At 45.3% G+C, this 60,948-nt stretch overlaps 2 protein-coding genes and 1 non-coding gene across 4 annotated transcripts; 2 read left to right on the top strand and 1 right to left on the bottom strand.

Moving 5' to 3' along the window:
- The first annotated feature begins 4,496 nt into the window (after positions 1-4,496).
- Positions 4,497-18,824, top strand: Mrnip (MRN complex interacting protein). Its single transcript, XM_045151839.1, has 7 exons — positions 4,497-4,591; positions 8,667-8,726; positions 9,873-9,964; positions 13,574-13,646; positions 15,150-15,292; positions 16,037-16,121; positions 17,885-18,824. The coding sequence occupies exons 1-7, from the start codon at positions 4,526-4,528 to the stop codon at positions 18,383-18,385; spliced, it is 1,020 nt and encodes a 339-aa protein (XP_045007774.1). The 5' UTR covers positions 4,497-4,525; the 3' UTR covers positions 18,386-18,824.
- On the bottom strand, positions 18,815-33,998 carry Sqstm1 (sequestosome 1). 2 transcript variants are annotated; one of them, XM_004666611.2, is made up of 8 exons: positions 33,759-33,998; positions 30,348-30,443; positions 29,685-29,914; positions 29,422-29,569; positions 25,497-25,577; positions 21,105-21,313; positions 20,588-20,783; positions 18,815-19,506 (listed from the first exon to the last, which is right to left on the bottom strand). In XM_004666611.2, the coding sequence occupies exons 1-8, from the start codon at positions 33,961-33,963 to the stop codon at positions 19,349-19,351; spliced, it is 1,323 nt and encodes a 440-aa protein (XP_004666668.2). In that variant the 5' UTR covers positions 33,964-33,998; the 3' UTR covers positions 18,815-19,348. The 2 variants fall into 2 exon arrangements, with proteins under 2 accessions (XP_004666668.2, XP_045007773.1); XM_045151838.1 differs by having other exon boundaries at positions 20,702-20,783.
- On the top strand, positions 27,823-27,929 carry LOC123461785. Its single transcript, XR_006637850.1, has one exon. It is a non-coding gene; the product is annotated as a U6 spliceosomal RNA (small nuclear RNA).
- Positions 33,999-60,948: the final 26,950 nt, after the last annotated feature.

Raw genomic sequence — 60,948 nt, 5'->3', positions numbered from 1 at the left:
AAATAGACCATATATTAGGACACAACACAAATCTTAACAAATACAGGAAAATTGAAATAATCCTTGCATTCTATCTGACCACAATGGAATCAATCTACAAATCAATAGCAAGAAAAGCTATAGAGCATACACAAAATCATGGAAACTATACAACACACTACTAAATGATGAATGGGTCAATGAAGAAATCAAGAAGGAAACCAAAAATTATAGAGTCAAACGATAATGAGAACACAACATACCAAAATCTCTGGGACACAATGAAGGCAATCCTAAGAGGTAAATTTATAGCTTTAAGTGCCTGTTGCAGTCCGGTTTGCATTACTGGTAGAAATCACCCAACCAAGAGTAGCTTCTGGAAAAAGAGGTTTATTTTGGCTTACAGGCTCGAGGGGAAGCTCCACGATGGCAGGGGAAAATGATGGCATGAGCAGAGGGTGGACATCACCCTCTGGCCAACATAAGGTGGACCACAGCAAGAGGAGGGTATGCCAAACACTGGTAAGGGGAAACTGGCTTTAATACCCATACGCCGGCCCCCAACAATACACTCCCCCCAGGAGGCATTAATTCCCAAATCTCCATCAGCTGGGAACCTAGCATTCAGAACACCTAAGTTTATGGGGGACACCTGAATCAAACCACCACAGTGCCTATATTAAGAAATTAGAAAGGTTGCAAGTAAACGGCCTAATGCTTCACCTTAAAGCCTTGGAAAAAGAAGAACAAGGCAAACTAAAAATCAGTAGATGGGAAGAAATAATAAAGATTAGGGCAGAAATTAATGAACGAGAAACCAAAAAAAAAAAAAAATCCAAAAAAATCAATTAAACAAAGAGTCAGTTCTTTGAAAGGATAAAAAAGATTGATAAACCCTTAGCAAATCTGACCAAAAGAAAGAGAGAAGAGACACAAATTAATAAAATTAGAGATGAAAAAGGTAACATCACAACAGATACCAGAGATATTCAAAAAATCATAGGGACATACTATAAAAGCATAAACCCCACAAAGTATGAAAATCTGAAAGAAATGGATAATTTCCTTGATTTATATGACCTACCTAAATTAAATCAAGATGAGATTAATCACTTAAATAGACCTATAACAAGCATGGAGATCCAAACAGTTATCAAAAATCTCCCAACTAGAAAAAGCCCAGGCCCAGATGGATTCACTGCTCAATTTTACCACACCTTCAGGGAAGGACTAACACCATCACTTCTTAAGCTTTTCCATAAAGTAGAAAAAGAAGGAATCCTACCAAACTCCTTCTATGAATCCAGCATCACACTGATACCAAAACCAGGCAAAGATAGAACAAAAAAAGAAAATTACAGACCAATCTCCCTCATGAACATAGCAAAAATTCTTAACAAAATATTGGCAAACAGAATACAAGAATATATCAGAGGGCTGGAGAGATGGCTTAGCGGTTAAGCGCTTGCCTGTGAAGCCTATGGACCTCGGTTTGAGGCTCGGTTCCCCAGGTCCCACGTTAGCCAGATGCACAAGGGGGCGCTCGCGTCTGGAGTTAGTTTGTAGAGGCTGAAAGCCCTGGCGCGCCCATTCTCTCTCACCCTCTATCTGTCTTTCTCTCTGTGTCTGTCACTCTCAAATAAATAAAATTTTTTTTAAAAAAAGAATATATCAGAAAGATCATTCACCCTGACCAAGTAGGCGTTATCCCAGAGATGCAGGGATGGTTCAACATATGCGAATGGATAAATGTAATACATTATATAAATGGACTGAAGGACAAAAATCATATGATCATCTCACTAGATGCAGAGAATGTATTTGACAAATTCTAACAATACTTCATAATAAAAGTCCTACAGAGACTGGGAATAGAAGGAACATATCTCAATATAATAAAGGCTATTTATGACAAGCCTACAGCCAACGTATTACTAAATGGGGAAAAACTGGAAGCTTTTCCACTAAAATCAGGAACAAGACAAGGGTGTCCTCTGTCCTCACTTTTCTTTAGTATAGTACTGGAAGTCTTGGCCATAGCAATAAGGCAAGAGATGCATATAAAAGGGATACAAATTGGAAAGGAAGAGATCAAACTATCATTATTTACAGATGACATGATTCTATACATAAAGGACCCTAAAGACTCTACCAGCAAATTGTTAGAGCTGATAAACACCTACTGCCATGTAGCAGGATACAAAATAAATACACAGAAATCAGTAGCCTTCTTATATGCTAACAAAAAACAGAGGATGAAATCAGAGAATCACTCCCATTCACAATTGCATCAAAGAAAATAAAGTACCTTGGAATAAACCTAACCAAGGAAGTAAAGGGTCTCTACAATGAAAACTATAAAACACTAAAGCGAGAAATTGCAGAAGACACTAGGAAATGGAAAAACATCCCTTGTTCCTGGATTGGAAGAATCAATATTGTGAAAATGGCAATCTTACCAAAAGCAATCTACACATTTAATGCAGTCCCCATCAAAATTCCAATGACATTCTTCACAGAAATAGAAAAAAAAAATTATTTGGAATCACAAAAACCTCGAATATCTAAAATAATACTGAGCAACAAAAATAAGGCTGGTGGTATCACCATACCTGATTTTAACCTATACTACAGAGCCAGAGTAACAAAAACAGCATGGTACTGGCACGAAAAGCAGACATGCAGATCAATGGCACAGAATAGAGGACCCAGATGTAAGTCCAGGTAGCTATAGCCACCTGACAATCAATAAAAATGCCAAAAATACTCACTGGAGAAAAGACAGCCTCTTCAGCAAATGGTGCTGGGAAAACTGTCTATGTATCTGTAGAAGGATGAAAACAGATTATTCTCTCTCTCCATGCACAAGAATTAAGTCCAAATGGATTAAAAACCTAAAACTCTGAAATTGCTAGAGGAAAAAGTAGGGGAAACCCTTCAACATATTGGTAACCCCAATTGCTCAGGCAATAAAACCACAGATTACTCCCTGGGACCTCATGAAATTACAAAGATTTTGTACTGCAAAGAACACTGTGAATAAAACAAAGAGGTAACCTACAGAATGGGAAAAAATCTTTGCCAGCTATATATCTGATAGAGGATTAATATCTAGCATATACAAAGAACTCAAAAAATTAAATAATAAGAAATCAAAGAAACCAATTAAAAAATGGGCTATGGAACTAAATAGAGGGTTCTCAAAAGAAGAAATACGGATGGTGTATAAGCATTTAAAAAAATGTTCTACTTCCCTAGTCATCAGGGAAATGCAAATTAAAACTACATTGAGATTCCATCTCACTCCTGTCAGACTGGCCACCATCATGAAAACAAATAATCATAAATGCTGGCAGGGATGTGGAAAAAGAGGAACCTTTCTACACTATTGGTAGGAATGCAATCTGGTCCAGCCATTGTGGAAATCAGTGTGGAGGTTCCTAAGACAGCTAAAAAGTGATCTACCATATGACCCAGCTATAGCACTCCTAGGCATATATCCTAAGAACTCATCTCATTACCTTAGAAATATGTGCTCAACCATTTTTATTGCCACTGAATTCACAATAGCTGGAAAATGGAACCAGCCTCGATGTCCCTCAAATGAGTGGATAATGAAGATATGACACATTTATACAATGGAGTTCTACTCAGTGGTAAAGAAAAATGAAGCTATGAAATTTGCAGGAAAATGGATGGATCTGGAAAGGATTATACTAAGTGAGGTCACCCAGGCCCAGAAAACCAAGCGCCACATGTTCTCCTTCATATGTGGATTCTAGCTACAGATGATTGGGCTTCTGTGTGAGAAGGAAAAAACTGAGTAGCAGAGACCAGTAAGTTAAAAAGGAGATATAAAGGGAAGAGAAAGGAAGGGAGGAGGGTACTTAATAGGTTGATATAGTATATATGTAAGTAGAATGATTGAGATGGGGAGGGGATATAATGGAGAATGGAATTTCAAAGGGGAAAGCAGGGGGGAGGGAGGGTATTACATGGGATAGTTTTTATAATCATGGAAAATGTTAATAAAAATTGTGAAAAGAAAAATAAAAATATCTTCAATCACCTATAACCCTAACACACATAATGCACAAATTTACATAATTGACATTATGTACATTTTGTAAACTCTGTTTCTTGATTTATTATTATAAAGGCACAGTAAGGACCAGAGAGACAAATGCCTATCATCCCACAATCCAGGAGGCAGGATTGAGATAACCATTGACTTCCAGTCTAGGAGTGTATACACGTTCAGGCCTGAGAGTCTAGGCTGGCTGGCTTTGCGTTCTGACAGGATTTGGCACGACTGGACGAAAAAGGAGGAGTGGGACTTGCGTGTCCACTGGGCAGCTTTCACTAGAGACCGGAGAGAGGCCGCGGGCGCGGGGCGGGGCCACCGCTGGACTCCGCCTGCGAGGCGGGGCTGGCCTGGAGCGGCGGCGTCCGCGAGGTGGGCGGGTCTGCGCCCGCGCCTGCGCCTGCGCCGTCGGCGCCCGCGCCTGCGCCTTCCGCGCCTGCGCCCTACTCGCTGCCAGAGCCCATGGCGCCGCCTCGGCCAAGTCGGGTCCTGCGGTGCTGCAGCTGTCAGCTGTTTCAGGCACACCAGGTGAGGTGGGCGCCGCCCCCCCTGTTCCTCCGCGAGCTTTCTGGTAGGGAGATGCTGTCTCTGCCGTGGGCTGTGCCCTGGACTGCTCTTCGTCGCCGTCACTTGGCTATCTGGTTCGCGCTCTTCCTCTGAGCTGGCCCCGCCCTGGTCGCCCGGCCCCTCATCGAGGCGTGCACTGGCGAATCCTACCGGGAATTGGGTGACCTCGGCCAACAGTTAGCGTCCTCCATACAGAACCGAGACTGCCGCCTACCCTGTAGCTAGTGCAGCAGTAAGTGCGGGGAGGAAGAAGCTCAGTCGGTACAGCGTTTGCCTAGCCTGCGTGAAGGGATTGTGTTTTTCGTCTGCTAGGGCTCCGAAAGTCCTTTTTTCCCCAGCCTCATTATAGTCTTGGTTTTGCTTTTTGTGTGTATTTTTTTGTTTTGTTTTTCGAGGTAGGGTCTCACTGTAGCTCAGGCTGACCTGAGAAGTCTCAGGTCTGGCGATCCTCCTACCTGTGCTTCCCATGTGCTGGAATTAAAGGCGTATGCCACCACGCCAGACTTTCTTTTCGTGTTTTTCTAGGGAGACTCACTCAGGCTGACCTGGAACTCACTCTGTAGTCCCACGCTTGTTTTTTTGGTTTTTCAAGGTAGGGTCTCACTATCCCAGGCTGACCTGGAACTCACTATGTAATCTCAGGGTGGCCTCGAACTTATGGCGATCCACCCACGCTTGTTTAGAATTGTTTGGTTTTGTTTTTTTCCAGGTAGGTCTGTAGCCTACGCTGTCCTGGATTTAGTCCTACCTCTGCATTGGGAGTGTTGGGATTAAAGGTGGGGTTTTTTGTTTGTCTTCGTTTTTCAAGGTAGGGTCTTTCTGTAATCCAAACTGACGTAGAATTCACTAAGTAGTCTCATGGTGGCCTTGAACTCACAGTGACCCTCCTACCTCTGCCTTCCAAGTGCTGGAATTCCGGGATTTTTGTTTTGATTTCTTCTTGTTTGGTTTTTCGAGGTAGGGTTTTTGATCTAGCCCAGATTGATCAGGAATTCACTGTGATCTCAGAGTGGCCTCAAACTCAAGGCGTTCCTCCTACCTCTGCTTCCCGGGTGCTGGGATTAAAAGTGTGTGCCACCAAGCCTGGCGCTCTGGCCTTTAAAACAACAACAACAAAAAAAAAGCTTTATTCTTATTTATTTGCAAGCAGAGACAGAAGAGAGACAGAGAGTGGGCATGCTAGGGCCTCCAGCCACTGCAAATGAACTCCAGATGCATGTGCCTCTTGTGTATCTGCCTTATGTGGGTCCTGAGAAATCCAACCTGGGTCCTTTGGTTTCCAGGCAAATGCCTTAACAGCTAAACGATTTCTCCAGCCCCCCCTTTAAGTTTAAAGATTTGATTTGTTTATTTGTATGCTGAGAGAGAGAATGGGTGTTCCAGGGTCTCCAGCAGCCACAAATGAACTCCAGATGCATGCCCCAATTTGTGCATCTCCCTTTAAGTGGGTACTGGGGAATCAAACAATGGTCATCGAATTTTTCAGGCAAGTGCTTAACCACCGAGTCATTTCTCCAGACCGTTTTTGTTTTTCGAGGTAGGGTCCTGCTCTAGCCCAGGCTGACCTGGAATTCACTATGTAGTCTCAGGGTGGCACCATATATCCTTTTGGTTATTTTTTTATTTGCATGTGTATGAGCGCACCAGGGTGTCTTGCTGCCACAAACACCAGATGTAGATACCACTTTTTGTTTTTCAAGGTGGGGTCTTCTTCTAGCCCAGGCTGACCTGGAATTCACTATGTAGTCTCAGGGTGGCCTCAAACTCATGGCGACCTTCCTGCCTCTACCTCCCAAGTGCTGGGATTAAAGGCATGTGCCACCATGTCTGGCTATGCATCCAGTTTAACGTTGGTGTTGGGGAATTGAACCCAGGCAGCCAGGGTTTGCAAGCACACGCCTGTTGGAGTCAGGTTCGCACTGCTGGCAGAAAACACCAGACCTAGAGCAGCTTATGGGGAGAAAAGGGGTTTATAGCCAGGCATGGTGGCACACGCCTTTAATCCCAGCACTCGGGAGACAGAGGTAAAAGGATCATCATGAGTTCAAGGCCACCCTGAGACTACATAGTGAATTCCAGGTCAGCCTGGTCTAGTGGGAGACCCTACTTCGAAAAACCAAAAAGTAAATAAATAAAGGGTGGTTATTTGGGCTTACAGACTTGGAGGGAAGCTCCATGATGGCAGGGGGAAACGATGGCATGAGCAGAGGATGAGCATCACCTCCTGGCCAACATCCAATGGACAATATCAAGGAGGAGCATGTGCTAAACACTGGCAAGAGGAAGCTGACTGTAACACCCATAGGCCCACCCCCAACAATAGACTGCCTCCAGGAAAGAGGGTTTAATTTCCAAATTGCCATCAGCTGGGGATATGGCATTCCGAACACCTAAGTTTGTTTATTTTTGAGAGTGAGCGAGGGGGTGGGGGGAGAGAAACAGTGAGAGAAGCCAGGGCCTCTAGCCACTGAGCCATCTCCCTAGCCCTCATCATATTTCTTTTTCTTTCTTTTTCTTTTTTTTGTTTATTTTGTTTTGTTTGTTTGTTGAGGTATGGTTTTGCTCTAGCCCAGGCTGCCTCCCAAGTGCTGGGATTAAAGGCATGGGCCACCACGCCCGCCCAGCTTCATCATGTTTCTTAAAGCAACTTTGTATCCTGGTGACATTTTATTGATTTCTTTATTGTGGTGCTGGGAAGTCCACCTCTATTTGCTGGGCAAGTGCTGACCATCACTGACCTCCACTTCCCCACTCATTGGGTTGCTCTGCTTTGTCCACCTGTTAGTGTTTGCTTTTGTAAAGGCTGTATTAGGTTGGAAAATAATCAGTTTTGTACCCACTTAGAGTTTGCCGTGTAGCTAAGTGGTAGAGGATGTGGCATATGAGAAGCCCTGGATTCCATCCCCAGCACCTCAGGAAAAGAATAGTACATGTAATAACATTTAAATATATAAAATAATTTAACAAATAATAATGTTTCCCGACTTTTGTATTTCTATACATCTTTTTTGTGTTTTTGTTTTCTTTTTTTGAGGTAGGGTCTCACTCTAGCTCAGGCTGACCTGGATCTCACCACCACTCCTGGCTGCAATCATTACTTTCTATTTAACTGGATGGACTAGCCAATGGAGATGAAAGTAGTAAGATGTATACACTGGACATGGTGGTGCACGCCTTTAATCCCAGCACTTGGGAGGCAGAGGTAGGAGGATCATCTTGAGTTCTAGACCACCCAGAGACTACAGAGTGAATTCCAGGTCAGCTTGGGCTAGAGCCAGACCCTACCGCAAAAAAAAAAAAAAAAAAAAAGAAAGAAAGAAAAAGAAAAAAAAGGGTTTCATGGCTTGTTCCTTACTTTCAGAGAAATGCTGGTAGTGATTTTCCCATAATAGATCTGATTCAAGTTATCAAGTTAAAAAGAAAACCACAGGGCATGGCAGTATACACCTTTAATCCCAGGTGAGGTAGGAGGATTGTTGTTTGAGGTCAACCTGAGACTACATAATGAGTTCCAGGTCAGCCTGGGCTAGAGCAAGATCCTACTTGGGTGGGGGGGGGGGTGCATGAAGAAAACTACTTAATTAAGTTTATCAAATATGGCAATGAAATATAGGGAAAAAAAAACCACCATTTATTTTTTATTTTTTATTTTTTGCTGGGGATTAAGGCCACAGCCTTGAGAATGGTAGCTGAACACCAAGCTATATCTCCAGCCTTGGATGCCTTTTTCTTTTATTTGATTTTTCAAGGTAGGATCTCACTCTAGCACAAGCTGACCTGGAATTTACTCTGGATGGCTTTTTTTCCCCTCTTTTTTTTGGGGGGGGGTTGTTTTTCAGAACCGTAGATTAAAAAAAAAACTTAATTTTGCTTCATATGGTTGGTCAGTTTTCCAGTATCCACCTATTATATATTATATTTCTTCCTCACCTAAAAATGCTATCTTCAAGGCCAGGCTTATCACTAAGTTACTTCTGATCCAGCTCCACTTTGCTTTATCTAGTTGTCTGAGCTATGTTTCCACATGTCATTGTAGGTGAAAAAGAGTCTCAAATGGACATGCAAGGCTTGTGGAGAGAAGCAGTCCTTTGTAAGGGTGAGTCCTGAAAACAAAGCAGTGGGCCCATCCCTGTGAGTGTTTCCTGTGGAGCTCTTCTTTCCACAGCCAGGATCCCTTTCTCAGAAATTTCAGCAGACAGTGCTTCTGCATCCTAGGTTCCTCCTGGAATGGAAGTGGATGGAGCAGTACCTGGAAAGGTGCTGTCATGCACTATTCATTCAGCAAGTATTTTTTAGCATCTTCTCTATGTACTCTCAGGGTAGCCTTGAACTCACACAATCCTCCTACCTCTGCCTCCCGGGCGTGGTGGCGCACACCTTTAATCCCAGTGCTCGGGAGGCAGAGGTGGGAGGATCATGTGAGTTTGAGACCACCCTGAGACTCCATAGTGAATTCCAGGTCAACCTGGGCTAGAGTGAGACCCTACCTCGAAAAACCAAAAGGAAAAAAAAAAAAAAAAAGGCATGAGCTACCATGCCTGGATTTCAGAAATTGAATCTTGAAAATAAATAAATAAAATAAAAAGAAATTGAATCTTGAAAGTCCATTTTATTCAGAGAGCTGACAGTCTGAGAAGGCAGCAGATTAACATGCTAAAAATATGTTGTGCATCTCTTTACCCAGCAGGTTATATAGGGAGGAAAGCAAAATTAATCTTTCCCAAGTTTGGTCTTGTCCCTGAGGTTCACAATATTGCTACTTTTCTCCTTACTGCCTCCTCTCTGTGCAGCAGGGTTGCGTATGCGCCATGGCTACTGAATCTTCCATCCTCCTGAGTAACTGTTTGGATTAGATCTAGATGAGGTGTTAACTCAGAACAAATTGTTAGCAGTGTATACTTGTGGATTCCTTTTTGCAATATAAATACAAATGTGTTCTTACAGCATATAAAGTGTCCCTGTGTGTTCCCTGCCATTTGGGCTTTGCAAAGTGCATCTGTCAGCATTCTGCCAAAATTTTTAAAAATTTGAATATTTATTTACGAGAGAGAGAATAGGTGCACCAGGGCCTCTAGCCACAGCAAACAAACTCCAGGCACATGCCCCACCATGTACATCTGGCTTACATGGGTCCTGGGGAATCGAACCTGGGTCCTTCGGCTTTGCAAACAAGTGCCCTAACTGCTAAGCCATCTCTCCAGCCCAGTTTTTAAATTTTCATATATTTCTTTTTTTCACTCAGGCTTACGGTGAGGGTTCTGGTGCTGACTGCAGGCGCCATGTCCAAAAACTAAATTTACTGCAGGGACAAGTTTCAGAGCTGTCATCACTCAGGTATGGTTATTTAAGATCATGCTACTTTACTCTCTTTTCATCTCCCCCCACCCCAAGTAGGGTCTTAACTCTGGCCCAGGCTGACCTTGAACTCAAAGCAATCCTCCTACCTCTGCCTTCCGAGTGCTAGTATTAAAGGCATGGGCCAGCATGCCCAGCTTCATCTCTTTTTGGTTTTTCGAGGTAGGGTGTTACTCTAGCCCAGGCTGACCTGGAATTCACTATGGAGTCTCAGGGTGGCCTCAAACTCACATGATCCTCCAACCTCTGCCTCCCGATGCTGGGATTAAAGGCGTGCGCCACCACCCCCGGCTAGCTTCATCTTTAAAAACAAAACAAAACAAATGCTGGGCAGGGTGGCACACGCCTTTAATCACAGCACTTGAGAGGCAGAGGTAGGAGGATTGCCGTGAGTTCCAGGCCACCCTGAGACTCCATAGTGAATTCCAGGTCAGCCTGGGCTACAGTGACACCCTACCTCAAAACAAAAAAAAAAACAAAAAAAAATTATTTATTTATTTATTTATTTGAGAGAGTCAGAAAGAATGGGTGCACTAGGGCCTCTAGCCACTGCAAACAAACTCCAGATGTGTGTACCTTATGCATCTGGCTTTACGTGGGTACCGGGGAATTGAACCTGGGTCCTTTGGCTTTGCCCCTGAGTGCCTTAACTGCTAAGCTATTTCTCGAGCCCCTCCATTTTCATCTTGATGAGATGGTGGAAGTTAACAGTGAAGAAATCCATTAGATCTGCATGTTTAACAATAGCAAGTTAAAGCTCCTAAGCAATACTCCCACTGAAAATACTGGCTATAATTTTTGTTTATTTTTGTTTTTTTCCAGGTAAGATCTCACTCTAGATCTGGCTAGCCTGGAATTCACTAGTCTCAGGCTGGCCTTGAGCTCAGTGATCTTCCTACCTCTGCCTCCTGAGTACTAGGATTAAAGGCGTGCACCACCATGAAGTTTGATTTTTATATATATATTTTGTTTGTTTGTTTGTTTGTTTTTCGAGGTGGGGTTTCATTCAAGCCCAGGCTGACCTGGAATTCACTATGGACTCTCAGGGTGGTTCAATTCCCTAGGACCTATGTAAGCCAGATACACAAAATAGCACATGTCTGGAGTTCATTTGTAGCAGCTGGAGGCCCTGGCGTGCACATTTATTCTCATTCTCTCCCCCCACCACCCTCTCTCTAAAATATATAAATAAAAATAATACATACACACAATCTGAAAGAAAAATGTAGCTTGAAGTCAGGCATGGTGGAACACGCCTTTAATCCCAGCACTCAGTAGGCAGAGGTAGGAGGATTGCTGTGATTTCAACACCAGCCTGAGACTAGTGAATTCCAGGTCAGCCTGGGCTACAGCAAGATCCTACCTTGAAAAAGAAAAATAGCTTTTAGGCTGGAGAGTTGGCTCAACAGCTTGCTGTGTAACTCTATGAGTTCAAATACCCATACCCCACATAAAAAGCCAAAATCATGGGCTAGAGAGAGAGAGCTCAGGGGTTAATGGAACTTGCTTGCAAAGCCTGATGGCCTGGGCTCGATTCTAGTCAGATGCACAAAGTGGTACATGTATCTGTAGTTCCCTTAAAGTGGCAGGATGCCCTGGTGTATCCGTTCTTCCTATACCCCCCCTCCTTGCAAAAAAAAATTTATTTTAAAATATATGAGATACTGCCTCAAACAAGGTGGAAGGCAAGAACCAACATGTTCCATAGCAGACATACCTATTCTCACACAAAAACTAACTGAAGAAAAGCCACCATTGAGTCTGTGAAAAAGGATCAGTGGTTAAAAGCACTTGCTTGCAAAGCCTGCTGGCCTTGGTTCAATTCCCCAGCACCCAAGTAAAGCTAGATGCGAAATGGTGCATGCATCTGTGATCCCACTATGGCCACAGCAGTGGGAAGTGGAACCAGGAGAAGCCAAAGTTTGTGGCCAGCTAGTCTGACATGTGTTTTCAGTGGTAAGAGACCCTTTCTTTCTTTCTTTCTTTTTTTTTTTTTCGAGGTAGGGTCTCACTCTGGCTCAGGCTGACCTGGAATTCACTATGTAGTCTCAGGGCGGCCTCGAACTCTCGGCGATCCTCCTTCCTCTGCCTCCCGAGTGCTGGGATTAAAGGCGTGCGCCACCACGCCCAGTGAGACCCTTTCTTAAGAAAGTGAAGTATAGACACCTTGAAGTTGTCCTTTGACATCCACAGATATGCCTGGCGTACATACACACACAGTGAAATAAATTAAAATCAAATAATTTATTAAAAGTCATCTAACTCGGGGCTGGAGAGTTAAGTGGCTTAGTGGTTAAGCACTTGCCTGTGAAGCCTAAGGACCACGTTTCAAGGCTCAATTCCCTAGGACCCACGTAAGCCAGATGCAGAAAGTGGCACTTGCATCTGGAGTTCATTTGCAATGGCTGGAGGCCCTGGTGTGCCCATTCTCTCTCTCTCTCTCTCTCTCTCTCCCCCCCCCGCCCCCTTTTTCTCTCTCTGTTGCTCTCAGATAAATAAAAATAACTTTTTTTAAAAAAAGTCAATCTAACTCAGCCGAGCATGGTTAGGAGGCAGAGTTAGGATTGCCATGAGTTCAAGGCCACACTGAGACTACATAGTGAATTCCAGGTAAGCCTGGCCTACAGCAAGCAAGACCCTACCTCGAAACTTTTTTTTTTTTTTAAAAAAAAAAAAAGGTCTAACTCAAGGTAAGGGTACAACTTGATGGTAGAGCCCTTGCTTAGCATGTTAATAGGCCCCTGGGTTCAATCCCAGCCACCTTCCACTCTCACAGCCCCCCTCAGCCACAGGGCTACACTCCTAACCCTGTTGCTGAGTTCTTTTTTTTTTTTATTTAATATTTTTATTTAATATTTGGGGGTATGTCAGTACTTGCTTTCCACCTGGTTGGAGGTAAGGTCTCTTGTTCACTGCTGGTGTACGCATCATATTAATTGGTCTGTGAGCTTCTGGGGAATTTTCCTGTCTCTGCCTCCTACTTGTATTACAGATGCTCATGCCACCATACCCAGTTTTATGTGGTTCTGGGATCTGAACTGAGGTTATCACATTTATATAGCAAGCACTTTTACCCACTGCACCATCTCCCCCGCCCAAGATTTATTAATTCATGATGGTGAACAAAGTTCAAGCTAGAAACTGGCAGGAATCGGCTCACTCATTTTGGATTGACTCTGTGGCAGGTTAGATGTTTTCACACACATGGAATCATTTTGTCTTACTAATAGTACTGTGCAGATCATTGGCTTCTATTGGCTGGTGAAGTGAAATAGAGGGGCTCACTTATGGTCAAATTTGGGGCTTGCTAGAGAGTCCTCTGTAATAGTGCTGTCCAAGGTAGGTGTACATGGACTTGACTCTACCCAATCTTCACAAAGTAAATGGTTTACCTGGTTTCCAGCTCCTCAATCACAGGAAGTCAGTGCCTTCTGCCAAGGCTTTCTGAACTGCTGGGGGAGGAATGACTGAATCACATCTGAACAGGGTTCCACAGAACAAGCCATTGTCAGGCCCTGCATCCTACTTGCTTCCTCTTCCTTTGCCTTCATTCTCCTGATGACAGGTATACTTGTGATCTCCCCCAAGGTTGCTGGGAGAAGCCACAGGTGCCAGCAGAGAAAGATCAGGACCTTGGCAGGCCGACAGTGGGAGTCTACAGGTAAGCCAGTAGCATCTGTCCTTATCCTGCCTCTTTTGCTTCTGTGCGTCATGAGAGGTTCCACTCATGTATAGGACAACATTATAACACATTTAAAGATCTCAGGTGGCATTATTTACTATTCTACTTCTTTTCACAAAACAGAGCAAGTGAGCTGGGCTAGGTGGCATGTGCCTTTAATCCAGCACTCGGGAGGCAGAGGTAGGAGGCGTTCAAGGCCAACCTGAGACTACATAGTGAATTCTAGATTAGCCTTGGCTAGAGCAAAACCCTACCTTGAAGAAAAAAAAAAGCAAATGTCCCAATGAGCTGAGCAAAAACATTTGGAGCATTTCCTGTTTCATGGAAAATAACTGATTTGTTCTCTGCAGGCTGTTTTAGGATAAAGATTGAAACATGGGCTGGAGAGAGGGCTCAGCATTTAAGGTACTTACTTGCTTGCAAAGTCTTATGGGCCAGGTTCAGTTCTTCAGTACCCACATAAAGCCAGATGCACAAAGTGGTGTATTCATCTGGCATCTATTTGCAGAGGCTGGGCGTGGTAGCATGCGCAGCACTTGGAATGCAGAGGTAGGAGGATCGCCAGGAGTTCGAGGCCACCCTGAGACTACATAGTGAATTCCAGGTCAGCCTGAGCTAGTGTGAGACCCTGCCTCAGGGGGAAAAAAACAAAAAGATAGTCATTTGTTTAGCAAAGTACTTGTTGATGCAACTGAGTGACAAATACCTGTGTGAAGCTAGAAGAAAAGCACAAATGGGCTAGGGGTACTCCTTTAGTCCCAGCACTCAGAGGCTGAGATAGGAGGATCGCTGTTGTTTCAAGACCAACCTGAGACTAATTCCAGCTCAGGCTGGGCTAGAACAGAGCCCCCACCTCAAAAGAACAAAAAAGAAAAGCTGGCATGGTGGCATACACCTTTAATCCCAGAATTTGGGAGGCCGAGGTAGGAGGACTGTCATGAGTTCGAGGGCACCTGAGACTCCATAGTGAATTCCAGGTCAGCCTGGGCTACAGCATGACCCTACCTCCAAAAATAAAATTAAAAAAAAAAAAAAAGAATGAATGAATGAATGAAACACTGGTAGGGGGGTGGGTGCAATAGCACATGTGATCCCCAGTACCTCTCCCTATTTTGGATCCTGAAGTTGCCACTTTTATCTAATACTGTATAATTTCCAATGACTTGTGTTTGGAAGTTTTCTAAAGTATACTGGCATACCAGTGTTGATTGCTTTACTGTGGGGTATTTAGGTCTGTATATTATTTTTGCTACTGTTTCTACCACTGTTGAGCATCATGCACTTGCTCTGTTGTTCCCTAGAATTTGGGAAGCTTCTTCATAGGGTTTGCCCTGCTGAGCAAGCCCACATGCACTCTTTTCCTTGTGTCTCAGGGCATCTGTGTCCTCAGTGCCCTCCATCAAATGTCTTTCTTGGTGGTAAGGGAGACATGAGTGGTCCACACACCTTTACAATTCTGAGAATCACTGTCATTCTCTATAGGGAAAATCCCAGCCGTTGGAGTCCCGCTGGCTGAAGTATCTGGATAAGGAGCCAAAGCTGGGAGAAGGAGACCTCCAGACACAGCCCACAGCCAGTGTGGAACAGACTAACCCACCCTTCAGTCCAGCCCAGCCCAGGAAGAGGTGTCAGACCGGTCTAACCCTGCCCTCGCCCTTTGCCTGTACTGACTCCTGAAGGGGGGGTTGATGAACAGCCCCTCCCAAGTGGTTGCCTATGTTGTTCTCCAGAGGGTTGGGAAGCTGGGCCATACCCCTCAAGACTATCCCCTCTGCCTGGGTGCTACTTGTCAAAGGGAAGGAAAGGGTGAGGCAGGCTACCAGCCTGAGTGCCCATACAGTACCCAGGTAACTGAACATTTTGGCCAGCATGGTAGTACACACCTGTAATCCCAGCCCTTGGTATGCTGAAACAGGATGATCATGAATGGCTACATAGGAAGAACCTTTCTTTAAAAGAAAAACTTGTGAGTGTCTCACACAATACTGACTTGAGGAAACAATTGATTATAAGAACAGGGTTGGTAGAGGGAAGTGTGTAAGATTAAGTGATGGTGAAGTCCTTAACTTCCCAGCTTTCTCCCCACTAGATTCCCATGCATCTTGGGAAATTTCTGCAAAAACTATGTTAGGCTAAGTAGCTCTTAAGAGGCAGTTAGATTTGGGGTATAGATTCTAATTTCAAATATAAATGTTCTAACTACAAGCCATGGGACAGAAAAGATGGCTGGCTAAGCTGTATGGGAGATGGGCAGTTGTAAGGATAAGTTTTCTCCCTAGTGAATGTCAGAGCAAGTGACCACTGAGTCAATCTCTGGGTGACCACTGGATGATAGAACTTAATGGTTAACTGGATATTCCTTCTGCCAGGAAATGGAGCCAGGGCACAACTCAGACTTCATGTTTCCTGGATGTGCAGGACTTGGACAATGCAGAGGGCACCTTGGAATGCCAGGTCAGTGATGGAGGGTGATGTTTCCATTCTGGTCCCAGGATCATAAAGCATACATAGGATTGTATGTTTGTGTAAACATACATACCCACATGTATGCCATTTTAGGCCCTGAAGCCAGGGCCTCACATGTGCTAAGCACATGCTTTACCACTGAGCCACAGCCCCAGCCCCAGAGGGTTTTCTTTCTTTATTTGACAGAGAAAGAGGGAGAGAATGGGGGCACCAGGATCTCTAGCCATTGCAAACAAACTTCTGATGTGAGTGCCCCTTTGTGCATCTGGCTAGCATGGGTCCTGGGGAATCGAACCTGGGTCCTATGGCTTTACAGGCAAACGCCTTAACCACTAAGCAATCTCTCCAACCCCAGAGGGTTTTCTTTTATGCAGCTTGTTTTTTGAGGTGGGGTCTAACTCTAGTCTAGGTTGACCTGGAGCTCACTCTATAGTTCAGGCTGGCCTCACACTCACAGTGATCCTCCTCCCTCTACCTCCCTAGTGCTAGGATTAAAGATCGGCCTTATCAAGCCGGAGTGGTGGAACTGTGAGCAGGCTCCAGGTCAGAATGGCTACTTCGAAAAAAACATATAAATAGATTAGATGGATAGATAGGGAAGGAAGGAAAGGAAAGCTAAAAGGACAAGAAAAAGGAAAGGAAGCAAATCCCAACTTCGGGTAAGTATGTATGTATTCCATTTTGCCTTTCTGCTAATTCTCCTGTGAGAGGCTATCTTGAGGCCTTAGAACTGAGGCTGGCCAGCAGGGATTCTAAGTAAGGAATGTTTGCATCCTACAGAGTTAAGAATCTTGTCAGCCTGGTCATACTAGGGCCTACCCTGTACTTTGTTTCAGTGACACCTACCCAGGTATGCATTCTGGATGTGGTGTTGATGCTGGGACCCAGCAGGCCACACTGCTCAGGGCCACAGATTGTAGATTTTGCTTTATACTGTCATGGAGGCCCTGGGAAAGACTCCTGCAGGCTGTCACTGCCCTGGCATGTTAGCCAAGGTCTGCCTTGGTTCATCCTCAGGCCATATATAAAGCACTGCTCAAAGCCAAGAAGCTGAGTTCAAATTTTGCTATTGCCAAGAACTACTTAGAGGCCCTAGTAGGTATGTTCCTGAGGCCCATCGGTCTACAGCAATGGTAAGTTGGTAAGGACACCAAACACTGTAAATGCATTGTGTTCAACCTTGCCACAACCAACTTTAGAGGAACTAAAGCTTGTGAAGGTTCAGAGAAGTCATAGTAACTTCAGGACCTCAGAGCCACTTCAATTATTACCTGGGCAGTCAAGGGGCAAGGACCTTGCTGTCAAACTTTTTAAGCAGGGAAACCTAGTTTTCCATGTACCTTTGGTTTCAAATGTGGAAGAAGCTAGGTCCATGCCCGCAAGGCACTCAGGGCAACCACCTTGACTCCAGGACCTCAGCCTGGCTCTGGAAGAGTGTATCCTTGGCTGAGAATTAGCAAAACTGATGGAGACTGGCTCTACCCCTTTCTAGGTGGTATCTATAGCCCTTCCTGTTCGTACCTTCATTCAGGTACTGCTTATCTGACCCAAAGATCCCCAGAGGGATCCACTCAATGAAATGTCTTTTGGTGGGACATGGTCATGGGTTTAGTAGGACATTTTGCTAACCCTCAAAATGAAAGCATGTCCTGAGGAGATAAATGTAAAACAAAAGAGCCAGCACTGGGATGAAGCCATGCCGTAGGGTAGGCTGTCCTACCAGGTCAGCTGGCATCTTTGATTTCTTTCAGGGTTCCAGTGGCCTGACTATGGCACAACAAAGCAGCAGCCACTGTCTTGGAATTGCACACTGCCACCCCAAGGAGCTTGATTTTCCTCAATGGAAACTACCAAGTCCTGCCCTGCAGGTTAAGGCCCCATCTTCTAAATGGGCACGATTTCTCCTGTCACCTGGAGACAGTTCACATGTGGACACAGAATCATCAAGAAGACCACTGCATTGGATCTCCAAGCCAGCAGATCCAACACAAGATGAACAAGGGACCCCTGAGACCAAGACCCCACAGGAAGGCCACCTCAATGGGTCCCCCACCACTCTCCACATTCCATGGACCACTTGTGCTCCCACATCCAATCTTGAGGGGTCCAACAGAAAAATTCCTGAGCTATCATGGAGCACATGGACTACTCAGACAGAGAGTGGGCCCTTAGCACACAGTGTACACCAGGCCCCACCCATGGATCTGCACAACCTCTTTGTAACAGGGGAGGATTTTGAGGAGGATCTGTAAGCTGTCATTACTATAGCATTCACTTAGGTCCCATCTTCCATGCCATAGAAGCGAGGTGTCTGGAGAGATGGCTTGGTGGTTAGGCTCTTAGGTTTGATTCTCCAGGACCAATGTAAGCCAGATGCACAAAGTGGCACATGCATCTGGAGTTCATCTGCAGTGATTGGAGGCCCTGGTGTGTCCATTCTTTATCTGCTGCTCTCATAAAAAGTTTCAAAATAAAAAGCATTTTCCTGATAAGCTTTATAACCTCATGTTCCTCAGTATCCACATCAAGCCAGCTGCACATTCATTTGGAATTTGTAGCAGCCAGAGTTCCTGGCACATCCATTCTGTCTCTGCCTGCAAATATTTTTTTTTAATCAATGAGAATGACCAAAAGTTAACATTCTTGTCAAACACTTCTGTCAGTACAATAAAGGCCATAGGTTTGATTAAAGTGCTTATGCCATTTAATTACAGAGTGTTTACAAATCAGGTCACAGGATACTGCAGAGGGATTTTTCTTTAAAAGCAGTTGACACCTGGACACAAGATAACTAGAGTGGTCTTGAAACAAGACAGTACATCATGAGAGCCCAAAGCTTAGATGACTGAGCCTCAACCCAGATGCCTACCTTCATACACTCAAACAAAACAATTTTCATTTGTTGAAAATAACTAAATGTCAGTGTATTATTTTGAACAGAGAAAGCAGAAAACATTCCGTACTGCTGATACGATGCTAGCAGGGAGAGCAAGTGTGCCTCAGGGAGAAAGCAGAAGCTGGGGAATCTGTGGTACCTGGTTTCATTCTCACATATCAGCACACATATATCCTCAGAACACTCAAGTCACTTGTTCTACCTATTGCACCCAACCCTCAAATTCTGAAGTCTGCTGCGGAACTGGCCCTTACCAAGGCCTTGCTGCTCTACTCAATGCAACTATGAGACAAAGGGGAACAATGAGGTTTAGGCGCTGTCACAATGATGGAGGGTGCTTTGAATACTGGATGGTGTCCAGAGCAGCCCCGATGTCATAATTCTTGGTCTGTAGCAGTCTGGTAAGCCAGCCACCTTCATCAGAGAAGCCCATGGACAGCATCTGGGAAAGTGACTCAATCAGCCGGGGATCAGCCTCTGCCAAGACCAAAGAGGAAAACCATGAGGGAGCATCAGCAAGCCTCACTGAACCCAGACACAGGAGTACCAAATCCTTTGGCCAGCAAGCACCCACTGCCTTGAACCTTGACAGGGACCCTGAGAGGTGCAGGCTGGGCAGGCTTGTTCCAAAAAAACTAGAATTTGTGCTGGTTGTGACAACATACACCTTTAATCCCCAAACTCAAGAGACAGAAGTAGTATCACTGAGTTCAAGGCCACCCTGAGGCTGCACAGGCCAGCCTGACCTAGAGTGAGACCCTACCTTGAAAAACAAAACAAAACAAAAAAAAAAAAAAAACAGAAACAGGTAATTACCACCTGCCTTCTGATTACCCATCTTTTTTTTTTTTTTTAAAGTCTCACATAATGTGAGGCAAGAACTCTACCACTGATTTAATTTTGAGACAGTGTCTCAGTATCCAAGATATCCTTGTCTTCCCAGTAGCTGGAACAACAGGCGTGCATCACCTTCCCTAGCTTGCCACCTGCTGTGCTGACAGGCAAAATACAGTAAGATTTGGCCCAAAGATAGGATATCTACTTGAACATGGCTACTTAAACAGTGCTGCCCAGGAGCTAAGGATGGACTGCATCTCTGCCCATCACTTCTACCAGGCTCACTCCTAATAGGCCTAGGCTATAATACCTGCTGTTAAGATTAGCATTCTCTATGAAAAGAATGCACAGGGTCTCTCAGTCTTTTAACATAAAAGACTGTGGTGCCTTTCCTGTCACATGTTTTCTCAATACATCTGGGTAATAACATTTAGAAACTCCTAAAATTAGATGGGCTTGCTAATGCTCCATAGAGGCATAAGGTCAAAATCATCCCTACCAAACACAGTGGTGCAGGGCTGTAATCCCAATATACAGGAGGCTGAGGCATGTGGATAATCAAGGTTCAAGGCCAGCCTCAAAACAATACCAAAGAAAAATACCCAAGGCTCACAGTAGCAGCCGTCTACCATCTCAAACCTTGTTTGTGTTGCTAAGACCAGAAGGTGACAGGATACACCAAGAGAAAAGTAGGAAAATGAAACCTTTCAAGACCACGTGCCTGGTGGAAGATGTGGGTACAGGGCAGCTTCCTTCAGCCCTGTGGGCCCTTCCTGGGAAGGGTCCAGAGAGCTTGGGCCTTCGGATTCTGGCATCTGGAGAGATTGGAGTTCACCTGTAGATGGATCCACTTCTTTTGAAGACAAATGTGTCCAGTCTTCATCTCCTCCTGAACAGTTATCAGACTCCATCTGTTCCTGGAATACAATACTCATAAGCAATAGCAAGCTGACCACAGTATACCTGAGGGAGGCAACAGTGAGCTGCTTGCCGAGCACAAGCATGTTTCTCTTTTCCACAATGTGTATGCCCTTGCATGTGCTAGGTAAGTGCATCTCCAGCCCGAATTTTTTTTTTCTTTTTTTCCTACCCAGTTCCATTGGAAGGTTCTGAGTAACTCAAATGCCACAGACTTAGCTGCAAGCATGAGGGTCCCACAGGTCCCAAGAGTGCTGCACAAGAGGCTAGAAACCATGCAACAGGCCCGTTTCAGCTAGCAGGAGAAAAAGCAGGCCTACCTCGGGCTGCCCTTTGGATTCCAAAGCAATCCTCTTCATTTGCTCAGTCAGAGACTGTGCTGTGCCAGTACCATCCGGTTTGCTAACTTCAGAAGAGCAGCTACTTGGCTGAGAGTTGCACTTGTCTTCTGCACTGGAACTTTGTGGGGAGACAGGTGTCAGGCGGCTTCTCTTCCCTCCGTGCTCCACATCAATATCAACTTCAATGCCTACAGCCAAGAAGGAAACAAGTAAAGAAGACATCAGCCCACACTAGCACCGAACAATCCATTGAGCCACTGACAATGCAAGGACACAGATGCTGGACTCAGCCAAAGAGCCACAGCCCAAGGTCATCAGGTAAAATGTAACCCCCATGGCCCAGTAATAGTCACCTTCAATCCTTAGTATCAATCCTATTGGCTCAACTGCTTAGCCCAACCCTGGTCCCAGATCCTCACTTTTGGAAGCACCCTTCAGCTAACTTAGCTAACTTAAACATTCACCTCAGCTCCCAGGGGAACCTTGCTTCTCCTAACCTAACCTAACAGCAGGCTGCACAGCAGGAAAGGCCAGGTCCTAAGAACAGTGTGAATGTCAATAGAACACATGGGCAGGACAACCAGCCACAGTGCTGGGGACCCCATAACACACTATGCCTGCACAAAGGGGGCCTTATAATGTGACAAATACACATCTGAACTTTAGGGTTTGGCTCAGGGAGACAGGTGATAAGCTGTTTACACAGCCAGCCTGGCCACCCCTAGGTTCATGCGGACTCTGACACATGCTTGGGGGTGAGGGGGAGATTCAAGTGCAAAATACAATCAGCATTTTTCAACTTGATTTAAATACCTTCCGAGGACTGTAAGCCCACAACTTACATTTGAGTTCTTTATGGTGACAATTCACAGTTCCCTGCCTCCCCTACCTCAGGGTCATCCTACTCCCCAGAGACCCACTGTTGCCCTTTTAAATTCCTCAGCTCTGGGCCCCTTGTTCAAGTTCACATCTGTTTACCTTCCTACTGTGGCAATATTTATCTCCCTTTTCCCTGTCCTTTCAAAAAAATCCAACCTGTGGGGAGGGAGGGAATTACCATGGGATATATTTTATAATCATGGAAAATGTTAATAAAAATTTTTAATTAAAAAAAAATCCAACCTATGGTTGAAGCAACATCCAGTATTTATGTTAGCTCCAGTATGCAAATGTCACTTTTTTCTGACTTTGTATGCACCCTTCCCCTTTTGTTTGCTGACTTTCTTGTGTTCTTCTGATTTCATTTCCTACTTGCTTAAAGGCTGTCAGGTGCCCAGATGCCACCAACTCTGGCTCTTCCATGAAGAGCACCCCTGAGGTAGACAAACCATCCTCTGGGCAGGGGCCCAGCCACCACTTTATCTTCATCACAAGCAATGGCTTTTCTCTCCCCCTACCTTCTCTTCATCATTCTGGGTCCTCTTTTTCCTTTGGTACAAATGGTAAAATCTTGCATATCAGAAAACTTGTTCTGCTCTCATCCATCATCATTTTAGACAGGTATAGAATTCCTGGTTGAAAAGCCACTTCACTTCAAACTTTGTTTTCTGAGACAAGGTCTGCCTATGTATCCCAGACTGGCCTCAAACTTCATCTACTGACTCAGCCCCCTAAGTACTGAGATCACAGACAAGCACTACCATGCCCACTAAACTTTCAAAGGCACTGGTTGTTCCACTGCTTTCTAACTTCCCACACTACCAATGAAAGGCTTTGTCTCTGATTCATCTCTAACCATTGACTTCTGGAGATTGTACCAACTCCTTCCCCTCTGGGCCTCTCCTCTGGGAAGTCCCCAGGCTCAGTTACTCAGAGAAGAAAACTTCCATGACTTTGACTTCAGTCTTCCTTGCCTCCACTATGCCCCAAGTGAGTGGCTGGCTGGGCTTAGGCCCCACTTATCTCCAAGCTACAGCCAGACCAATGCTCCACTACTTCCTTCTCTTCTCATTCTCTCAGAGCCTCTAACTCCACTATAGAAGCCACATGTGGTACGAGCTGTTTTTATTTATACCCCTTTTCTTAGTGATGCAAACCAGACTCAGGGCCTCAAATATGGTAAGCATACAATTCTACACAGAGCTACCTAACTTGTTCAATGTAGCATTAACACCATTAAGTCAAGCCAGGCATGGTGGCAACACGCTTTTAATCCCAGCACTTGGGAGGCAAAGGTAGGAAGATCACTGAGTTCAAGGCCACCCTGGGATTAGAGTGAATTCCAGGTCATCTTGGACTAGAATGAAACCCTACCTCAAAAAACCAAAACAAGGGCTGGAGAAATGGCTAAGCAGTTAAGGCGCCTGCCTGCAAGCCAAAGGACCTCAGTTCAATTCCCCAGGACCCATATAAGCCCGATGCACAAGATGGTACATCTGGAATTTGTTTGCAGTGGCTGGAAGCCCTGGTGCATCCATGCTTGCTCATTTGTGCTCTCTGCCGCTTTCTCTCTCTCTCAAATAAATAAAATAAGATAAAAAGACCATTAATTCACACTGCCTCAAAGTTTCATTCTGTGGCAGAATAAGCAAAACTGGCCTTGGGTTGCATCAAAATGACAGTTGTGCCCAAGAGCCACAGAGCGGAGGTGGAGGGACTGGACTGGTGGGATTGAGGCACTTTTGCCATCAACATTTCTTCAGACACTGAGCCTCTGCACCGGCCAGCAGACGCATTAATGGTTTGTCTTCATTGGTAGAGCTCAGCCCTCAGCATCTTTAAGTGGAAGTCATCTTCCTTGTTTACCAGCACTTTTCTTCCATGTAGCAGGCACTTCCTAAAAGCCCACGTGTGCCTTAGAGCCAACACTTGGGCCCACCTTCAGCTGGTTTCTGCCTTGTGGCACAAAACCAACATAACCCAGAGCACAGGCCTCCACTGTCTTGTCTGTGCATTGGCACAGCCTTGTTTTCAGGAAGCAGCCAAGTGTTGGAGGTCACAAACGAGGAGGAAAGAAACCCCAGCACTCAGAAGGCTGAGGCAGGAGGACTGCCACAATTTGAGTTCAGTCTAGGCTACACAGTAAAATCTGCCAGACTGGGCTCAAGTGAAACCCTGTCTCAAAAAAGAAAGAGGGGACTGGAGATGACTTAGTGGTTAAGGCACTTGCCTGCAAAGCCGAAGGATCCTGGTTCGACTCTCCAGGACCCATGTAAGCCAGATGCACAAGGGGGAGCATGCATCAGGAGTTCTTTTGCAATAGCTGGAGGGTCTACCATGCCCATTCTCTCTCTCCCACTCTTTCTCAAATAAACAAATAAAATATATTTTAAAAAAAGAAAGAAAGAAAGAAGCCGGGCGTGGTGGCGCACGCCTTTAATTCCAGCACTTGGGAGGCAGAGGTAGGAGGATTGCCATGAGTTCAAGGCCACCCTGAGACGACAGAGTTAATTCCAGGTCAGCTTGGACCAGGTTTTCCTCAAAAAACCAAAAAGGAGCCAGGCTTGGTGGTACACACCTATAATTCCAGCACTTAGTAGGTAGAGGTAGAAGGGTCTCTGAGTACTAGGTCAGCCTGGGCCACAGGTGAGACCCTACCTCAAAAAAAAAAAAAAAAAAAAAAAAAACGCCTGGAGAGATGGCTTAGCAGTTAAGGCATTTACCTGTGAAACCAAGGGACCCCAATTACGATTCTCCAGGACCCATATAAGCCAAATGTACAAGGGGATGCATGCGTCTGGAATTCATTTGCAGTGGCTGGAGGCCCTGGCATGCCCATTCTCTCTCCCTCCCTCTCAAATAAATAAATAAAACAACCATTTGTCAGAGTATTCAATCTTTAGGTGCATATGGTTCAGCACTTGCAAAAATTAATTTTTAACTGTTTATTTATTTGCAAGCAGAGAGAGAGAGAAGAGACAGAGAGAGTGGGTGTGCCAGGGCGTTTAGCTGCTGCAAACAAACTCCAGATTCATGTGCCACTTGGTGCATCTGGCTTTACATGGGTACTGGGGAATCAAACCCAGGTCCTCAGACTTTGCAGGCAAGTGCCTTAGCCACTGAACCATCTCTCGAGTCCCCACATTATTTTTTGTTTATATCTTTTTTGGGGGGATGGGGAACAGGAAGCATTTTTTGTTTTTTTGTGGCAGGGTCTCACTCTAGCCCAGATTGAGTTGGAACTTACTCTATAGCCACAGGCTGGACTTGAACTCACAGTAATCCGCCTACCTCAGCCTCCTGAGAACTATAGGTCATGGACCACCATGCAAAAGTTGGTTTTTTGCAACAAAATCTTGCTCCTGTCAAGAGAACATGACTGCCCATGTTCATGGCTCTAAGCATTTTTGGTGAGAGCTGCAAAAGGTCACAGACATACTGTGTCACCAAGCTGCTGGAGTGTCTCCAAGGATCACAAGGAAGCTCACTTACCCAGAGGGCTAAGGGCAGCAGCTACACTCTCCCCAACATTCTTCAGAAAATTCACACTGGGATCCTCTGATGGAGCACAAGCTGTTGATTTTAATAAAAACATTAATGTCATATCTTTAATTCCTAGCACAGTCCTAGAACATTTGTGCCAAGGTCCCAATCCTCTCCAGTTAATCACCATGCTGGACAGTTTACCACACTCAAGCACTTGCTTTACTCCCCAGGACCCACGTGAGCCAGATGCACAAGGTGGCACATGCATCTGGAGTTCATTTGCAGTGGCTGGGGCACCCATTCTCTATCTATCTGCCTCTTTCTCTGTCACTCTCAAATAAAAAATATAAATAAATAAAAAGTAAACACCCTCATATTTGTCCCAAAGAATTAAGTGATCAAAGGATTCAGTCTGATTAGTAAAACTAGAATGGGCAGGAGAGCCTGAAAGAAGAGCACTGAAAGTCAAGGATTTGGGAAGCGCCTAGGCAATGAAGAGACTCCATCTCAAACCTACAAGGCAGAGCCATGTGCAAGCAGTAATTTTTTTGTTTTTTCTTTTTTAGCTTTTTTTTTTTGTAAAATTTTTTTTGTTCATTTTTATTTATTTATTTGAGAGTGACAGAGATAGAAAGAGGCAGAGAGAGAGAGAGAGAGAGAGAGAATGGGTGCACCAGGGCTTCCAGCCACTGCAAACGAAATCCAGACGTGTGCGTCCCCTTGTGCATCTGGCTAATGTGGGTCCTGGAGAATCAAGCCTCGAACCGGGGTCCTTAGGCTTCACAGGCAAGCGCTTAACTGCTAAGCCATCTCTCCAGCCCTCTTTTTTTAGTTTTTTGAGGTAGGGTTTCACTCTTAACCCAAGCTGACCAGGAATTCACTATGTAGTCTCAGGCTGGCCTGGAACTCAGTGATATTCCTACCTTGAATTTTTTCATTTGTTTTGTTTTTGGCTTTTCGAGATAGGGGTTTGCTCTATCCCAGGCTGACCTGGGATGAACTATGCAGTCTCAGGGTGGCCTTGAACTCACGGCAATCCTACTTCTGCCTCCCAAGTACTGGAATTAAAGGTATGTGCCACTGTGCCTGGCTTGACTTAATGGTTTTAATGCTACACTGAACAACTTACGTAGCTCTGTGTGGAAAAGTATGCTTACATATGAGGCCCTGAGTTTGATTTGTACCACCATGCCAGGCTGTTTGTTTGGTTTGTTAAGTCAACAGTAGGTCCCCAGTAATCAAGTAAGCCACAGTGGCAAACAAGCTTGTTTTGTTTTTTAAATTTTTACTTACTTGTTTGCACAGAGAGAAAATATAGGGTCACAAGGACCTCTAGCCACTGCAAACTCCAGATGCATTGGCCACCCTGTACATCCAGCTCTACATGGATACTAGGGATTTTAACCAGGGTCCTTAGGCTTTGCAGACAAGAAGTACCTTAACCTCTGAACCATCTCCAGCGCTCTTCTGTTCTGAGATCATCTCATGTAGCTTAGGCTAGCCTCAAACTCTGTAGCTGAGAATGTACCTGAACTCCTGATCCTTATGCCTTTATTTCCAGAGTGCTAGGATTACAAATGAGTGCCACCATGCCTAGTTTTGGATTTTTTTTTTTTTTTTTCGAGGTAGGGTCTCACTCTAGCCCAGGCTGACCTAGAATTCACTATGGAGTCTCAGGGTGGCCTTGAACTCACGATGATCCTCCTACCTCTGCCTCCCGAGTGCTGGGATTAAAGGCGTGCACCACCATGCCCAGCTTGGATTTTTTTTTTTTTTATTAGAGAGACAGAAGGGCAGAGAGAATGGGCATGTCAGGCCTCTAGCCACTGCAAAGGAACTCTACATGCATCTAGCTTATGTGGGATCTGGAGAACCAAAGCTTTGTAAGCAAGTGCCTTAACCACTAAGCCATCTCTCCAGCCTGGGTTTTGTTTTTGTTGTTGTTTTGGTTTTTCAAGGTAGGGTTTCACTCTAGCTCAGGCCAACCTGGAATTCACTACATTGTCTCAAGGTGGCCTTGAACTCACAGCAATACTCCTACCTCTGCCTTCTGAGTGCTGGGATTAAAGGCACACACCACCACATCTGGCTCATGCCTAGTGCTTATGTGCTGTTTCTCACTTTGTGATTGTGGAGTTTTGGGGTGATTTTTGTTATTCTAAGCCAATGTTTCAGGTAACCAAAGCTGGCCCTGAACTTCTCATCTTCCTGCCTCGACCTCCCAAGTGCTATTACAAGTATGTGCATCACAACTGGCTTTGTGACCATGTTTTTAAGATTGGAGCAACTGATTTTCTTAAATTAACATGAAACAAACAAAATACATCACACTGTGCTCGCTTTGGCAGCACATATACTAAAATTGGAATGATACAGAGAAGATTAGCATGGCCCCTGCGCAAGGATGACACGCAAATTCGTGAAGCGTTCCATATTTTTTCAAAGGAAGAAATACAAATGGCATATAAGCATCTAAAAAAAGGTTCTACGTCACTAGTCATCAGGGAAATGCAGATTAAAACTACATTGAGATTCCATCTCACTCCTGTCAGATTGGCCACCATCATGAAAACAAATTATCATAAATGTTGGCGGGGATGTGGAAAAAAAGGAACCCTTTTGCACTGCTGGTGGGAATGCAATCTGGTCCAGCCATTGTGGAAAACAGTGTGGAGGTTCCTAAAACAGCTAGAGATTGATCTACCATATGACCCAGCTATAGCACTCCTAGGCATATATCCAAAGGACTCATCTCATTTCCTTAGAAGTACATGCTCAACCATGTTTATTGCTGCTCAATTTATAATAGCTGGGAAATGGAACCAGCCTAGATGTCCCTCAACAGATGAGTGGATAATGAAGATGTGGTACATTTATACAATGGAGTTCTACTCAGTGGTAAAGAAAAATGAAGTTATGAAATTTGCAGAAAAATGGATGGACCTGGAAAGTATTATACTAAGTCAGGTAACCCAGGCCCAGAAAGCCAAGCGCCACATGTTCTCTCTCATATGTGGATCCTAGCTACAGATGACTGGTCTTCTGTGTGAGAATAAAAATACTTAGTAGCAGAGGCCAGTAAGTTGAAAAGGAGACATAAAGGGTGGAGAAAGGAAGGGAGGAGGATACTTAATAGGTTGTTATTGTATATATGTAATTACAATGATTGTAATGGGAAGGTAATATGATGGAGAATGGAATTTCAAATGGGAAAGTGTGGGGGTGGGGAGGGAGGGAATTACCATGGGATATATTTTAAAATCATGGAAAATGTTAAAATAAAAATTAAAAAAAAAATTAGCTTTTCTATTAAAAAAAAAATACATCACACTGATTCAGAAGGGCCACCCACTTGTACCTCAGGGTACCTCAAAAACAGGGCAGTCTGGCAAGGACCACATGGGTGAATGGTCTTGGGGACTGAGGCACCTCAGTCTTCATTTGTGAAAAATAAATACTTCATTTCTTCAGGGTTCTTATGAAGATTAAATATCAATTGGGGGGGGGGTCCTGGAGAGATGGCTGATCCAGGTTCCCACATAAGCCAGATGCACAAGGGGGCACATGCGTCTGGAGTTCGTTTGCAGTGGCTGGAGGCCCTGATGCACCCATTCTCTCTCTCTCTGCCTCTTTCTCCCTGTCGCTCTCAAATAAATAAATAAAAGTAAACCAAAAAAATTTAAAAACATAGCCTTAAAAAAATATCAATTGGGACTGGAGTGTTACATAGTACAGCACTTACCTAGTCTGTACAAAGCAGAGTTCAATCTCTAGTACCCCAAAACAAAACAAAAAACTGTCAAGAATGGCTGAACCCAGCCTCACCAGGACACAGCAGGGATTAAGGACATGAGGAAGGCTTGGCTAAAAGCCCACTTTAGGTGGCTGGCTACTCTTAACATCCAGAAGCCAGTTCCGACACCAGCCTCACCTGACTCAGCTGTGGGGCTGGGGCTGGGACGGGCATCCCCTGCTCGAGGAGGACGTGGGCTCCAATTCCCTGGTGGGCCCATCTCCCAACCAGGCCACCCAAAATGCCCATGTTTCAGCTTCCGGAGCCAGCGGCTATGAGAGAAGCCCTGGAAAGAAAAAGCAGAAGATAGGGCAGTGGGGAATCAGTCAGGGTTGTGTGTTCCTGCCACCCTCCACCTTCCCATTCCCCAATACCACCAGGACCACATAGCGCATACTCACCTCAGAGAAATGCCCAAAGGGGTTGGGGAAGACCAGCTTGCTGTGCTCTTTGTGCAAGCCCTTCCCCTCACAGACACTACACAGGTCATAGTCTGGGCATACACTGCACTTGTAGCGAGTTCCGACCACAGGACCATTGCAACCATCACAGATCACATTGGGATGCACCATGCTGCGGGGTGCCTCCTGACCACACAGTGGGCGATGGTCCCGCCGGCACTCCTTCTTCTCTACGGGGAGGATGGACAATGGTTAGGATGAAGGCCACTGAAGTCTTCCATCTTAACTGTATGTTGTAGGGCTGTCAGTCAGCAAGATCCCTGGGCCCATTGGCCAAACATTCCACTCAGAATCCAGTTGCTGGGGTAATAGCAACAGAACATGACAGGCTCTTAGAGGGCCCAGTCTGTGTACCAGTTAACCAGGCACATGTGGCCCAGGCAGCAGAGCAGGAGGGAGTCCTTGCCTGTATACTTTTGACCTAGTCCTTACCAAAGTCCCTAAGGCTGCTGCCAGACCTGGGAACCAGACCCCAGTCCCTCAGGAGAAGACTGACTCAGCATTTATGATGTCTCTTACCTCTGGAGGGAGGTCAAACCCTGTTGTTACAAAACCAGGAGCACCTGGTTTCAGGCAGTGCCTCAGAGCAGCCCCTTGCCTTACCTTTAATGTAGATCCGGAAAATGTCATCCTTCACGTAGGACATAGCCATTGTCAGCTCCTCATCACTGGAAAAGGCAACCAAGTCCCCGTCCTCATCTAGATTGTTAAGAGACAGCATATTAGGGCTGGAAGTGTGGCTAGTTATAGAGAAGTTATTGCCTAGCAAGCAAAAGGCCCTGGGCTCCACCCTCAGCACTGGAGGGATGAAGAAAAGGCAGTAGAGGGGCATCCAGGCTTCTCAGCTGGGCATACACTACTGCAATGTGCTGAGACCAGGGCTAAAGCGAGGTCTCAACGCTGTGCCTGGGAAAAGGGGCAAGATTACTTACTGTTCACCCTGACACAACCAGGGCTGCATGCACAAGGCACAGAAAATGTGAACAAGAGCAATGGCAACAGCTGGGCACCTGCCATTCAGCCTCTGGGCCAGTAACCCCTTCAGAAAGCTGCTGTAACCGGGCATGGTGGCACAACTTTAAACCCAGCACTTGGAAGGCAAAAGTAGGAGGATCACTGTGAATTTGAGGCCACCCTGAGACTACATAGTTAATTCCAGGTCAGCCTGAGCTAGAGAGTCTACCTTGAAAAAAACCAAAAGAAAAGGAAAGAGGAAGAGGAGGAAGAGGGAAGGAAGGAAGGAAAGAGAGAAGGAAGGAAACAAGGTAGCTGCTGTAACAGGTAACAAGAAGTCCCCAGCCCTTCAAATGCCTTAGTCTTAGTAGTAAGAAGGGGAGCCCATCTGCCCAATCCCTCCCCAAACAACACTAAAACAATGTGCATTAGTATGTCTCCATTTGTTGGCTTTTTGAGACAGGATCTTGCACTGCAGCTTGGCAGCCTAAAAAATGTAGAGCCTTGAACCGGGCATGGTGGTGCACGCCTTTAATCCCAGCACTTGGGAGGCAGAGGTAGGAGGATCACTGTGAGCTCAAGGCTGAAGTCAGCCTGAGCTAGAATAAGACCCTACCTCGCACCCCCCACCCCCAAAAATGTAGAGCCTCCTGCATCTGGTTTCTCAGTGCTGGGGTTACATGCGTACCACCATACTCAGCTTGCGGGTTACGTTAGTCCAACCAGTCTTAAAGTACCATCATGCAGGCTAAACCACACATCTGCAGGTTGCACCAAGCCTATAAGCCACCAGACAGCAGTAACCACCATATATCAGGGGTGGCCTGAAAAGGTGGTAACCCAATACCAACTAAAGACCAGATAAAATGTGAGGAAGATGGAGATGTGGGGAGATGGTTCAGCAGTTAATACTCTTGCCTTCAAAGACTACAGACCCCAGTTCAATTCTCAAGTATCTACATAAAAGCAGATGCATAGCTGGGCATGGTGGTGCATGCCTTTAATCCCAGCACTCAGGAAGCAGAAGTAGGAGGATCACTTGCAAGTTCAAGGCCAGCCTGAGACTACATAGTGAATTCCAGGTCTGCCTGGGCTAGAGTGAGACTACGCCTCAAAAAAAAAACCAATAACAACAATAATAATAATAAATTAAAAAGCTAGATGCACAAGGTGGTGCATGCGTCTGGAGTTCATTTGCAGTGGCTAGAGGCCCTTGCACATCCATTCTTCTGCCCCTCTCTGCCTCTTTCTCAAATTAAAAAAAAAAAAAAAATTTAATGTGGTGGCTAGAGAGATGGCTTAGGGGTTAAGTGCTTGCCTGCAAAGCCTAGGGACCCATGTAAGCCAGACACACAACGGTGAGGCAAGTGCAGGGTCTCACATGCCCACCAGGTGGTGCAAGCATCTGAAGTTCAACTTCTCTGGCTGAGGCCCTGGTGTTCTAATTCTCTCTCCCTCTCTCTAAAATTAAAACAAAAAAATTAATGTGGCCTATCTAAGCAGACCATGCTTCATCCACAAAAACAAAATGAGGTTCTGGTGTGATCTACAACACGGATAAAACTTGGACTATTTTGGTAAATGAATGATTTACAAAAATACATGACTCCATTTGTACTTACTACACAGAATAAGTAAATATAAAAAGTAATAGTAGCCTGGACTTAGGGAGGACCTGAAATGTGAGATAAAAAAAAAATTATATGATGATGGAAAAGAGTTTTTTTTTTTTTTTTTTTTTTTTTTGGTTTTTCGAGGTAGGGTCTCACAAGCTCAGGCTGACCTGGAATTCACAATGTAGTTTCAGAGTGGCCTCGAACTACTGGTGATCCTCCTAACTCTGCCTGCTGAGTGCTGGGATTAAAGATGTGCGCCAATACATCTGGCTGAAAGATTTTTTTAAATATATTTTACTTAGTTGAGAGGAAAAAAATGGGTGCGCCAGGGTCTCCAGCCACTGCAGATGAACTCCAGATGCATGCGCCCCCTTGGGCATCTGGCTTATGTGGGTCCTGGGGAGTAGAACCAGGATCCTTTGGCTTTACAGGCAAATGCCTTAACTTCTAAGCCACCTCCCCAGTCCCCCTTTTTAAATTTTTTTGAGGTGGGGGCTCCCACTCTAGCCCAGGCTGATCTGGAATTCATTATGTAGTAGTCTCAGGATGGATAGATGGATGGATGGATGAGAGATGATAAAGGGCCGATTCTATATACATATGTAGAGAGAAGGACATATATAAAAATATATATAAATACTTTTTTTAAAGAGCCAAGAAGTCCCAACACACTGTCCCCTCCCCGAGGGCGAGTCTAGCGGCCTTCCAGACACACCATCTCTCTTTAACCCCACCCCCTGCAGCCACCAGTCACATCATGGCAACAGTTAGTTCCGGTATTCTATTTTTGTTTGTTTTCTTTGGTTTTGCTTTTTCGAAGTAGGGTTTCACTCTAGCCCAGGCTGATCTGGAATGCACTATGTAGTCTCAGGCTGGCATCGAACTCACAGCGATCCTCCTCTTCTGCCTCCCAAGTGCCTGGATTAAAAGCTTGCACCACCAAGCCAGGCTTTAGTTCCTGGATTCTGGAAAAAAACGTTTTGCTCTGGTCCCCGTACCCCGCGAGGCTCCGGGCCCTAGATGATTCGTCTCCGACCTACCTGCTGTCCCCCAACCCCCGCGCCCGGGAATCTCGACCCAGGCCCGGCTAGTGGACGGCGCGCCTCGGCCCTCGGCGCCCTTCCTCCGCGGAGCCTCGGCACCAGCTCTGTCCCAACCACCACCTGACGCCGGCGGGGCCCGGCTGGCCGGCCGCGGGATGTCACTGTAACCTGACCACCCGGTCCCCGCGGAGAGCCAGAGGACGCCCCGCCGCGTCCTTGCCCAAGATCTGCCACATCACGGCGGGGGAGGGGCGCTACCGCGGCCGCCAAGGGCCGGGGGCCGGGACGAGAGGTGCTCAGGCCAGGCCTGCTTTCCCAGCCGCGTACGGCCGAGGCAGTCCCCCCGCCGCCGCAGGCACTGGCGGGAAGGCCGCGGTCACCACCCGCCCGGCCCCGCTCACCGCGGTAGTGCGCTTGGAAGCCGCCGGGCCGCAGCACGGGGAACAGGGCGGCCACCCGGCTCAGCAGCCGCTCACAAGGCCCCGGGCCGGCCGCGGCCTCCGCCTCCGCCTCGGGCTCGGGGCTGACGCAGAAGCTGAAACGGCGAATCTCGCGGGCCACCTCCTCCTTGCCCAGAAGGTAGGCCTTCACGGTGAGAAACGCCATGGCGCCGGAGCCTGCAAGCGCGCGGCAGAGGCGGACTGAGCGAGCGGCGCTTATACGAACCGCGGGACCCCGCCTTCGCCCCGCCCCTTCCGGTCGCTGGGGCCGCGCCGCGCGAGCCCCCTTGCCAGGGCCCCGGCGCGCTGTCCCCTTCGCTGGGGCCTCGCACCGTCCCGAGCCCCGTGGTTGACCCCCCCTCCTCATTGCCACCTACGGCGCCAGCGACACGAAGAGAATGGCCTCAGCCTCAGTACCTGGGGCAAAGGGCCACCTAGGCTATTATCCTAGGTTCTGCTCAGGCTTGGGCCTGGCCATGACTCAGCAGTGCAGTCTCCACATTCATGGGGATGTACTATACAGAAAAGAGCAGGACACAGAAATCCACTATCAGGTCACTTTTTGTTGTTGTTATTTATTTGAGAACGATACCCAGAGAAAGAGGCAGAGAGAGAGAGAGAGAATGGGCGCAGGAAGGTCTTCAGCCACTGCAAACGAACTCCAGACGCGTGCGCCCCCTTGTGCATCTGGCTAACGTGGGTCCTGGGAAAGCGCTTAACCTCTAAGCCATCTCTCCACCCCCACCGCCCCTTCCCCCCTCCCCCCCCCCCGAGGTAGGGTCTCACTCTAGCTCAGGCTGACCTGGAATTCACTATGTAGTCTCAGGGTGGCTTCGAACTCATGGCTATCCTCCTACCTCTGTGCTGAGATTAAAGGCGTGTGCCACCATGCCTGCTCTTTTTTCTTTTAGTTTTATTTATTTTATTTATTTTATTTTATTTATTTATTTCAAAGAGCGAGAGAGGGAAAGAGGCAGACCCACATAGAGAGAATGAGAATGCAGCTGACTTGCATGGGTTCTGGAGCATCGAACCAAGGTCATTTGGCTTTGCAGGCAAGCTCCTTAACCGTTAAACCATCTCTCCAGCCCTAGGATTACTTTTTATTTTGAGGCAGAGTTCACTAAATTGCCCAAGCAGTCCTTGAACTTGGGATTCACTTGCTTCAGCCTCCCACAGAGCTGGGATTACAGGTTTGCACCACTAGTACTGAAGAAGCACTATTTCTTGATTACTGGCTAGACAGCAATTGGTCTGATCCCCTTGGCTGCCTTATGAGGCTAATAGGCCTAAGACCCCTGCCGCTTGAGCCCTGTGCTGCCAGGTAGGTATCTGGGTATAGATGAGGAGTCTCTTGGGCTACAGTGAATACTTAATGAGTACTGATGCATCGGGAAGCCCTGGCTGGCCCTCCAGCAAGATGGGGTTGAGGGAACTCACCAGTCCCTGTCACATATCTCTCAGTTTGACTCTTGTTGGGAGCTTCTCTGGTACTCAGGCCTGAGTAGGGTTTTTATAATTTAACATTTAGGGGTGATCATGGTGAATGCTGGGTAAGTGGAGTGGGGGAAAGGCATGTGGAATGGGCTGCCACTCAAAACACTAAGCTTGGGATCATGGGGACAGTATGCGGGGAGTCAGTTTATTTTGGATTGCTATGCTCAATAAGGCTGAAGTAGGAGTATCCCCGAGTTCAAGGCCAACCTGAACTAAAGTGAGGCCCTGCTCAAAATAAATAAAGAATGTCAGGCATGGAGATGCATGCCTTTAGCCCCAGCACTTGGGAGGCAGAGAAAGGAGAATCACTGTGTTTCAAAGCCAGCCTGGGGTTGGAGAGAGTTCAAATCAGCCTAGAGTGAGACCTTGCCTTGAAGAAAAAAAGAAAAGAGGCTGGGAATACAGCTGAGTAAGACCCTGTGAGTGTGTGTGTGTGTGTGTGTGTGTGTGTGTGTGTGTATTTCAGTGGCACACCTTAGATTCAACCCCCAATAGTATGGTTAAAGCACTTGTTTGCAAAGCCTAAATTAGGACTCAGGTTTGATTCCCCAGTAACCACATAAGCCCAATGTACAAGGTGGCACATGCGTCTGAAGTTTGTTTTCAGTGGCTAGAGGTCCCAGTGTGCCCATCCTCTCCTTCCTCTCCAAACCCCTATCTCTTTCTCAAATAAATAAATAAAATATATATTTTTTAAAAGCCGAGTGTGGTGGCACACACCTTTAATCCCAGCACTCTGGAGGCAGAGGTAGGAGAATCAACATGAGACTACATGGTTAATTCCAGGTCAGCCTGGGCCAGAGTGGTGAGAATTCTACCTTGAAACCTTGAAAAAAACAAAAAATAAAAAACAAAAGCAAAAAACAAGAAGCTGGGTGTGGTAGCACACACCTTTAATCCCAGCACTTGGGAATTTGGGAGGAACTAAAGGAGGAGTGCCATGAGTTCAAGGCCACCCTGAGACTACATAGTGAATTCCTGGGCTAGAGTGAGACCCTTCCTTGAAAATCCCCAGAAAGGGGGGGGGCGCACTGGAGAGATAGCTTAGTGGTTAAGGTACTTGCCAGCAAAGCCAAAGGACCCAGGTTCAGTTCCCTAGTACCCATGTAAGCCAGATGCAGAAAGTGGCACATGTGTCTGGAGTTTGTTTGCAGTGGCTAGAGGTCTTGGTGTACTCATTCTCTCTCTCTCCCTCTCCCCCCCCTCAAATAAAAACTACTTTACATGACAAAAGCAACCTGTTAGATTGGGATGGTGGCACACAACTGAAATCCCTGGAGGAGGCTGAGGCCAGAGAATTTCTACTTCAAGGCAAGACTGGGCTTGATCAAAGAATAGTGACCTCTTAGCAAGGCCCCTGAAAAGGATGCCAGATGGAGGGGGACCGCTTGAAAAAATGTGGGTCACATAGGAATGTCACCCTATGGAACCTCCCAGGCATGGTCCGGTCAACAGGATGCAGACCTGCTGAGTCACTCATGGCAGGCTGGAATGCTAGGAAGGGTTTGAGCACAAGTCCTCTCTCAAGGGTGTGGGTCTCTAGGTTAGCTTCCCAGGACCCAAGTTCCTGACAGCCTCTTTCTTCCTGAGCCTCTCCAGGCCTTAGGTTTGCGGGAGCAGATAAACCTTGAGGGCTCCGCAAGGCTCAGCGATTGGCTACAGAGCACAACACAGGTTTGGCCACAGGTGTAATGCTCCTTCCCAGGGGATGCAAGGCTAATACCCATGCCTAAAACAACCCTGTTCTGGAGGGGACAGCTCCCCTCTCAGGCTTCTTCAATCCAGCTGTTAGGCCAGGAAAATACCCCTCAGCCTGTTAGATACCTGGGAAACAGGGAGAGGGAAGCTGTACAAAGCTGTAGCCTGTAGTCAGGTGCCTGCCAAGCATGACTCAGCAGCTCAATAGCCTGACAGTGTCAAGCCTTGGCCAGGCTAGGTTTCCTGTGGGGCATCTGAACACTGGTGCAGAGCCATCAGGAACTCCTTTGCTTGCTCACCAGTAGGAGAAAGGGAATATCAGGAAATAGGACCCTGGGAAGCTGGCCTAGAGACAGACCCCTGTCACTGGGGGATGCCCTGCACTTCAGCCCTTCCCAGCATGCCCTGCTGCCTAGACCAACCCAGGTCCTCTCCCCCACCCCCAGGCCAGATAGGGAGGTAAACAAGGCTGTGGCTGGGGAACCCCCTGGCAGGGCCCTTTCTGCTTCTGTGGTCAGGTGACCTAGCCTGTTATGAGTCAGAGTCCCGAGATCCACTGTCATAACAGGGGGATCCCCAGCAGCTGCCATCAATTCTGATGCCACCAGAGGGTGGAACAGGGCTACTGAGGGTCTCTGGAGGACCCCAGAACAAATGAGCTTTCAGAGGCCAAGGCTACCTGGGCAGATCAGACCTGTCTTCCTACCAAACCCTGATGTCTTTCTCATTCCCCAGGATATAAGGAGGCACCTCAATCTCCCTTATGTCTACTGACACCTCTCCACCTTACATGGACAGAGAAGAAAGAAAGAAAGGGGAAAGATCAGTACCTGAGTTAAGGAACAATGCTGTTGACCAGCACTGCCATCTTTGAGCAAGTGACTAGCCTCATCTTTCCTCAGGTTTGAAATGGGTGAGGAGTGGGAGGACCTGAGCTGATCTTCAGAGGGGATGCCCCTCAGATGTGCTAACTGTGTAAGCTTCCAGACACGTCAGGAGGAGGCTATAAAGGGGGTGCAGCAGAGTGGGAAGCACAGAAGAGACTTAAGTCAAGAACTTCTGGGAAAACTGGTGACCCAGGACCCTCTGATTTCATATATTGCTGTCTGATTTGTTGTTACCACTTCTTTAGATTCTAGCACGGCTTGGCTTAGCAGTGGTTTTCTAAAGATTAGTTAATTTTCTTTGGGGTGTGGAGTCAAATGTCCAGGTGGGTGCCAGAGCCAAGACTACTGGGGATTCAGGCCTACCTGCACTGGGCTATCCTTAAGGAGACTGAAGATCACAGGGGCACAGCCCCTTTAGACCCCAGACCCAATTAAGAGATGAGTTTCACTAAGGGGATGCAGAACCCTGGCTACAGTGACCAGGGCCATGGCATCCACTCACACTGGATAGACATACTCCAAGTTTCTAGTCATGCCAGCTCACTCCACCTAGTACCTTTGAAATTGGAATTTTGGGAGCCAGGTGTGGTGGCACATACCTTTAATCTCAGCACTTGGGAGGCAGAGGTAGGAGGATCATGAGTTCCAGGCCAGCCTGAGTCTACATAGTATTCCAGGTCCTCAGAAGACAAAAAAACAAACAGCAACAACAACAAAAAGAAATTAAAATTCATAGATCATAGAGTAAAGTTTAGAGAGACTTTATTAGATTGAGGGGCTGGAGAGATTGCCTAGTGGTTAAGGTGTTTGATGCAAAGCCAAATGACCCAGGTTCCATTCCCAGGACTCATGTAAGCCAGATGCACAAGGTGGCACATGCATCTGGAGTTCGTTTGCAGCAGCTGGAGGCTCTGGCACACCCATTCTCTCCCTCCCTCCCTCCCTCCCTCCCTCCCTCTCTCTCTCTCTCTCTCTCTCTCTACTTGCCTCTTCCTCTCTCTCAAATAAATAATTTGTTTTTGTTTTTGTTTTTCAAGATAGGGTCTGGCTGTAGCCCAGGCTGTTCTGGAATTCACCTTGTGGTCTCAGGGTGGCCTCAAACATACAGTGATTCTCCTACCTCTGCTTCCTGAGTGCTGGGATTAACGGCGTTCACCAGCACACCTGGCAATAATCTTTTATTTTGTTTTATTTATTTATTTTTTTAAGAGAGAAGGAAAGCCAGGTATGGTGGCACATGCCTTTAATTCCAACACTCGGGAAGCAGAAGTAGGAGGATTGCCGTCAGTTCCAGGTTGTCCTGAGACTACACAGTGAATTCTAGGTCAGCCTGGGCTACAGCGAGACTCTACCTCAAAAAAGAAAGAAAGAAAGAGAAGGAAAGAGGAGGTTGTACAGAGAGATCCCACCATGAGGGAGGTAAGAGGGGGGTAAAGCCCATGTGTGGGGAGTAGAGGGAGTATCCTCTTGTCTAACAGAGGCTTACCAGGACCTGGAAGTTCAGCAGATATGAACAGCCAGGAAAAAGAGGGACCTGCCTACCTGGTAAGCGTCTACTTAAAACCTTATTGTGGTGGACCCTACCTTCAGGCTCAGGTGAGCCAAAATGTTTTGGGGCTAACCAACCACAATGCCAGGATCAGATTTAAATTCTAGAAAATGGTAACTCCATCCCAGGGAGGAAGATTTTTATGGAAAAACAGATTTAACTCCTTTAGTCGAAAGAGTAGGAGAGGAGAGGTCCTTCCTTAATCTCAAGTAAAGTGGAGCTTGCAAGGACAGCTTTAAGGACATTTATGCATTTTGTTTTCTGGGGCCCATTCACTTGAAAATACCTAACAAAGCTACCTGACTCCTTCTCCTTTGTCCAGTACCCTTTTCTTCCCCAGCCTGAATGACAGTCCTTCACCCTAAATGTCACCTCCTCAGTGAGGCCTTCTCTGATTAACCCTGGGAAACATCTTCAAGCACTGGTCATTGCCTTCTTTTAGCTTCTCCTGTGTCCTCCTTGTTTTGCACTGCTAAGAGGTGGAATCCAAACCCTACACACTACAACTTAGGCCCCATTTTTAGCCCTTTCCTCTTTTTTTTTCCCCCAAGGTTGGGTCTCACTCTAGCCCAGACTGACTTGAAATTCACTATGTAGCCTCAGGGTGGCCTTGAACTCATGGTGATCCTCCTACCTCTGCCTTCCAAGTGCTGGGTTTAAAGGAGTGCACCGCCATGCCCGGCAACCCTGCCTTTGTCTTTCCTACTAATCTCTCTTCTATTTTAATGTCATCATTTTTTTTTCCATCCTATTGAAGGGGAGGATAGGAGAAAGCTGGTTTCTTTTAGGCAGTTTCAGTTAGAAATTGAAGCCTGAAGAGAACCAGGGGTCTGATCAAAACTAATCAAGAAGCCAGGTGTGGTGGTGCACGCCTTTAATACTAGCACTCGGGAGGCAGAGGTAGGATTGCCGTTGAGTTCAAGGCCACCCTGAGACTTCTTAGTGAATTCCAGGTCAGCCTGGGCTAGAGTGAAACCCTACCTTGGAAAAAAAAAAAAAAAAAAAAACTAAGCAAGAAAGGGAGAAGAGAAGAGATGAGAAGAGAAGGAAGGAAGAAGGGAGAGAGGAAGGGAGGAAAGGAAGGAAAGAAGGAAGGGAGACAGGAAGGAAGGGCAAACTAATGTACAGTGCCCTCTGCTACCCACCTACCTAGATGGGCTGGGTCACATAGGTTGGCCCAGGTGGGCTGGTTCTAGGATTTGCCCTTCAAATCTACAAACCAACTGGGTCTTCCCCTTGCCTATAAAGGCTGCTATTGGCTGGTGAAATAGCTGAGGCTAAGGAACTTGCCTGCAAAGCCTAATGACCCAATTTTGATTCCCCAGTAGCCACATAAAGCCAGATGCATAAAGTGGTACATGAATCTGTAGTTTATTTGCAGTGGCTGGAGGCTCTGGTACACCCATTCTGTCTCTCTTCTATCTCTCTCTGCTTGCAAAAAAGTAAATAGAAAACATTTCCTTTAAAGGCTGTTGTCCTCTTTCTTTTACTAGCTACACCCTACTCTGCTCAGCTTCACTATGATTTTCTGGATCTGCTCAACTTGGCCTCTTTTTTCTCAGGCGAGAGGGGCACATGTGAATTTGGCTTCTTCTTCGCCCAAGCACAGGGGAGAGCATTAAACTTGTTTCTTGGTCTGAGGGAACTTTTCTGTTTGCCTCTGCTTTATAGTTTGGGATAACTTCTCACTTAAAACTTTTCTTTAATTATTGACAACTTCCATAGTTACAGACAATAAACCATAATTCCCTCCCTCCACACTTTCCCCTTCACAACTCCACTCTCCATAATATCCCTTCCCCCTCTCAATCAGTCTCTCTTTTATTTTGATGTCATCATCTTTTCCTCTTCTTATGATGGTCTTGTGTAGTGCTAACCACTGCAAGGTCACTGATGTCCAGGCCGTTTTGTGTCTGGAAGAGTGCATTATAAGGATTCCTACCCTTCCCTTGGCTCTTACATTCTTTCCGCCACCTCTTCTGCAATGGTCCTGAGCCTTGGAAGGTGTGATAGAGATGTGTCAGTGCTGGGCACTCCTCTGTCACTTTGTCTCAGCACCATGGTGCCTTCTGAGTCATCCCAAGGTCACTGGCATCTGAAAAGAAAAGCTACTTCTCATTTAAATTATATGTATGATTTTCCTCTGGCCTCTGAATCTGCCATGTGCATATTTTCCTTACACTCTAGATCTTCCGTGTGGGTGCTTTCTCTAACTCTAGGCCTGTTACCTGTGTAATTACTCTAAACTCAGGGTAACCATGAGTGTAACTCTCTTCATTACTCATTTCTCCTCTGAATCTACTGGTCTCTGCTTTGATACTTTCTTTTCTTTTTTTATTTTATTTTATTTGTTTTTAGTTTTTTGAGGTAGGGTTTTGCTGTAGCCCAGGCTGACCTGGAAGTCACTATGTAGTCTCAGGGTGGTTTCGAACTCACAGTGATCCTCCTACCTCTGCCTCCCAAGTGCTGGGATTAAAGGCGTGCTCCACTACGCCCAGTTTTCTTTTTAAAATATTTATTTATTTATTTTTATGTGACAGGAAAAGAGAGAAAGATAGGATGAGCACTCTAGGGCCTCCAGCCACTGCAAACAAACTCCAGAGGCGTGCGCCCCCTTGTGCATATGACTAACATGGGTCCTGGGGAATTGAACCTGGGTCCTTTGGCTTTGCAGGCAAACACCTTAGCCGCAAAGCCATCCCTCCAGCCCCCACTTTTTTTTTTTTTTTATGTGAGAGACCAAGCAAGAGAGAGAGAGAACTGGTGTACAAGGGTTTCCAGCCACTGCAATCAGACTCCAGATGCAGGTGCCACTTTGTGCACATGTGCGACTTTGCACATTTGTGTCACTTTGTACGTCTGGCTTACATAGGACCTGGAGAGTTGAACATGGGCCTTTAGGCTTCACAGGCAAGCCATCTTTTCAGGCATGCTTTGATATTTTCTCTCTACTATTCTTCCTTAAGTCATCACCATTTGCCCCTTTAACTTTCTTCCATGGGGAAACTCAGGGTGGATGTTATGGGTGTTCCTTCTAAATCTCCCTACACAAGCTCCTAAATTCTCTCTTCCATGTGTTTACTCCCTAAAAAACCTCAATTTCTCTTAATTGGATCTCACAGATGATACGTGTTTTTCATATGAGAGCATGTTTCCTACTTCTCACATGTTTAGCCTCACTTACTAGACCTTAATCTCCCTTAATTAAACCTCACGATTTATCATTTCCCCATAAATAAACTTACTAATTTATAATTTATCCTTCCTTTTTTTTTTTTAAGGCACGGTCTCTCTCTGGTCCAGGCTGACCTGGAATTAACTGTGTAGTCTCAAGGTAGCCTTGAACTCACTGAGATCCTTCTACCTCTGCCTCCTGAGTGCTGGGATTAAAGGCATGTGCTACCATGCCCAACTAATTCATCCTTCTCGAGTTCATCTTTTTTTTAAAACTTTTTGACAACTTCCATAATTATAGACAATAAACTATAATTCCCTCCCCTCCCCTTCACAAATCCATTCTTCATCATATCCCCTCCCCCTCTCAGTTAATCTCTTGTATTTTAATGTCATCATCTTTTCCTCCTACTTAATGATGGTCTTGTGTAGGTAGTATCAGGCACTGTGAAGTCATAGGTATCCAAGCCATTTTGTGTCTGGAAGACTGCAGTTTTTTGTAATTTGTAAATTGTAAGCAGTTCTACCCTTCCTTTAGCTCTTACGTTCTTTTTTTTTTTTTTTTTTTTTGCATTTTCGAGGTAGGGTCTCACTCTAGCACAGGCTGACCTGGAATTCACAAAAGAGAAGCTTCTCTTTTCAGATGGCAGTGACCTCTGGGATGATTCAAAAGGCACCATGGAGCTGAGAAGAAGTAACAGAGGAGTGTTCAGCACTGAAACATCTCTATCACACCCTCCAAGGCTTAGGGTCCATTAGAGAAGAGGGGACACAGAAAGAATGTAAGAGCCGAGCTGGGTGTGGTGGTGCATGCCTTTAATCCCAGCGCTCAGGAGGCAGAGGTAGGAAGATTGCCGTGAGTTCGAGGCCACCTGAGACTACATAGTGAATTCCAGGTCAGCCTGGACTAGAGTGAAACCCTACCTCAAACAAAATAAAACAAAAGATTAGCACTAATATATGGGCACAAATATAAGTATTTAGTAGGCAGTTTGGTGGGCAATAATATATTCATTTAGAGAGAAAACAGTAGTAGTTTCTCCCCTAGGGTTTATGACCTCCCCAGCCAGTTTGTTTGTTTATTTGTTGGTTGTTTCAAGGTAGGGTCATGCTATAGCCCAGGCTGACCTGGAATTCACTATGTAGTCTCAGGCTGGCTTCAATCTCACAGCAATCACCCAGTACCCAGAAGCCATAAAAAATAAAAACCCCAGGTTTTTTTTAGTAGAATTTTGGTACCAGGTAGGAATTCCCTCTCTTGGAGTGGGTCCCAAATCCAACTAGAGAGTAGTTGGTTTCCCCATAATAGACATACCACCAATTTTATCAGTTGGTACACTTGGCCTGGCTGTGCAACCATAAAGCTTGCAGGGTCTACTGCTGGCTAATACCATTGATGACTGTGATGCTGCAGAGGTCTTTCCAGCATCTTGGCAGCTAGCCAATTGGGAGACTTCCATTTTATTGCTGGGCATGGTGGTACACAAACCCCAAACAAACCGCAAACAAACCCCAGTTGTATGTGCCACTTTGTGCTCTTGGCTTCATGTGGGCACTGGAGAATCAAACCTGTGGTGATAGGCTTTGCAACCAAATGCCTTTAGCTACTGAGCCCTAAAAAGACTTTTTTTTTGTGGGGGGGGGTTCGAGGTAGGATCTTACTCTAGCCCAGGCTGACCTCAGGGTGGCCTCAAACTCATAGCGATCTTCCTACCTCTGCCTCCCAAGTGCTGGGATTAAAAGTGTGTGCCACCATGCCTGGCTTGAAAAGACATTTTTTAATGCTTTTATTTACTTATTTATTTGCAAGCAGAGAGGCAGAGATATAGAGAGGATAGAGACAGATAGAAAGAATGGGCATGCCAGGGCCTCCAGCCATTGCAAACGAACTCCAGAAGAAGGAGCCACTTAGTGGCTTTTTTATGTGTCTACTGGGGAATAGACCCTTGGTCATTAAGCTGTGTGGGCAAATGCTTTAGCCACTGAGCATCTCTCCAGCCCATGATTTTTTTAAATTTGCATGCCTATGTGTGTGTGTGTCTGGGTGCACCAGTCTTGCTACTCCACTTCAGACATTTGAACCAATTTTTGTGTCCAGTTTATATGGGTGGCTTGGGAAATTAACTCCAGCTGGCAGACTTTGCAAGCAAATGTCTTTAACCACTGAGCTATCTTTCCATCTCCTTTAAACCTTTCTTTTCTTACTTTTTTGTTTGTTTTATTTTGAGGTAGGGTCTCACTATAGCCCAGGCTGACCTGGAACTCACTCTATAGTCCCAGGTAGACCTCAAAATTACAGAGATCCTCCTACCTTTGCCTCTTGAGTGCTGGAATTAAAGGCATGCAACACCATGACTGGCTTTAGCCCTTTCTTGAAGAAGCCCAGGTATGAGGTATCAGGTTGTGGGAAAGGAAGAGGCACATGCCCCTAGCAGTTTAGGATCTTTCTAAGAGAGGATAGCTGAACATGTTGGTACATGCTTGTAAACGAAGCACTTGGGAGGTTGAAGCAAAAGGATCACCCAAGAGTTTGAGGACAGCCAGGGTTATATAGTGAAAGCCTGTCTCAAAAGAAAAGGGGGGACTGGAGAGATGTCTCAGTGGTTAAAGGTGCTTGCTTAAAAAGCCTGATTGCCTGGGTTTAGTTGCCCAGTACCCATGTAAAAGCCAGATGCACAAAGTAGCATTATGTCTGAAGTTCGTTTTTCATGGCAACAGGCTCTAGCATACCCATTCTCCCTCTCTCTCTCCTTCTCCTTGAAAGTAAATAAAGAGGGGCTAGGAGAGTTGTCTTATCGGTTAAGGTGCTTGCCTGCAAGGCCAAAGGACCTCGGTTTGATTCCCTAGAACCCATGTAAGCCAGATGCACAAGGTGGTACATGCATCTGGAGTTAGTTTGCAGTGGCTGGAAGCCCTGGCTCACCCATTCTCTCCCTCTCTCTCTTTCTCTCTCTGCCTCTTTCTCTCTCTCAAATAAATAAATAAAATAAAGTTTTTTTTTTTTTAAGTAGAGGGCTGGAGGGATGGCTTAGAGGTTAAGGTGTTTGCCTACAAAGCCTAAGGGACCCAGGTTTGATTCCCCAGAACCCATGTAAGCCAGATGCACAAGGGGGCACATGCATCTGGAGTTGGTTTGCAGTGGCTGGAGGCCCTGGCACGCCCATTCTCTCTCTTTCCCTCTTTCTCTATCAAATAAGTAAAAATAAAATATTCACTAAAAAAAAAGCAAGTAAATAAAAAAAAGCAAGTAAGTAAAAAAAAGAAACATAGGATGGCATGGTAGGAGAGTTAAGTAATGCTAATTTGTTGGGGCGCTAGAGCCTGGGACTCTCTGTAATGGGAAAATTAGGGTTCTGAGGTGCTTCCTGGAACCCCAAGCCCTTAGTTCATATCTGCAAACTAACCAATAAATTGGTAATTCCAGATTCAAGAGAATGATTTTTAAAATACTACATTTTATCCAGATTTTTTTTGGTTTTTTGAGGTAGGGTCTCACTCTAGCCCAGGGTGACCTGGAATTCACTATGTAGTCTCAGGGTGGCCTCAAACTCATGGTGATCCTCCTACCTTTGCCTCCCGAGTGCTGGGATTAAAGGCGTGTGCCACCATGCCTGGCTTTATTCAGATTTTAACAAAGGAGTGTGGAAAGGGGAAGCCTGAGAGGTAAGGGGAAACAAAGTGGGTAGAAGAGAAGTATACCACATGGGGCCCAAAAACCTAGGTGGGCCACATGTAGCTCAGGAGTCCATGTGACCAGATAGGGATCTGGGAGAAAAGCGTGGAAAGAAAAGAGAAAAGAAAGTTCAAGAAGCTCCTGCCATGTGGTGAGCTAGAGGAGATAAAGAACCCATGCAGAAAGTAAGGGTTAGGGGAGGCACCCTCCCAGCTGGGCCTGGGCCTAGCTAGCCCAGGCCCAGCAGAGGGAAAAACTCACTCACAGCTGGAAGTTCCTAAGGGATCAGAGAGCCAGGGAGCCTGCCTTCCCTTTGCCAAGTATTTATAACCTTAGGGTGGTGGGCTGTCTTTTGGTAAGGGCTAGGGGCTGTCTCAGAAAGAGATAAGCTCCAATGGCCGAAGTTGACCAACCACAGTGTTTGAATCCTATGAAAGACCTCCCTCCCAGGAAGGGTTCTGATTATGTGGAAAAACAGTTCTTTGGAACTAGGCAAGAGATAAAAACTTTCCTGCCCTTTTTACTTTCAGGGGTCCAGTCCCCCTAACTCTACCCCCATTCACCTCCACCCCAGCTGCAGGAAGGCCAGAACCCCTCTGAAATTGGAATGCCTGCAGGGGATGAAAATGCTGGTCAGAGGCTACTGCTCCCAGACACCTTTGGAGATCCCTGGAACTGGGACGTGCACACCCCCAATGGTAAGTATTCCGAGGTCCCTTTCCAGGCAGCTCAGGAAGACCGTGGCACCTTGGACAGGAGCCTCACCTCCAGTGGAAGAAGATGAGATCAGGGCAGACGACCAGACAAGATAAGGAATCCCAGGGTAACTAGAAACTTGGAGCTGGAAAGGGCTTGATCACCCCACAGGAGACTGCATCTGAAGCCTTGACGCTGTACCAAGGTGACACTGGTCTCCTTAACGGGTCAGGCTGCAAGCCTTACAGCTGTACTGAGGTCAGGTTAGAGCAGAAATTTAAAATGGGAATGTGTAACTTCTGAGTAAATGGTGAATGAATGTGTGAATGGGTTGTGATGGTCCCACAGCCCCGCAACTATGGAATCTGATTAAGCCCTAGCCTGCTGTTGTGCTGGAAGCCCTTTTACCTCAGTGGCCACTTACCCCTCCATAACAGAGGGGCTGACCAGGTGGGGTTTATATGTGTGGCCCTATGGTAAGGCATCCTTAAGTGTCCTCTGGGCAGCTGGCCAGGCAGGCATCTGCTTGAGAGAGAGACTTGTTCTCCCCACCCTACCCTACAAGCCACATGGGGCTAGGCACATATAAAATTCCCTTTAGGAAATCCCTGCTTCATCTCAGTATGGACTTAACACACTCCTGGTATTGCCCCTCCAATCCCCCTGGGTCCTGCAAAGGAAGTTTGATAATTTCAAGCGGGGTTTTTCTGGCAACTATAGGATCAAAATGAAACCTTGTAAAATTGAGGACTCTATGTAAAATCTACTGGCCCACGTTCCATGTGGGATGGCCATCAGAGGGAACTTTGGACTTGACCTTCATTAGCAGGGCCCAAAAAATTTGCATGGGAGCACCAGGTCATCTGAACACTTCCTGTACATCAACTCATAGTATATATGCTGGTCAGAGACCCTCTCCTCCGGCTGCCTTTGTTACCAGGCCCCTTGCCTCAAGCTATCTGGCTGGCAAGAAGCACCGAACATGAGTATGATATTGGTGCCACTCCAGGCCGAGAACACAGCACCACCACACCACTGGCTTCCAGAGACCTGTGAGTAACACCTCCCTCCTGAAGATGTACCCATCAGCCGGTTGAGGTCCCTCTTGTCTCTCCCTAATGACCTGGCACCAGCCCCGGCTCTCTACCCAACAGTCCCACTAGAATCTGCTAGAGCTGCCTCTCTGCCTACTGCAGGAGATGCCAGGCCCTTCCTTCCTGTGAGGCAACAGTACATACATCACCAGGCCAGTGACTCTCGACTCATCTGTCAGCCCTTCACTGCCACTGACCTCTTGAGCTGGTGGCAGCACAGCCCACCCTACTCCAAGAAGCCCCAGGCTATGATAGACTTGCTGTCTCCCATTATGGAAGCTCACAGGCCTACCTGGGACTGACCACCAGGTCTGGGTAAAGATACCAGTCTGGGAAAGCTTAGATCCCAGATGGGAGGGGCCCTACCAAGTTGGCTTAGTGGTTAAACCACTTGCCTGTGAAGCCTATGGACCCAGGTTCAATTCCCCAGTACCCACATAAGCCAAATGCACAAGGTGGCACATGTGTCTGGAGTTTATTTGCAGTGGCTAGAGGCCCTGGCAGACCCACTCTGTCTCAAATAAATAATCAATAAACTAAAAATATTTTAAAAATAAAATGGTAGACATGTATTAACTTTAGTAATAAGGTGACAAGATGAACACCCAAATCCAGACAAGGGGTACAAAATATAAAGGGCTTCCCATAGATAAAAGGGGAGCTGACCCCTATGAACCCTGTTACAAACTGACATTACGATTAAATAACTGGAAAAGCCAATGACCCACCATGATCCTCCAGTTGTCTATAAGACAATGTTGCCATCCTGGTGAGTAAGGTCTATTCCCTGGACAACCCCTGGGTCCTTAGACAAAAAGAAAACTTCAATAACCAGTCTGGCCCAAGGCCGTTTAACCCTGAAGCCCCCTACTCAAGATGTTGTCCCTAGTAAATGCTAGTCATGAGCTTCTTAACCAGGCAAGTCCCTCCTTGGGAAGAGATTGCTGGCAATGCCTGAGAGCCAATCAGGTCTCTTATACTGGGGTGGGAATAACTAAACAGAGCCTATCTAACATGGCAGGAGAAACTTGCTTAACTGGGCCATCAGTCCAAGTTAAAGGAGAGGTTCAATGTGTTAAAACAAAGAAAAACTACACTAAGCTGGCCACCACGACAGTGGCTCCCAAGGAAACATATTTTGCCTGCCCTTAAGGTATCCATATTTGTTATCCAAGAGAGAACTATAAGCTAGAATTCCTAGCTCCCAATGTGTTGCCAGTAGATAAAGTCCATCAGTACCTACAATCCAAGGAGGAAAAACAAAAGAGAGTCCCAGTGTTCTTGCCCATTTGTTAGGATTATTAGGCAGGAACTTCAGCCACCGGTGCCACCACAAAAGCCTCCAACAAGTACAGCATAGTAAACTCTGTAGCCAGATTCAAGAAGACCTGACTTGTCCAATAACCACAGTCATGCTCCAGAACCAAATAAACTCACTAGCAGTGATGATCCTACGTGACTGGAGAGAACTAGATATGATTACTTCAGAAAAAGGGGAATATGTGTGTTTCTGGGTAAAAAATGTTACTCAATCAGGGCTAGCAAGAAAAAATGCTTAACGATTGTCAAAAAAAAATTAAGGCTAGAAACAAACAAACAAAAAAAGATATACAATGGGAAGCTATTTGGACAATGTGGGGATCCCAACTATGATTTTTATTTTCTTTAAGGTAGGGTCTCACACTAGCCCAGGTTGTCCTGGAATTCACTATGTAGTCTCAGGGTGGCCTCAAACTCACAGTGATCCTCCTACCTCTGCCACTTGAGTGCTGGGATTAAAGGCATGTGCCACCACACCTGGCTTTTTTCTTTTTCTTTTGTTGTTTTTGTTTGAGGTAGGGTGTCACTCTGACCCAGGCTGACCTAGAATTCACTGTGTAGTCTCGGGGTGGCCTCAAAACTCACAGTGATCCTCCTACCTCTGCCTCTCCAGCGCTGGGATTAAAGATGTGTGCCACCCTATCCACCTCTTTTTTTTTTAAAGCAGAGTGTTATTTAGAAAGGCGAGGTGGGAGGAGCTTGCAATTGTCTGTATGATACTTGGCTCCCAGTGGGCCCTGTATGGGCTGGTTGTATCTAATAAGGGTAACTCAGGACCAGACTATTCGAACATCATCCATGACAGGTGGAGGGTGAGAATTCATAGGAATGCTTTTTGAGTTTTTATTTATTTATTTATTTATTTATTTATTTACTTTCATGAACTAGGGTATCACTATAGCCCAGACTGACCTGGAATTCACTATATAGTCTCAGGGTGGCCTCAAATCCATAGTGATCCTCTAACCTCTGCCTCACTAGTGCTGGGATTAAAGGCGTCCACCAAAATGCCTGGCTTCTGTCCACCAATTTTTGGTTTGCCTTGTTCTTTTCCCAAGGCCTTAATGTGGAGCATTTACTTGTTTACTTGTGACATTTCTAACCTCTTATTCTTATTTTAAATTCATTTTTTATTGACAACTTTCATAATTGTAGACAATAACCCATGGTAATTCCCTCCCTCCCACCACCACTCTCCCCTTTGAAATTCTACTCTCCATCATACCCCTTCTCACTCTCAATCAGTCTCTCTTTTATTTTGATGTCATGATGTTCTCTTCCTATTATGATGGTCTTTTCCTATTATGGTCTTGTGTATGTAGTGTCAGGCACTGTGAGGTTATGGATATCCAGGTCATTTTGTGTCTGGAGGAGCACATCTTAACGAGTCCTACCCTTCCTTTGGCTCTTACATTCTCCACCACCTCTTCCCCAATGGACCCTGAGCCTTGGAATGTGTGATAGAGACACTTGAGTGCTGAGCACTCTTCTGTCTTCTTCTCAGTACCATGATGCCTTCTGAGCCATCCCAAGGCCACCACTATCTGAAAAGAGAAGGTTCTCTAACCAAAAGAGAGAGTACCATTAATATATGGGTATGAACATTAAGGGAAGTGCTTACTGGGCAGTTTGGTGAGCATAGTAAATACATTTAGCCAGACAGTAGCAGACATTACAACCCTAGGTCTCATGACTACCCTATTGTAGGTTTTTAGTATCAGGGATGTATTCCCTCCCATGGAGCGGGCCTCCAGTTCAATTAGAGAGACTGGTTTCCCCCATAACAAGGTGTGCCACTATTGCACCCATTGGCTCATTTGACCTGGCTGGCCAAATTGAAAGCTTACAGTTACATCCACTGTTGAGTATCTTCGCTGGTGATTTTTCTCTCCCATTGAACTGCATGCAGTGTGGCTTTTCCCAGCTTTCTGTCAGCTGGTCTACATGGAGGAGGTTTTTAGCTCAGTGCCAGCAGGATTTCTCAGTGAAGTTGAAGGCCAAATATGTGGAGTCTTCAACAATAAGGTGTTATCATCTATTCCTGGTGGGAAACTAAGAGCGTCGACAATGGCCTGTAATTTTGGGGGGTACCAGGGACCTCCCTGGCCAACAATTCACTGGAAGGTATCCCAACCCTGGCACTGAAAGTTTTCTAGTAAAAATCTATAGCTTCTGAGTGTTCCATTGTCCAAAACAGTAGGTTTCCATATGACTTATTTATATCCTTTTAGATTTTGATTGGCCTTCCCTCCACCTTTTCTTTACTAAATCTCTTCCCCTGACCTCACTTAAGCCTTTTCACCCCATTAATCTGTTCATCTACTTACATATATACAATACCATCCTGTTAAGTCCCCCTCTCCCTTTGTATTCCTTTCTAGTTTACTGGCCCCTGCTACTGAGTTTTCTGCCTGCTCAGAAGTCCAATCATTTGAAGCTATGATCCCCATATGAGAGAGAACATGTGATGCTTGGCTTTCTGGGCCTGGGATACCTCACTTAGTATAATCTTTTCTAGAGCCATCCATTTCCCTGCAAATTTCACAACTTCATTTTTCTTTACCACTGAGTAGAACTCCATTGTATAAATGTGCCACATCTTTATTATCCACTCATCACTTGAGAGACATCTAGGCTGGTTCCATTTCCTAGCTATTGTGAATAGAGTGGCAATAAATAAGGTTGAGCAAGTATCTCTCAGGTAGTGAGATGAGTCCTTAGGATATATTCTAAGGAGTGCTATAGCTGGGTCATATGGTAGATCTATTTTTAGCTGTCTCAAGAACCTCCACACTGATTTCCACAATAACTGGTCCAGATTGCATTCCCACCAACAGTGTAGAAGGGTTCCTGTTTTGCCACATCCTCACCAGCATTTATGGTCATTTCTTTTCATGATGGTAACCATTCTGACAGGAGTGAGATGGGATCTCAATGTAGTTTTAATCTGTATTTCTGTGATGGCTAGGGATGTAGAGCTTTTTTTTTTTTTTTTTTTTTTTTTTTAGAAGTTTATATTCCATCTGTATTTCTTCTATTCAGTTCCATAGCACTTTTTTTGTTTGTTTGTTTGTTTTTCAAGGTAGGGTCTCGCTCTAGCTCAGGCTGACCTGGAATTCACTATGTAGTCTCAGGGTGGCCTAGAACTCACAGCGATCCTCCTACCTCTGCCTCCTGAGTACTGAGATTAAAGGCGTGTTCCACCATGCCCGGCTTTTACATAGCCCATGTATGTATAGCTGTCAAAAATTTTCTCCCAACTGTTGAGATTAAAGGCGTGTGCCACCATGCCTGGTGTCCCTATGATTTTTTGAATTTCTTTGGTATCTGTTGTGATAGTCCCTTTTTCTTCTCTAATTTTACTAATTTGTGTCTCTTCTCTCTTTCTTTTGGTCAGATTTGCTAAGGGTTTATCAATTTTGTTTGTCCTTTCAAAGAATCAACTCTTTGTTTCATAAATTCTTTGGATTTTTTTGTTTCTATTTCATTAATTTCTGCCCTAATCCTTATTTTTCCCATCTAATGATTTATTTATTTATTTTTAATATATTTTATTTGAATTTATGTGTGTGTGTGTGTGTGTGTGTGTGTGTGTGTGTGTGTGAAAGAGAGAGAGAGAGAGAGAGGGAGGGAGGGAGAGAATGGATGAACCAGGGCCTCCAGCTACTGCAAAGGAACTCCAGATGCATATGCTACCTTGTGAATCTGGCTTATGTGGGTCCTGGAGAATTGAACCTTGGTCCTTTGGCTTTGCAGGCAAGTTCTTTAACCACTAAGCCATGTCTCCAGCTTTTTTTTTTTTTTTTTTTTGGTTTTTCGAGGTAGGGTCTCACTTTAGCCCAGGCTCACCTGGAATTCACTACGGAGTCTCAGGGTGGCCTTGAATTCATGGTGATCCTCCTACCTCTGTTTCCCAAGTGCTGGGATTTAAGGTGTGTACCACCCTGCCCGGCCCATCTACTGATTTTTGATTTGCCTTGTGCTTCTTTTTCCAAAGCCTTAAGATGAAGCATTAAGTTGTTTACCTGTGACCTTTCTAATTTCTTTTTGTTGTTGTTGTTTCGCTTTTGTTTTTTGTTTTTTGAGGCAGGGTCTCACTATAGCTCAGGCTGACCTGGAATTCACTATGTAGTCTCAGGGTGGCTTCGAACTCATGGTGATCCTCCTACCTCTGCCTCCCTACTGCTGGGATTAAAGGCGTGTGCCGCCACGTCCGGCTTAATTTCTTAATATAGGCACTTAAGGCTATACATTTCCCTTTTAGGACTGCCTTCATTGTGTCCCAAAAGTTTTAGTATGTTGTGTTCTCATTATCATTTGATTTTATGAATTGTTTTCATTTCCTTCTTGATTTCTTCATTGACCCATTCATCGTTTAGTTTCCATGACTTTGTGTATGCTCTATAGCTTTTCTTGCTATTAATTTGTAGTTTGACCCCATTGTGATCAGATAGAGTGCAAGGAACTATTTCAGTTTTCCTGTATTTGTTAAGATTTGCTTTGTGTCCTAATATATGGTCTATTTTAGAGAATGCTCCATATGCACCTGAAAAGAATGTGTATTCTGCAGCATTTGGATGAAATGTCCTGTATATATCTGTTAGGTCCATTTCTTCTATGACTCATTTCAAATGCATCTCTGATCTGGGCGTGGTGGCATATGACTTTAATCCCAGAATTCCAGAGGCAGAGTTAAGAGGATCACCATTAGTTGGAGGCCACCTTAGACTACATAGTGAATTCCAGGTCAGCCTAGACCAGCGTAAAACCCTACCTCAAAAACAAAAACAAACAAACAAAACACACACACACAAAAAAAAAAGAAAGAAAGAAAGAAAAGAAAAGAAAAAGAAACAAATGCATCTCTGTTTATTTTTTGCTGGGATGACCTGTCAATTGATGAGAGTGGAGTGTTGAAATCACCCACTACAGCTGTGCTTGGTGTTATCTGTGACCTTAGTTCTAATAGCATTTGTTTGATGAAATTGGAAGCCCCCATGTTAGGTGCATATATGTTTAGGATTGTAATGTTCTCCTGTTGGAGTGTTCTTTTAACCAATATAAAGTAACTTTCATGAGCCAAGTGTTATGGTGCATGACTTTAATCCCATAATTCAGAAGGCATACATAGGAGGGTCACCATGAGTTCGAGACCACCTTGAAAATACATAGTGAATTCCAGGTAGGCTTGAGCAAGAGTGAGGCTCTACCCTGAAAAACAAAACAAAAACAAACAAAAAAAAAAGTAACCTTCCTTATCTTTCCTAACTAATGCTGGAGTATAATCTGTCAGATATTAGGATAGCAACCCTGCTTGCTTTCTAGGCTCACTTGCTTGAAACACCATTTTCCAACCTTCACTCTAAGATAGTGTCCATCCTTTGTAGAAAGGTGAGTTTCTTGGAGGCAACAAATTGAAGGATCCTACTTTTTAACCCAGTCTGCAAACCTGTGTCTTTTGGTTGGGGCATTAGAACCATTGATATTAAGAGTTATTATTGAAAGGTGTGTATTTATTTTTGCCACTTTTCTTGTTTTGTAGTTCTTCCAGTTCTACCTTTGCTCTCTTGTATTAACTAGTATTTGAGTATGAGGTTTTTTTCCAGGTACCTTATGTGTGCTTTTCTTTCTCTTCAGCATGAAGGATCCTTTCAATATTTTCTGTAGAGCTGGTTTTGTCTTCAAATATTCCTTTAGTCTGTAGGACAAAGGTTGGTTGACAGTTGTTATCTTTCAGAACTTGGAATACATCACCCCAAGCCCTTCTGGCTTTTAATGTTTGTGTTGAGTAATCTGCTGTGATCCTGATGGGCTTGCCTTTATATGTGACTTGATGTTTCTCTCTAATGGCTTTCAATATATTTTCTTTGGTTTGTGTGTATGGTAGTTTAATTATAATATGGCAAGGAGAGGTTCTTTCCAGGTTTTTGTCTGTTTGGTGTTCTAAAGGCGTCCTGTATCTGCATTGGCATCTCTTTCTCAATTTGGGGGACATTTTCTTCTATGATTTTGTTGAAATACTTACTATGCCTTTGTAGTGAAATTCTTCTCCTTCTACTATACCCTGAAATTTTTTTTGTTGTTTTGTTTCTTTGTTTTTTGTTTTTGTTTTTCAAGGTAGGGTCTCACTCTGGCCCAGGCTGACCTGTAATTAACTATGTAGTCTCAGAGTAGCCTTAAACTCATGGCAATCCTCTTACTTCTGCCTCCCAATTAAAGGGATTAACGGCATGAGCCACCATGCCCAACTCACCCTGAATTTTTATGGTTGATCTTTTCAGAGTGTCCCAAATATCTTGAAATCCCCATGCATACTTTTCTATTAGTTAATCTTTATTTTTGTTGGACTGTATTAGATCTGCCACCTGGTCTTCTAGTATAGATATTTTGTTCTCGATCCTTCATCTATTCTACTAGTGAGATTTTCTACAGAGTTTTTTATTTGGCTTACTGTGTTTTTCATTGCTAGTATTTCTGACTATTTTTTCTTTTTAATTTCTATTTTCTTACGTCTTGTATTGACCTCTGTATTTCATCAAATTGGTTTCCTGTGTCTTCTTTGATTCCTTTGATTTCCTCTGATTTTTTTGAGCATATTTGTAATCACTCCTTTGAAATCTTGCTCAGGCATTTCATCTAAACCATTCTCACTGGAGGTCATTTCTGATGGATTTATACTTTTTGGTGAATTTATCTTGTCTTAATTTTTTGTGTTTCTTATAATGTAGAGATTTTTGCATCTTGGAATAATTTAATGCTTATGTTTTTTAATTATCTGCAGCATTATTAGATGTATCAATCAATCTGATGTTATATTTCTTCAGGGTAGGAGCTTAAGGTACTAGGTATGGCTCTTAAGACTCTCAGAGTAACCACAAAGGTGAACCTAGGTGTTGAGTTTGCCTGCTGTGAGAGTATTCTAGTAGGTTGGGTGGAACAAAATATAGGCAAATTCTAAAATTTAGCTGAACAATGTACATATTCAAAGAAAACCAGCAGAATATTTATGCAAGAGCAAGTATTACAACTAACAGATCCTCTAACAAGGTCAAGGTCCCTAAGGATGTGTGTTGCCCCACACCCTTAATCCTGTCAACTGGGAGGCTGAGACTTCTGGTCTGTAGAGGGTTCCAAGGTTAGCTTGTGACTGAGTAAGACCCTGCCCCACTGGATAACAGAAGAGGAGACAAAGGCACTATAAATCAGGAAGCAACAAATGACAAGCCCAAAATATAGCTTAGTTAAGAATGACAAATCCACAGATTGGCCACCATCATGAAAACAAATGATCATAAATGTTGGCGGGGATGTGGAAAAAAAGGAACCCTTCTACACTGCTGGTGGGAATGCAATCTGGTCCAGCCATTGTGGAAAACAGTGTGGAGGTTCCTAAAACAGCTAAAGATTGATCTACCATATGACCCAGCTATAGCACTCCTAGGCATATATCCAAAGGACTCATCTCATTTCCATAGAAGTATGTGCTCAACCATGTTTATTGCTGCTCAATTTAAAATAGCTGGGAAATGGAACTAGCCTAGATGTCCCTCAACTGATGAGTGGATAATGAAGATGTGGCACATTTATACAATGGAGTTCTACTCAGCAGTAAAGAAAAATGAAATTATGAAATTTGCAGAAAAATGGATGGACCTGGAAAGTATTACACTAAGTGAGGTAACCCAGGCCCAGAAAGCCAAGCGCCACATGTTCTCCCTCATATGTGGATCCTAGCTACAGATGATTGGGCTTCTGTGTGAGAGTGAAAATACTTAGTAGCAGAGGCCAGTAAGTTGAAAAGGAGACATAAAGGGAAGAGAAAGGAAGGGAGGAGGATACTTAATAGGTTGATATTGTATATATGTAATTACAATGATTGTAATGGGGAGGTAATATGATGGAGAATGGAATTTCAAATGGGAAAGTGTGGGAGTGGGGAGGGAGGAATTACCATGGAATATATTTTGTAATCATGGAAAATGTTAATAAAAATTAAAAAAAAAAAAAAGAATGACAAATCCAGGCTAGAGAGATGGTGTTGCAGTCGGGTTCGCATTGCTGGTAGAAATCACCCAACCAAGAGCAGCTTCTGGGAAAAAGAGGTTTATTTTGGCTTACAGGCTTGAGGGGAAGCTCCATGATGGCAGGGGAAAATGATGGCATGAGCAGAGGGTGGACATCACCCCCTGGCCAACATAAGGTGGACCACAGCAACAGTAGGGTATGCCAAACACTGGCATGGGGAAACTGGCTATAAAGCCCATAAGCCCGCCCCCAACAATACAATCCCTCCAGGAAGTGTTAATTCCTAAATCTCCATCAGCTGGGACCCTAGCATTCAGAACACCTAAGTTTATGGGGGACACTTGAATCAAACCACCACATTCCACCCCTGGCCCCCATAAACTGATATCCATACATGATGTAAAATACAATGCTCTCAGTCTGACTTTAAAAATCCCCATAGTTTTTATCAATTCCAATGATGTTCATATATCCCCATAGTTCAAGATCTTTTAACTGAGCCATAATACCAAAAAATAACCTCAAAAAACCCATAATGGCACAGAATAAATATTCACACTGCAAAAGATGGTATTGGGCATAGCAAAGAAATATTCAACCAATACAAGATTTAAAACAACCAGGGCAAACATCAAACTCTGTAGCTTCAAGTCCAGCAACTCTAGCCAGTGACAAATCTTCAAGTCCGATAATTCTAACCAGCAACAAGTCTCTGGCATTCCAATTCCACCCCTCCAGCTAGGCTACTCACAGTCCTGGGAAACTTCATCGGGGCCAGCAGCTCCTCAGCAGCCGTCTCATGGTCCCAGCATCTCCACTGGGTCTCCACTGCAAGCCACGGTTCATCCTCATGGCCCCATGGGGTCTCTATGCAGGCAACCAGCAAACCTGCTTCACATTGGCCATGGCCATTTCCAAAACACAAGACCGTGTTGCAAACTCAATGACCCTCTTTCCAGCATTTCTTATATTCCACGATACCAGGTAGGGTGCCAATTTGTTAATCCGGGGGGGGGGGAATAAAGCAGACTTTGAAGAACAGGACACTCCTTGAGCACTCAGGCCCCTTCAAAAGAGTCTACATTCTTCTTGTTGCCCCAGCACAGGTCAGCTAGCCCAGTCTCAAAGGTTGTAATCTCTCAGTTGCAGCTGAATGGGCAACAGTTCATCCAAAGATTTTTCTTTCTGTGCCATATCCCTCTGCACACACCAGTTCATTTCTACGCAAAGCAACCCTGCACAACTTCTCAGGCCATGGGCACAAGAGCAAGCTTCTCACACAAACTGCTAGCCCAGTACAGGCGAAGCTTTTTCTCACCCTCATAAGCCAAACCTCACAGTCCATAGTTCTTACTGCATTCATGTCTTGCAGCTCAGACCAGAACAGTCCATCAAGCTGTACTTACAGCACTGCAAGGCATCTCTTAGGCCAAGGTTTCAAATCCTTCCACATTCCTCTTGAAAATCAGCTCCAAAAGGCCAAAGCCACACAGTCAGGTGTCTAGCAGCAACCCCACTCCTTGGTACCACTTTACTGTTGCAGCCCGGTTCGCATTGCTGGTAGAAATCACCCAACAAAGAGCAGCTTCTGGGAAAAAGAGATTTATTTTGGCTTAAAGGCTCGAGGGGAAGCTCCACGATGACAGGAGAAAACGATGGCATGAGCAGAGGGTGGACATCACCCCCTGGCCAACATAAGATGGACCACAGCAACAGTAGGGTATGCCAAACACTGGCATGGGGAAACTGGCTATAAAGCCCATAAGCCCGCCTCCAACAATACACTCCCTCCAGGAGGTGTTAATTCCCAAATCTCCATCAGCTGGGACCCTAGCATTCAGAACACCTAAGTTTATGGGGGACACCTGAATCAAACCACCACAGATGGTTTAGTGGTGAACATGCCTGTGAAGCCTAAAGGATCCAGGTTTGATTCCCCAGGTCCCATGTAAGCCTGGTGCGCATTATAGCACATGCATCTGGAGTTTGTTTGCAGTGGCTAGAGGTCCTGGCATGCCCATTCTCTCTTCCTCTCTCTGACTCTAATAACTAACTAAATAAATAAAAATAAGATCTTAAAAACAACAAAAAAAATGGCAAATCCAAGCATTCATCATATTTAACACATAATTTACCCTGACATAGAAGGTGCAATTAGCACTTCTGATGCGAGCCTATATACCAGGCTTTTTTGATAGGTACTGACCTGGTGTAATCCTAGCTACCTTTTGGGATGGTGTTGCATGCCCACTTGGGTCCCTCTTTGCTGGTGTCATGTAGGTGAGCTCCCTTTCCCAGGTCTCTGGTGTTTGCTGATGCTTGTGCTGGTGGTGGGCGGAAGGGAGGCTGTACATGGTGGCTGAAGTTCTCATGCTGGTTCTTGTGATCCTCTTCCTCACAAGACACCCCACTGGTCCCTGCTGTCCTCCCTTTCATATTTCTTGAGTTTGTGAGGAGGCTGGTATGATTGGAAACCCCTCACCTGGCTTTTCCTGTAGCTCAGGTCAAGACTGGTGGCTGCAGCTGTACAAACCTCTTGCTACTGCTGCTGGAGCTGATTCTGCCTGCTTCTGTGGCCTCTAGATGCTCTGGATCTCTCCTACTCCTCTGCTGTGGTTGAGTGTATTCGCTGCTTAAAAATTTTTTTTTTGTTCATTTTTATTTATTTATTTGAGAGTGAGAGAGAAAGAGGCAGATAGAAAGAGAGACAGAATGGACGTGCCAGGGCTTCCAGCCACTGCAAATGAACTCCAGATGTGTATGCCCCCTTGTGCTTCTGGCTAGCATGGGTCCTGGGGAATCGAGCCTCGAACCAGGGTCCTTAGGCTTCACAGGCAAGTGCTTAACTGCGAAGTCATCTCTCCAGCCCTAGATTTTTTTTTTGTCTGTTTATTTTTGTTTTTGTTTTTTGCTTTTTCTCTACTAGGCTGCTTTGGCATGGTTCCTATGCTGCCATCTTAACCAGAAGTCTCTAATTTCTTAATATAGTCACTTAAAGCTATAAGTTTCCTTCTTAGGATTGCCTTCATTGTGTCCCAAAGGTTTTGGTTTGTTATATTATCATCATTTGATTCTATGAGTTTTTTTTTATTTCTTTCTTAATTTCTTCAATGGCCCATTCATCATTCAGTAGTGCACTCTTTAGTTTCCCTGATTTTATGTATGCTCAAAGGCCCTGGTGCTCTCATTCACTCTTCTTTGTCAATCTCTCTCTCTGCTAAGAGAGCTGCCAGCCCCGATGAAGTTTTCCAGGACTGTGAGCAGCCTAGCTAGAGGGGCAGAATTGGAACTCCAGACTTGTTGCTGGTTAGATTTGGAGACTTGTTACTGGCTAGAGTTGTTGGACTCAGAGCTACAGAGTTTGATGTTTGCCCTGGTTGTTTTAAATCTTGCATTGGTTGAATATTTCGTTGCTATGCCCAGTGCCATCTTTTGCAGTGAGTGTTTTTATTCTGTGCCATTATGGTTTGTGGGGGAGGGGTTTGGTATTATGGTTCAGATCTCGGACTATGGGAATGTTTGAATGTCATTGGAATCG

Source organism: Jaculus jaculus, chromosome 6 (assembly GCF_020740685.1).
Source record: "Jaculus jaculus isolate mJacJac1 chromosome 6, mJacJac1.mat.Y.cur, whole genome shotgun sequence".
Lineage (NCBI taxonomy): Eukaryota > Metazoa > Chordata > Mammalia > Rodentia > Dipodidae > Jaculus > Jaculus jaculus.
The sequence above is the reverse complement of the archived record's forward strand: the minus strand, read 5'-3'. Positions and strand labels throughout refer to the sequence as shown.

Coding starts and splice junctions, on each gene's coding strand:
- Mrnip (XM_045151839.1), top strand. CDS start 4,526: ATGGCGCCGCCTCGGCCAAGTCGGGTCCTGCGGTGCTGCAGCTGTCAG. Junction 4,592..8,666: donor AGCTGTTTCAGGCACACCAG/GTGAGGTGGGCG, acceptor ATGTCATTGTAG/GTGAAAAAGAGTCTCAAATG. Junction 8,727..9,872: donor AGAAGCAGTCCTTTGTAAGG/GTGAGTCCTGAA, acceptor TTTTTCACTCAG/GCTTACGGTGAGGGTTCTGG.
- Sqstm1 (XM_004666611.2), bottom strand. CDS start 33,963: ATGGCGTTTCTCACCGTGAAGGCCTACCTTCTGGGCAAGGAGGAGGTG. Junction 29,915..30,347: donor TTTCCGGATCTACATTAAAG/GTAAGGCAAGGG, acceptor TCCTCCCCGTAG/AGAAGAAGGAGTGCCGGCGG. Junction 19,507..20,587: donor GTACCCACATCTTCCACCAG/GCACGTGGTCTT, acceptor TGGTCTTGGCAG/AGGCTGATCCCCGGCTGATT.